Source organism: Prunus persica, chromosome G2, assembly GCF_000346465.2.
Source record: "Prunus persica cultivar Lovell chromosome G2, Prunus_persica_NCBIv2, whole genome shotgun sequence".
Lineage (NCBI taxonomy): Eukaryota > Viridiplantae > Streptophyta > Magnoliopsida > Rosales > Rosaceae > Prunus > Prunus persica.
In genome coordinates, this window is record NC_034010.1 from 5574826 (window position 1) to 5646500 (window position 71675).

The 71675-nt window shown below is 39.2% G+C and overlaps 5 protein-coding genes and 1 pseudogene across 8 annotated transcripts; 4 read left to right on the plus strand and 2 right to left on the minus strand.

Annotated features, from left to right (window-relative positions):
- On the plus strand, positions 5148-6158 carry LOC18787359 (zinc finger protein 6). Its single transcript, XM_007219718.1, has one exon. The coding sequence runs from the start codon at positions 5148-5150 to the stop codon at positions 6156-6158; it is 1011 nt and encodes a 336-aa protein (XP_007219780.1).
- LOC18786329 (KHG/KDPG aldolase) lies at positions 11464-18925 on the plus strand. 3 transcript variants are annotated; one of them, XM_020556837.1, is made up of 12 exons: positions 11464-11902; positions 13046-13100; positions 13789-13824; positions 13914-13958; positions 14393-14476; positions 15237-15302; positions 15521-15559; positions 16154-16253; positions 16455-16605; positions 17906-18010; positions 18297-18366; positions 18576-18925. In XM_020556837.1, exons 1-10 carry the CDS (start codon positions 11715-11717, stop codon positions 17934-17936), a joined length of 795 nt encoding a protein of 264 aa, XP_020412426.1. In that variant the 5' UTR covers positions 11464-11714; the 3' UTR covers positions 17937-18010; positions 18297-18366; positions 18576-18925. The 3 variants fall into 3 exon arrangements, with proteins under 3 accessions (XP_020412426.1, XP_020412425.1, XP_020412424.1); XM_020556836.1 differs by having other exon boundaries at positions 11465-11902; positions 18275-18366; XM_020556835.1 differs by having other exon boundaries at positions 11465-11902; positions 17906-18366.
- Positions 19019-20969, plus strand: LOC18787617 (protein ELC-like). Its single transcript, XM_007218006.2, has one exon. The coding sequence runs from the start codon at positions 19413-19415 to the stop codon at positions 20673-20675; it is 1263 nt and encodes a 420-aa protein (XP_007218068.1). The 5' UTR covers positions 19019-19412; the 3' UTR covers positions 20676-20969.
- LOC18784685 lies at positions 25155-27352 on the minus strand (annotated as a pseudogene).
- On the minus strand, positions 41074-49629 carry LOC18786087 (probable LRR receptor-like serine/threonine-protein kinase At3g47570). 2 transcript variants are annotated; one of them, XM_020556351.1, is made up of 7 exons: positions 49543-49629; positions 45216-45801; positions 44985-45056; positions 44817-44888; positions 44067-44426; positions 41910-43919; positions 41074-41606 (listed from the first exon to the last, which is right to left on the minus strand). In XM_020556351.1, exons 2-7 carry the CDS (start codon positions 45781-45783, stop codon positions 41203-41205), a joined length of 3486 nt encoding a protein of 1161 aa, XP_020411940.1. In that variant the 5' UTR covers positions 45784-45801; positions 49543-49629; the 3' UTR covers positions 41074-41202. The 2 variants fall into 2 exon arrangements, with proteins under 2 accessions (XP_020411940.1, XP_007220976.2); XM_007220914.2 differs by having other exon boundaries at positions 49538-49629.
- On the plus strand, positions 64394-70224 carry LOC18787697 (pentatricopeptide repeat-containing protein At1g11290, chloroplastic). Its single transcript, XM_007220193.2, has one exon. The coding sequence runs from the start codon at positions 64861-64863 to the stop codon at positions 67342-67344; it is 2484 nt and encodes an 827-aa protein (XP_007220255.1). The 5' UTR covers positions 64394-64860; the 3' UTR covers positions 67345-70224.

Here is a 71675-nt window from a genome sequence, read left to right on the forward strand (position 1 = left end):
CATTTTTATTCCCTTCTTCCTAGTTTGGCTTAGCACCAAATGGAAAACAGAAATCCTGCCACTTATTACAAGGAATATTACGTTAGATATTATAAGGACTTTGAATTGGTATGCAGATATATAATATCAACCAAATATCAAACACTTGCATATATGATTTTTACTGCACAGAGATTAATGCATACACAGTGAAAACTAGTTGTTACTTGAGTAACGTAGCATCAAAAACAGATATTATTTCCTAAATTGTATTAAAATATTCATTATTGTAAACCTGGAATTAATATGTATGTACATCAGCTTCATTTTGCCATCCAAACTCTGAAGTACAAGTGTATGACGGGAGCATTCTTTGAGGATAAACTTTCTTATTTAGGGTTAGAATTTTTTTAAATTAAGTCTATTAAATCCTTATTTTTTTTTTTAATTTTTATTTTTATAGAATAAGCGACAATTTTATTAAAAATCCATGTTTTCTTAAAGAAAGTAGTCGATTATCGGTTGTTAGAAAATGGAAGAATACGTTATAGAATTAATCTAAAGTTTTTTTCTTCTAAAAGTTTTTTTCTTCTAAACTCTAGCATGGAACGTAAATCATATTACCATAGTACCATAGTACCATAGTACCATGGGTGTAAAAAGAGTTTTGATTTGTGGTGGCAATCAATGCATCGAGTTTTAAAGGAGCTTATGCTAGATTTTTAAGGGATTGAGACCAAATAAGAGGGGCTAACATGGGCGTGAGAGTGGGCGGGGGGTGGGGGCCGGCGGCGGCAGGGATAGGGCTCCATGAGCCAGATGATGACGAAAATGTTGTAGGTGATGCCATGAAACAAGTGGGGATGGTATCGTCGGCCTGGAAGAGGTTGACGGAACGACCATCGTTGTGGGTGAACATTGCCGTTTTGGAGTCGAGGGAGGGGTAGGCGGTGGTGAGAGAGATGAGGTGATTGTGGATGTGCCATTTGGCATCCTAGGTGTAAGGGAGGGAAGAAGGGCATCACTGCGAGAGGACTGAGCTCAGGAACTGCTGAATCGGTTGTGGGTTCGCTGGGGTTTGACCAGCCAGCAAAACCATCACTATTCAGGTCGGGAAAATGGAGAGAGAGAGAGAGAGAGAGAGAGAGTATTGATTGTTGAATTGAAATTAGGGGATTGGTTGTTCGTTATGTTTGCTTCGAGGAGAAGGGCGTGTGAGCGTGCCGATGTGAGTTGACCAAGCGATTCTGACCTTTTTTTAAATAAAAAAAATTTAAATACAAATGACATTATACTTTAATTTAATCTAAATTATCGGAGGGGGTTCGAATTTTGATGCAAAGTGACATGATTTTTACTTTTTGAGAAGCAATTTTTTGAGTGTCCATGGTTAACACGGTTGAAGTAGACTCTCAAAGTGACAGTATTTATACTAAATTCTCAAGGATCAATGGGATAGATTTATACTTGTTTCAACAAGTTGATGTCTAAAGAATATATGTACACATACAAGTCAGCAAGTTGCAAAACAAAGCATGCCTTACAGGTTACCAGGTTGGTCATAATTTTTCATTTTCAATTTAGCTCGGAAGCTTAGCAAAATCCTGCAAGTTTTGGTGGCGGCATTCTTAGGCATCTGTTTCCATAGTAGCACATTAGCCAACAAGAAGTGTGGGGAAGGTATATTCAATTCCACAAAAAAAAAAAACAAGCAAAAAAGCGAAAACCAGTTTTGTAATTCATGTCCAGCACTGTCAAAGCATTTTCCAAACTCCATTGGTATACGATTTTACTACACCTACTACAAATGGTTTAGCCTCGACTTTTTCATCCTGCATGACAACAGAAGCAGTCAGATCATTTCGAAGTATATTGCTGACCCCTGCACATTTTTGAGTTATTAAAAGCAATATTAGATACATATCCTAATACCTTAACATGGAGAGACACCATAATTGATAATAAATGGAAACAGTAGAAGTTACATGCGAGGAAGATAAGAAAAGTAGAGAGATTCAAGGATAGAAAAGAAGTAAAGAGGGAGGATCAGCGAAATTGGAGTAGCCTCTCACCAGTTTTATGTATATGAAAATGCTATGCCAAAAGGAATGGGGCCTTTACAAAGATAAGTTGGGAGCCCCACATAGTCTGGGGTTTGATTACTCAAGACACCTAGTATCTATCTTGCTATTTGCTAGACTTTCCTGCCTCCCAATGATTGTAGGGTTTGTCTCGCGGCCCCAGACAAACTAGCAATCATAACCAAACATAACCCAATAAAAGGTAGAATGGAGAGAAGAACATGGTAGATGTGCTCTAATGCCAACTTAAAATGTGCTTGGTTGCTCTCATGCCAATCTAGAAGTTAGATTAGATGAAGATAAGTAAATTTGAAAGAATGGAGAGAAAAAGAAGAAAAGAGAGTGAGGCTCGGTCAAATTAGGGTTGCCTCTCTTCAAAAATAAAATAGCATACTCCTATATATATATATTCTACAAGGCTGAAACAGAAAAAGAGAGGCAAAACAAAGACTGTTCCCAGTAATAATAACAAAATGAGAGAGAAAAACTAATAATGAAATTCATGATAAGAAGTTTTAGTAAAGAAAAAGTGGCCAAAATTTTCTTAATGCTTACCTTCAACATAGCAGGACTCATAAGAAACTTGGCTCCTGCTATCATTTCCCTTTTGGCATCCTCAACATTCAGTACAGTTCCTACCTGCAGGGCACATAGCACATTCAGAATAACTAATTTTTAACGGATTCAATTTATGAGGACCTGTACTTCACCCTTCTTGTAATATGGAATTAGAATGTTGAATGCCAATCAAAAACACCTGTATATAAAATTTATTTCAGGTTGGTCACTTAGAGAAATTTGAAAGAGAAGCTATTACGGGTTTTCTAGCAATCCAAGATTTCCTAGGTTGAACATTTATTCTACAAGGTATTTCATATAGCATCCAAGGAATCGACAGTGTATGGCTCTTCTTTCACATTGAACCAATATTTATGTTAAAAATTGCAGACACAGCATATCTGGAAATATTACTTATAAGCTTTAATGCATTCTGTGTCAAACAACATGACTTAGAGCCCACAAGAAAATGAAAAAAAATGTCAAGATATTGAGGAGGAAAAAGATGATTACCCCTAGGACTCTTGTAGGATGGTCATGTACTAGCTGCTGTAGAACCTGTGCAGGAAGGGGAAAAAAAGAGCATAAGATCTCAATCTAAGTGATCATTTTTAATAGGAAACAGGAAAGTTCAAAAGTTTCAACAACCTCAAACACACAATCTCCAGCTACACATGAAGAAATATAAAAATATTAGAAACACATCACTGGTGATCCAAAATGAAAGTAAACTACTGCACTGTAGATCTCCTAAAAAATGCAAACATGCACCAAAAATTTCTTGTACAAGGATATTGCGCTTCCTTGGCAGTTAGTCACTTTTTTTGGGGTAAAATGTGGTACTTATTGTCAGCTTAGCAAGAGAAATAGAGGAAAAGGAAAAGCAATTGAAAATAAATGGGGGTTATCTCCTTAGAATGAGAAAGACAACCATTATATATCAACCAATATATTGATGCTTGCAAAAATAGGAAAATGCAGCAGATATTTCCTGCCACCATATGAAGTTGTAACCCAACTTCCAAAATTCAAGGCACCTTAGGCTTGGCAAGAATTTAAATACCATGAGAGACATCTGAACATCTGATTCAAATACTTGGCGATATGCCATGGTGGGCTAGTAATATATTTCAGAAATTCCAAACTGATGCAATTGATTCGATTATTACACAAATATGATCAAATTATAAAAATCTAACTGAGAGTAAAACATCAAGTCAGTTTACTATGAATATTAATTGTTGTTTAAAAGCTTTAGGTTTTTCCTTTCATATTTAACAACAGAGATTGTAAGGAAATAAGTTTTCTATTTCCTGTACGAAATTTAAGGGAAAAAAAGAGTTATGAATGGAGAGCTCACAACTAAAATGCCACCAGGAAGTGCAGCACATGCAGCTTCAATTGCCATCTCTGCACTACACAAAAGGGAAACAGACAGTAAGCCCAAAAACCTGGGGCAAATCATCTGCTTAAATTTACAACCAAAAAAAAAAAAACTTTCTAATATTGTTATAAAATTCAATCTTAATAACTCTATCACCCTGTTTAACTTTTGACAAATGAAGATGAGCACTACTATCCTTATAGATCAATAAGAAATATTATTCAAACGAAATGCAGTACAACCAGCCAGGGTCACAATACATCAAGAAGCAGATTTCCCTGCACAAGAAGCATGACAGAAACTCAAAAACAAGTCAATTTCAAGCTAAAAAGGAGCTGAGCACCCTACACGATATAAATTACAAAGAAACTCTCCTATTTGTTTCTTGGCCATTTCCATACAAAATTCTCTGCTCAAGTATATTGATGACATTTAGGAATACAGACCTGCATCCCAAATTGAATAGACATGATCCAGCATGCACGAGACAGATGCTTTGTTTTTCCAAGAAGTAAATCTCAGACAGAAGAGCGAAATCTTTATAGGGCAATCTTCAAAAAATTAAAAGCACCTTAAGATATTCCTGGAAAAAGTGTTTTTATTGCAGAAAAATTAAAATCTGATCTTCGCAAGTGGTTGTATTTCCCGAAAAGGGTATTTCACTCTAGCCTTTATTTGACTTCGGACCAATCACTGATGCAAAGCAGTCCGCCCAAAGGAATAATAATTGACTTTCTAACTAGTTTCAAATTGTACAGAGATAATACAGCTTTCCTGGCTTGAATTATGGGATATTATATTATTCCAATAATGAGGAGAACCAAAATGGATATTTCACAAAATATTATTTTAAAAAATCTTTAATAAACATTTCAAACACACACGGATACTCTAACAGAACATGGTTCATAAATGTAGAGAAGGAGGATCCCTAAACAAGGGAATTTCTGAACTTGAATGAAATTCTTTTGTCAACTGAACAGCAAAATATTTTCTTGAGCAAAACATAATTCATATTACAATAACAAAATGAGATTTCTTTCCAAACATGAACGATAAGGCATTAATTCAAGCCCTTAATCTTAATAAAAAGGAGTTGATGTCCCCAAATCTTTTTCATCAAACTCAAAATTTCTATGCTCAGGATGGCTGAAGAACCCAGAGTAGAACATCTAAGCCCTACTTCTGAGGCTTCTAACATCTCAGCCACCTCGGATGATCTGCCACCAACAAAAAAAGATGGCCTAGAAAATCTTGACCGAAAAATGAAAGAGAAAATTGTCATCGATGATTCTGATGACGATGATACTCAACAACCACCGCCACCACCAGTCATCAGCTCATCGTCGTCGCCATCACCAAGTTCTCGGCTCCGACTTGATCTGAAGCTTTGCAACAACGAATCTGCTCATGGGTTAGGGTCGTCGTCGTCGAGGCTTGAACTCAGCCTGTTCAACCCTTCGAACCTGGGTTCTTCCAATCCGGGCTCATCAAACCCGGTCTCAGAGTACTCTCAACCCAACGAGACCACAGACGAGAACCCACGTGGCAGTGATGACAAAAGATCCCAACCTAGGGTTTTCACATGCAACTTTTGCAAGAGGGAGTTCTCTACTTCTCAAGCATTGGGAGGGCATCAAAACGCTCACAAACAAGAGCGCGCCTTGGCCAAAAGGCGGCAAGGAGGACTTGAAAATATGGGAGGTGTCTTGGGACATTCACCATTTCCTTATTACAACCCATATTCCAGTCTCTCATCACCCTCTCTCTATGGATCTTTCAATAGATCTCTTGGGGTTAGGATGGATTCCATGATTCACAAGCCTTCTTATCCATGGTCCTCAACCCTCGGCTTCGGGCGGTTCGGCCCTAGCTCTGAGGCATGGTCATCTAGGGCAGGTAGCCTCTTGAACTTCCAATCCACTATTGATAGGCTCAACCTAGACGGCCTTCATGCTAATGCTCCCAATGGAATATCAGGGCTTCCAGGAACTAGTAGCGCTTCAAGGTTTGATAAGGAAATCGGTGTTGTTGGCAACTTTGGTGGTTCGAGTTCGAATTCTGAAATCAACAGGCCAATCCTTGGTGATCTCCCCCGAGAGCCTCCAACATCCGATACTGATGCTGCTGGCCTAGATCTGTCTCTTAAGCTTTAGATTTATTGTTGTTTTTCATCCACAGATCCTTTGTATTGTTATGAAAATGTTGAATAAAAATAGTCAATGTGTTTGTACATGTATTTGATTGGGTTTTAATGTTTTTTTTTGTTTTTCAAATTAATTCATCAATTCAGGAAGATGCAGGCATATGATGCAATGCAAAGCAGTCCACACTGTTTTAATTAGCAGAACTGAATGTAAATTCGATGATGGGAATATGGAAAAGTCATCAGTAAAGCGAATGACAAATTAACTTATGAAAAGTTTTCTTGTCCATTAGCATGTTAAACACGTCCTACATAACAATGACAAAAAGAAAAGGAGATAAAACTGTCCCTTTGTTTTGTTGTCCTATCCTGAAAGAATCCCATCAGAGAACGAGTTAATCGTGTACAAATAGGCATAGTGAAACACAAAGGCTAATGCTATACAAAAACTTTCACAATAGAACCCGGGCAAGGGGTTAAACCAAAAAACAAATCATAAAAGAAGTAAGAATCCAGGAGTAATAATGACTATATCTGATATTCTATATATAAATCTGGTGCAAAAATGAGTTTTCATATCATACTTATTGAACTACACATTTTTATTATAATCAATGTTTTAAAAGGCGAGGCGTTTTTAGTCCGCTATGATAGACGTAAACCTTTCGAATATTAATTTATTTTAATAAAAAAATTTATAAATAATAATACAGATAAATTATACTACTAATTCTTATTGAGCCAGAATATTCAAATAGAAGTACTAAATATCATTCAAGCATAATAATCAATCTTAGAAGTAGGGCTTAGACATTCTACTCTAGGTTCTTCAGCCATCCCGAGCATAGAAATTTTGAGTTTGATGAAAAGATTTGGGGACATCAACTCCTTATTTTTTCAAGAGTTTGAATTAATGCCTTATCGTTCATGTTTGGAAAGAAAATCTCATTTTGTTATTGTAATATGCACTGTAATCCCCATATTGAAAGAGATCTTAATTTCGATTCCTCTCCTTCCTATTAATCAAAAAACTAAAAATAAAAAACCAAATATATATGATTAAGCCTTGACAAGATGATTTTTCATTAGCATAATTAAGACATAGAATTTGAATTTAATTATTAATTTATCCTTTTCATTAAAACTAACATGTTGAAGAGTTTTTAAAGTCCACTCTTTTTCCCTTCTTCCTAGTTTGGCTTAGCACCAAATGGAAAGCACAAATCCTGCCATTTATTACAAAGAATATTACGGTAGATATTACAAGGACTTTGAATTGGTTTGCAAATATCAACCAAATATCAAACACTTGCAGATATGATTTTTACAACACAGAGATTAATGCATACACAGTGAAAACTAGTTTTTACTTGAGTAATGTAATATCAAAAACAGATATTATTTCCTAAACTGAATTAAAATCACTACTACATTTTACACTTTGCGCGACGAAGAGAATTTCGTCGCGCAAAATACATTGTAGTCGCACAAATTTTAACGCGACAGAAACTTCGTCGCGCAGAATCCGTCGCTCAAAGATCGTGAAGAAAGACTTTGCAGGACCAAGTTTTTTCATTGGTCGCGCAAAGTGACTTTGCGCGACGAAAAAATATTGGTCGTGCAAAGTAACTTTGCGCGACGAAAAAATATTGGTCGCACAAAACTTTGCGCGACGAAACACATTGGTCGAGCAAAGGTTTGCGCGACGAAAAATATTTGTCGCGCAAAGTCTCAAAAAAATTTATAAAAAATAAAAAATTCCCGCCTACATTTTTAGAGTTTTGCGCGATGAATACTAACGTCGCGCAAATATTTGCGCGACTAAATATTTTTTGTGTTTTAAATTTTTTTAATTAAAATAAACTAATTTAATAGTTTGCTCTACAAAATATTTTGTCGCGCAAGGTTTTTGACTTTTTGTTTTATTATTTCTTTAATATTAATTTATTTATATTAGTTTATTCAAATTTTTACTTTTTAAATTTAATTTAATTGTATGATTTTTTTAAAATCACTTTAATTTAAGTTGATATTAATTTTTTCGAATTTTTACTTTTTAAATTTAATTTAATTGTAAAATTTTTCTTAATTACTTTAATTTAAATTGACATATTCAAAATAAAATTACATATGAAAAATAGTGATCAAATTATCCAATAAATATATATATAATATTCAAAATATACACATAAATTAACAAAGTACAATAATAAAATCCTAATACAAGAGTATTGTGGTGGTAGTGGAGGATGATATGTTTTGATAGCTTCCTAATCCTCAACTTTAGCCATCAAAGTCTTGATGATTACCTACAAGAAAAACAAATATGGTCAATAACAACAACAACAACAAAAAAAAGAATGCATAATCTCCCCTAAAATTGTTATACCACAAATCCAACCCAAACTCCAATCTCTCCCCTTTACTCAACCCCAAACCCCACACAAACTCAAAACTAACTCCAAAAACACATATTAATGAAAAAAATTTAAAATTTGGAGAGAATATACCTTTTGGCAAGATTGAGAGTGAGTGAGAATGAGAGGGAGAAGTGAGTGTGAGAGAATTAGATAAGATAGTGATAGAGAGATGAGAGAGTGAGAGATAGTGAAAAGATAGATGAGAGAGTGAGTGAGAGTGAGAGATAGTGAAGAGAGATATGAGAGATTAAGTGAGAGGAGTGAGTGTGAGAGAAAAGGTGGAATTTGGGGAGAGGGAAAGAGAGAGGAGAGGTAAGAGTAGAGAAAGACATTGAGAAAATAGTGGAGGAGTTAGTCGCGCAAAGTCTAAAGTTTTTTTTTTAAATTTTAAAAACCCGTGTCCCATTTTTGTTACTCGCACAAATTTTTTGAGTTTTGCACGACGAACTGTTGGTCGCGCAAACTTTTGAGAGACGAAAAATTGGTTCGTAGCACAATATTTATAAAAATAATTATTTTGAATAAGAAAAAATAAAAAAAAATTATTTTATGATTTAAAATATAATTAAGGTGAAAGCTACTTAATAAATGTATATACTATTCAATTTCTTAAGTGTTATACGTACAAAATAAATAAATTTAAAACTACTTAATAAATATATATATACACACACCATTCAACAATCCAACCGTAAGACTTGTTTGTATATACTTCAAGATCGTATACCCCAAAAATCGCAAAAAACAAATATTCAGAGATCTAGTAACGGGACAAAATTTTTTGATAGTTATAAATGAAAAATCACGATTTAACGGTTATTTTGATTCCGATTTTGATGATTTTTTTACAGGTACACTCCTTGACCCTATATGAATACAATGACTGAATTTGATCTTCAATTTAAAACATTTGAACTAGTGGATACCACAAATCTTATGTTATATTTAACGAAAGTATAAATAAACTCTTAATTGTTAGTGAATATATTGTTTTGATGGCATATGCATTCTACGAAACTAGTTTCAACGATCCAACCGTCAAACTTGTTTTTTTATACTTCGAGATCATATACGCCAAAAATTGGAAAAAATAAACATTCAGAGATCAAGTAATGGACAAAACTTTTCGACGGTTATAAATAAAAAATCATGATTTAACGGTTATTTTAACTCTGACTTTGATGATTTTTTACAGCTACACTCCTTGACCCTATATGAATACAATGACTGAATTTGATCTTCAATTTAAAATATTTACACTAGTGGATACCACAAAATCTTATGTTATATTTAACGAAAGTATAAATAAACTCTTAATTGTTAGTGAATATATTGTTTTGATGGCATACATATTCTACGAAACTAGTTTCAACGATCCAACCGTTAAACTTGTTTGTTTATACTTCGAGATCATATACGCCAAAAATCGGAAAAAATAAACATTCAGAGATCAAGTAAAGGGACAAAACTTTTCAACGGTTATAAATAAAAAATCATGATTTAACAGTTATTTTAACTCCGATTTTGATGATTTTTTACAGCTACACTCCTTGACCCTATATGAATACAATGACTGAATTTGATCTTCAATTTAAAATATTTACACTAGTGGATACCACAAAATCTTATGTTATATTTAACGAAAATATAAATAAACTCTTAATTGTTAGTGAATATATATTGTTTTGATGGCATACACATTCTACGAAACTAGTTTTGACGATCCAACCGTCAAACTTGTTTGTTTATACTTCGAGATCACGTATGCCAAAAATCGGAAAAAATAAGCATTCATAGATCAAGTAACGGGACAAAACTTTTCGACGGTTATAAATGAAAAATCATGATTTAACGGTTATTTTAACTCCGATTTTGATGATTTTTTACAGCTACACTCCTTGACCCTATATGAATACAATGACTGAATTTGATCTTCAATTTAAAATATTTACACTAGTGGATACCACAAAATCTTATGTTATATTTAACGAAAGTATAAATAAACTCTTAATTGTTAGTGAATATATTGTTTTGATGGCATATGCATACAAAAAAACTAGTTTCAACCATCCAACCGTCAAACTTGTTTGTTTATACTTCGAGATCATATACGCTAAAAATCGGAAAAAATAAACATTCAGAGATCAAGTAATGGGACAAAACTCTTCGACGGTTATAATGAAAAATCACGACTTAACGGTTATTTTAACTCCGATTTTGATGATTTTTTAAAGCTACACCCCTTGACCCTATATGAATACAATGAACTAATTCGATCGTCAATTTAAAATATATATTTTCTAACAAAAACCCAATCTGAACAATAATAATATATTTTTCTAACAAAAATCCGATTCGATCTAAAATAATAAATTTAAAGCTACTTAATAAATATATATACCGTTTAATTTCTTAAGTGTTATGCATACAAAATAAAAAACAAAAATAAATTGGTTTAGGTGACAAAATGTTTGGATTACGTCATGCAAAGATTTTAAAAAATAATTTTTTAATTTCATTTATTTTTATAAGGACTTTGCGCGACGAAGTTTACTTTTCGTCGCGCAAAGTCACTTTGAGCGACGAATTATTTTTCGTCGCGCAAAATTGGTCGCGCAAGACTTTGAGCGACGATGTATTGTCGTCGCGCAAAAGTTTGTCGCGCGAAGTGACTTTGCGCGACGAATTATTTTTCGTCGCACAAAATTTGGTCGCGCAAGACTTTGAGTGACGAAGTTTCAAATTTCGTCGCGCAAAGTGACGTTGAGCGACGAATAGTTTTTCGTCGCGCAAGGGATTTTTTTTACTAGTGAATATTCATTATTGTAAACCTGGAATTAATATGTATGTACATCAACTTAATTTTGCCATCCAACTCTGAAGTACAAGTGTATAATGGAGCATTCTTTGAGGATCAACTTTCTTATTTAGAGTTAGAATTTTTTAAAATTGAGTATATTAAATCCTGATTTTTTTTTTAAATTTTTAAAAAATACATATTTATTTATTTATTTATAGAATAAGCGATAATTTTTAATGAAAATCCATGCATAGAGCGGATAGGGCTATTAAATACCATCCCGCCCAAAATTATGTCCTTTCTCGCACAACACGGGAAAACGTGAGACTTAAACGGAGCACTGGATATGGCGAGTACGAGTCTGAGCATCGTACGGCCTTTGGCTTCTCCCCCTGGCCTTCAAATATCACCGCCACAGCTACCGCCTCGGCCAAACCGCCTTCGGGTTTGTTGCTTCTCTCGTGGGATTTCTACTGAGAAAACCTTGACGCAGATTGAGAGTTCAGGTGTCATCGCCTGCCTTCGGGCCAATAGGTGACTACAAATTTTGTATTTTTGTATGAAATTTACATACTTTTATAAGAAAATTTCCATTTTTATGGGTTTTTGTTTTCTTATTTTGCTTTTAATTTATCTGGGTACGTGGGACACAAGATAATATTGCTCATTTTCTCCAGAACTAGTTTCAAACTACCAAATAAACTCCAAAACCAGCATGATTTGCCATAAAGATTGACATAATTAAGGCTTAAGATACAGTTAGATGAGACTTTCTCCTCAATGTTCCAGAGAAGTTCATTACTTGGATCATAGCATTAGCCTTTGTGTTTACTATGCCTAGTTTTTGTATATGACTAACGGGGCAAATTGATTCTTGTGTCTTTGCTTTGTTGATGACTTTTGCATATTCTCATCTCATCCGCGAATTTTCATTCAGTTCTGCTAATTAAAACAGTGCGGACATCAGTGGTTGATTCTAAGTCAAATAAAGACTAGAGTGAAATACCCTTTTCGGGTAATACCACCACTTGCAAAGATCAGATTTTAATTTTTCTGCAATACAAACACTTTTTCCAGGAATATTTTAGGATGCTTTCAATCTTTTTAACACTTTCCTATAAAGATTTCACTCTTCTGTCTGAGATATACTTATTAGAAAAACGAAGCATCCGTCCTGTGCATGCTGGATCATGTCTATTCTATTTGGGATGCAGGTCTGTAGGTCAAGTATTTTCTATTCGTCCTAAATGTCATCAAAATACTTGAGCAGAGAATTTCATATTGAAAGGGCCAAGAAACAAATAGGAGAGTTTCTTTGTAATTTATATCGTGTAGTACCGAGAATAGGAATCTTCATAAGGCTTAGGGGTGCTCAGCTCCTTTTTAGCTTGAAATTGACTTGTTTTTTAGTTTCTGTTATGCTTCTTGTGCAGGAAAACCTGCTTGTTGATGTATTGTGACCCTGGCTGCTTGTACTGCATTTTGTTTGAATAATATTTCTTATTGATCTAAAAGGATAATAGTGCTTATCTTCACTTGTCAAAAGTTAAACAGGGTGATAGAGTTATTAAGATTGAATTTTTTAACAATGTTACAAGGTTTTTTGTATTTTTGGTAAATTTAGCAGACGATTTGCCCCAAGTTTTTGGGCTTACTGTCTGTTTCCCTTTTGTGTAGTGCAGAGCTGGCAATTGAAGCTGCGTGTGCTGCACTTCATGGTGGTATTTCAGTTGTGAGCTCTCCATTCATAACTCTTTTTTTCCTTAAATTTCGTACAGGAAGTAGAAACTTCTTTCCCTACAAGCTCTGTTGTTAAATATGAAAGGAAAAACCTAAAGCTTTTAAACAACAATTCACATTCATACTTGCATCGGTTTGGAATTTCTGAAGGATATTACTAGCCCACCGTGGCATGTCCCCAAGTACTTGAATCAGGTGTCCCTGGGGGTATTTAAATTCTTGCCAAGCCTAAGGTGCCTTGCATTTTGGAAAGTTGGGTTACAACTTCATATGTGGGAGGAAGTATCTGCTGCATTTTCTTGTTTTTGCAAGTGTTAGGGTTTTCTTATACAGCAGTGAGGGTAGTTTTGTAAGCATCGATATGTTGGTTGATATATAATGGTTGTCTCTCATTCTAAGGAGATATCCCGCTTTTATTTTCAATTGCTCTTCCTTTCTTCTATTTCTGTTGCTTTTTTCTTCTTTTTTTCCTGTCGAAATTCTTTTTCTGTTGCTAAGCTGACACTAAGTACCACATTTTACCCAAAAAAAGGTGACTAACTGCGAAGGAAGCGCAATCGTTGTTCAACAAATTTTTGATGCATGTTTGCATTTTTTAGGAGATCTACAGTGTAGTAGTATACTTTCATTTTGATCACCAGTTATGGGTTTCTAATACTTTTACATTTCTTCATATGTAGCTGGAGATTGTGATGTCGACCCCAGGTGTGTTTGAGGTTGTTTAAACTTTCAAACTATCCTGTTTCCTATTAAAAATTGTCACTTAGATTGAGAGCTTATGCTCTTTTTTCCCCTTCCTGCACAGGTTCTACAGCAGCTAGTACATGACCATCCTACAAGAGTCCTAGGGGTAATCATCTTTTTCCTCCTTGATATCTTGACTTCTTTCTTGTGTGCTCTAAGTCATGGTGTTTGACACAGAATGCATTAAAGCTTATAAGTAATATTTGCAGATATGCTGTGTCTGCATTATTTAACATAAATGGTTCAATGTGGAAGAAGAGCCATACACTGTCCATTCCTTGGATGCTATATGAAATACCTGGTAGCATAAATGTTCAAGATGGGAAATATTGGATTACTAGAAAACCCTTAATAGCTTCTCTTTTCAAATTTCTCGAGGTGACCAATGTGGTTATATAACCTGAAATAAATTTTATATAAAGATGTTTTTTATTGGCGTTCAACATTCTAATTCCATATTACAAGAAGGGTGAGGTACAGGTCCGTATAAATTGAAACCATTAAAAATTAGTTCTTCTGAATGTGCTTTGTGCCCTGCAGGTAGGAACTGTACTAAATGTTGAGGATGCCAAAAGGGCAATGATAGCAGGAGCCAAGTTTCTTATGAGTCCTGCTATGGTTAAGGTAAGCATTGAGAAATGTTTGGCCACTTTTTCTTTACTAAAACTTATTATCTATTTGTCATGAATTTCATTATTAGTTTCTCTCTCTCATTTTGTTATTACTAGGAACAGTCTTTTGTTTTGCCTCTCTTTTTCTGTTTCGGCCTTGTAGAAATATATATAGGAGTATGATATTGTATTCTGAGGAGCAACCCTAATTAGACGTAGCCTCACTCTCTTTTCTTCTTTTTCTCTCCTCCAATCTCTCAATGTTTCTTACCTTCATCTAATCTAACTTCTAACTTGGCATGAGGGCAACAAAGCACATTTTAAGTTGGCATTAAAGCACATCTACCATGTTCTTCTCTCCATTCTACCTTTTATTGGGTTATGTTTGGTTATGATTGCTAGTTTGTCTGGGGCCCCGAAACAAACCCTACAATCATTGGGAGGCAGGAAAGTCTAGCAAATAGCAAGATAGATACTAGGTATCTTGAGGAATCAAAACCCCAGACTATGTGGGGCTCCCAACGTTTCTTTGTAAAGGTCCCATTCCTTTTGGCATAGCAATTTCATATACATAAACTGGTGAGAGGCAACTCCAATGTGGCTGATCCCCCGTCTTTACTTCTCTTTTATCCTCCAATCTCTCTACTTTTCTTATCTTCCTCACATGTAACTTCTACAATTTCCATTTATTATCAATTATGGTTTATTTCCATAAGGTATTAGGATATGTATCTAATATTGCTTGCTTTTAATAACTCAAAAATGTGCATCAGGACATTTTGGATGATTTTCAATATAGTGGAGTTTTATACATACCTGGTGTTATGACCCCAACAGAGGTAAAAGCATTTCTTATACTTAAATTCTAACTCCTTGTAATCTCCAAGGCTTTAATTGATTTTCACTTAAACCTGTTTGACTTATTAGAATGTTTATTTCCTTGATCTCTACTATTGTCATTGTATGGCAAATCTAGATGCATTTTTATATCATCGTTTTCTGATTGGGGTTGCAAAAGGCTGATCACCTTTTCCTCAAATTAATTTTCTATTTGCAGATATTGTCTGCATATGATGCTGGTGCCAAAATTGTCAAGGTGATTCTTGTCATTCATCTTTTTTATATTTTTTTAAACGCATTCATCTTTTTCTTGTAGAAGTTCATCAAGGTAGACGTGTCATCTTCACTGGCTTTATGTACACTCATAAGGCTACGTTATTAAATTTATTATCCTGTTTTTACCAGGCCTTTATTTAGGTATGTGAGCATGGCATGATGGTTTCTGGTTATCAGACACTTAATAATTATGAGTCATACTTAGATTAAAAGTAGGAAAGTTTTAAATATCTAATTTTCTTTATGGAGCTTAAATGAAAAGTAGGAAAGTTATAAATATCTTCTGCATAACTTGTAGTCATTCTCTATTGAGTTAGCAGTTTGGACCTAGTTTTTATTTTTTAAACCATGAACTTTCATTGGTTATTGGTGTATTTTACTGGTGCATAGTTGCTTTTACCCAACATATTTCATTATGTATACATTTCAAGTTGCATCTGCATGTAGTTTTAAACCTAAAGTGATTAGATTGTTGTTAACTGATTATTGGCTGGTTCAATTCAATTTCTTATGCCTGTTTGTTCGGGTCCAGGCATGACTAAGGGGTTCTTACTCCGTCTTATTTGGTAATCAGGTTTATCCTGTTTCTGCATTAGGTGGCTCACAATATATATCAGCTATCAAGAAGCCTTTTCCCCATATCTCAATGGTTGCTTCTCAAGGCATAACAACAGGTTGGTAATTGACTCTCCTGTTCCCTTTAAAGCTCCAGTGCTGCCCTCACTTTGTGTTACTACTGGGAAGATATTTAGTTTACTCCTATTTTTTAGGTTTAGTTCAACATGTTTTTGAAGAAAGATATGATTCTTTGGCTTTAAGCATCAGAGCATGTACATCTGACTTATGTGGATTCTTTGTTCTTCTAATTGATACAGATTCAGTTGGGGATTATATTGCTCAGGGAGCATCGTCGGTTGTTTTATCAGATGCCATATTTGATAAAGAAGCAATGGGTCAAAAAAATTTCACTAAAATCTATCAACTTGCAAATGCCGCAGCTTTGCATGGCAATGAAGCTGTAGACCGGTTAGATATTGTCCTCTGTTTCATAGTGATGTTTTTTTCACTTATGTAGGATGTTTATTCATTACATTGCTAATGTTACTATGATATTGTTTTCCCTGTTTATCTTTGACTAAAAATTTACTGCTACAATTTAGTTTTGAAACTTCTCGAGTAGATAAAACCCATGTGGCTTTTGTTCTGGGTAAATGCTGGCAACTGTTGTTGGCAGACCACATCTTTTACATTGACATTTCAGTAGGCAAACCCAGGCTCCCTTGTTGGAGGTGTTTGGAATTTGGATTCCAGTGGGTGTGTCCTTGGAGCTACTTTTTGTTGTTGGCAAAGGGTTTGTTAGGAGCCAAAAACAGCTGATTACTCTTGGAGGTGTGCTGTTTTGGCTATTACATTGTGTGTTTGGTTTGTATGGAATACAGTGGTTCTTTAGGGCAACAAGGAATAATTGAAGTTTCTCTGGGATAAGATTAAATGTTTAGCTTCTTCTTGGACTTCTTTGCCAAACATTTTTAATGACCTTCCTTTCTTATTGTGTGTTGAGTACATTGTGTTTTGTTTGAGGTTAAAGAACTAATTTTGATGAACTTATCATCCATCTTTAGGAACTTTCTTCTATTTTTGTTGATAAAGTTTGCCTTTATCATATTAAAAAGTTTGAAATACTTCAAAGTGGATTAGTCTTGGATGGTCAATTATAATTCGGGGATTAGTCTTAGATGGTAAATTACAATTTGGGGCCCATTTACACTTTGATTCCCACACTTCCGGTTTTGCCTATCTTATTATCCCTGTAGTTAATTAACAGTCTCGAACCCAAATCGAGATTTCCATCAATTTAACAGTCTCAAATCCAAATTGGACTTGATTGCAAGCCTTAATAAACTACAGGGATACGACTGAATTGAAAGTATGGGGAGTAAAAGATCTTCTACTAACTTGAAGTATGGATTGTTGTCTTTAAAAATAGTACTGAAAGCTGACACTTACTAATTAGAAAAATCAGTAATCAGTCTTGTCTTAATCCTCCAATAGGTACGTGGCATTGGCGGAATATTCTCTTTTCAGTATATCAAAATCCATATTATCTCATCATTTGACTTCTCTCTGATTCCCCACTCTGATCCCTTACTCTCATTTACATCCTTATGTATCTTTAGATTTTAGTCAAGTACTGAATTGAATAAAAAATAGATAATTAAAAGGTCTGAAATCTATGCAGGGGTCAGCAATATACTTCCAATTGATCTATATTTCTCCTGAGTTCACTGTTTTTCTTAGCGCTCTAACTGCTTCTGTTGTCATGCAGGATGAAAAAGTTGAGGCTAAACCATTTGTAATAGGTGTAGTAAAATCTTATACCAATGTAGTTTGGAAAATGCTTTGGCAGTGCTGGACATGTACTAGCAAACTGGTAAAGTCAGGTTTTCACTTTTTTTCTTATTTTTTTTCTCCATTTTATACGTTGGCTTCCATGTAACCTATTATGCACCCTTAGATCAATGAAGAATTTAGTCTAAGTTTATTTTGAATGTGTACTTCAAGCAACTGAAATCGTCATGGTAGTTTGTTGAACTATTAAGCATTACATTATCAATATTAATCCGACATCACTTGCACTGGATTTTCACTCAATTCGCCTCACCTTTTTTAAATTGAGTGCCAAGTTCAAACACAGGTTTATTACATGATATTCTCAGTTGGGAAACTGAAAAGTTGACCTTTCAGCATGGAGTAAGAAGAAAGTGAGCCTGCACAATCCCGTATTTGGTCAGTTTCTCATCTTTATATGCATTTAATCTAACTCTGGGTTCCAATATATTGGGGTTACCTTGGTTGCAATTTCCTAATATTCAAATGGAGTTTAATATTAGCTGCTTTGGAATTCAAATACGAGGAGATTGTTTGAAGTTTTCATTTCGTAGTTATGTCTGTCTTTTGCTCTTTTACATATTTGTTTTAATGCTTCTCTTTGGCAGGATGAAGATTTTTTGTAGAGATGCTCTGAAGTTTCAGCCAGGAGTGAGGATCATTTGACAAGGAAGAAAATTGAAGTAATTTTTGCTTTGAGGTCTAGTAATTAACAAGCTTTAACACATGCAGGCAGGCTCCATAATGGATGGTCTCCAGGACACAAAAAGAGTTATAGGAGTGTAGTTTTGTTTGCCGTTTTTTAGTTCTATAAGAAAGAGTATTTTTCTGTACCAAAGTAGACATTTTCACAATGTGTTATTTTAAATGACTCTAATGTATATACTCTAGACATCAACTTGCTGCATGTTTTTGTTGAAACAAGTATAATTTTATCCTGTTGATCCTTGAGAATTTAGTATAAATCCTGTCACCTTGAGAGTCTGCTTCAAGTGGGTTGTGACAACTTTGTTACCATTATTATTTTTGTTTGGTCGAACAACCTTGTTATCTTGTAGACATAGGTTTGGCCAAATTGACTAAAGTGGATGTGTTCTTTACTCCACATCCGAGTTCAAATTCCCTCCGATAATTTAGATTAAATTAAAGTATAATGTCATTTGTATTTAAAAATTAAAAAGAAAAAAGAAAAAAACAAGTAAAGATCGCTTGGGTGTCCAGAGATATTTTTGAGCGTTCAGAGACTTTGCGCACCATTTCTGGAAGGGGAAGTCAGCAACACGCGCACACGCCAGTCTCAACTCAACACGGCACGCTCACAATCCCTTTTCCGCGAAGCAAACATAACAAACAAACAAATCCCCCAATTTCAAATCAACGATCAAAATCCTCTCTGTGTCTCTCTTTCTCAATCTGAAATCTCCATTTTCCCGACCCGAATAGCGATGGTTCCGCCTCCTGGTCCAACCCCAGCGAACCCGCAACTGATTCAGCAGTTCCTGAGCTCAGTCCTCTCGCAGCGCGGCCCCTCGTCCCTCCCTTACTCCGAAGACACCAAATGGCACATCCGCAACCACCTTGTCTCTCTCACCACCGCCTACCCCTCCCTTGACCCCAAAACGGCGACTTTCACCCACAACGACGGTCGTTCCGTCAACCTCCTCCAAGCCGAGGGCACCGTCCCCATGTCGTTTCAAGGCGTCACATACAACATCCCCGTCATCATCTGGCTCATGGAGTCCTACCCCCGCCAGCCGCCCGTCGTCTACGTCAACCCCACGCGCGACATGATCATCAAGCGCCCTCACGCCCACGTTACTCCCTCTGGTTTGGTCTCAATCCCTTACCTCCACAATTGGGTCTACCCGAGCTCCAATCTTGTCGAGCTCGCCAAGAATCTCAGCGCTGTCTTTGGTCAAGACCCGCCTCTGTTCTCTCAGCGCAGGCCCAATCCCAATACAAACCCTAACCCTAACCCTAATCTGGGTCATTCCTCCTCGGCGATTTCGAATTCGGGTTATTCCAGCTATTCGGGCTATTCGGGATCTTCAGGCTCGGTTACTCCTGCCCGCCCCGCGATCCCCCCGAGGGCGTACCCGCCGTCTCCGTATGGAAGCAGCGGGTCGTTTTCTCGGGTTCAGACCGAGGATCCGAACGAGGTTTTCAAGCGAAACGCGATCAGTAAGCTTGTGGAGATCGTGCATGGCGATGTGGCCGGGTTGAGGAAGACGAGGGAGGCAGAAATGGAAGGCTTGTTCAATGCGCAGGCCGAGCTGAGGCAGCGGTCTGAGCAGCTTAGCAAAGGTTTGAAGGAGATGGGGGACGAGAAGGAGGGTTTGGAGCAGCAATTGCAGATGGTGTTGATGAATTCAGACGTTTTGGAGGGGTGGCTGAGAGAGAATGAGGGGAAAGCTAGGGGCAGGTTGAATGGCGTCGATGTGGACGATGCATTTGAATGCATAGACGTGCTTTCGAAGCAAATGTTGGATTGTACGGCCTCTGATTTGGCTATAGAAGATGTTGTGTATTCCTTAGATAAGGCATTGCAAGATGGGGCAATACCCGTTGATGAGTACTTGAAGAATGTGAGGTCTTTGTCGCGCAAGCAGTTCTATGATCGCGCTACGGCAGCAAAAGTCAGGGCTGTCCAAATGCAATCACAGGTTGCAAATATGGCGTCTAGGCTTTCACATTATGTTGCCTCATAGTATATTCCTGGTTGTGAGTGTTGGTGGATCGACTGGCTGCATATTCGGGCTCCATTTCTCCGCCGCATCAGTGAATCAGTGGATCAGTATAATAGAAATGATATAGTTTCTGGTTATATTCCTGTAAAAAAAATATGTCAATGGTTTATTTTCTATTTTTTCTGTATTGTTTTTTCACAGTTTTTCTTTAGAGACGGTTTCTCTGGGAAATGTGTTGTTCATTAAGTATGATATGAAAACTCATTTTTGCTCCAGATTTATATAAGAATATCAGATATAGTCATTACTCCTGGATTCTTACTTCTTTTATGATTTGTTTTTTGGCTTAACCCTTTGCCCAGGTTCAATTGTGAAAGTTTTTGTATAGCATTAGCCTGTGTGTTTACTATGCCTAGTTTTTGTATATGATTAACTGGTTCTTTAATGGGATTCTTTCAGGACAGGGCAACAAGACAAAGCGACAGTTTATCTCCTTTTCTTTTTGTCATTATTATGTAGGACGTGTTTAGCATGCTAATGGACAAGAAAACTTTTCATAAGTTAATTTGTCATTCAATATGTGCAAAGTTGAGAATATTATGTCTTTGCTTTACTGATGACTTTTGCATATTCCCATCAGCTAGTTTGCATTCAGTTCTGCTAATTAAAGCAGTGTGGACTGCTTTGCATTGCATCAGTGGTTGTTCCTAAATGAAATAAAGGCAAGAGTGAAATACCCTTTTCCAGAAATACAACCACTTGCAACTTTTCCAGGAATACCGTAGGGTGCTTTTAAAATTTTGAAGATTTGCCTGTAAAGATTTCATTCTTCTGTCTGAGATTTACTTATTGGAAAAGCAAAGCATCTGTCCCACGCCTAATGAATCATGTCTATTCTATTTCCAATGCAGGTTTGAGGCTTAGGAGGTGCTGAGCTCCTTTCTAGCTTGTAATTTACTTGGTTTTGAGTTTCTGTTATGCTTCTTGTGCAGGGAAGCCTTGTTGATTTATTGTGTAACCCTGGCTGCTTGTACTGCATTTTGTTTGAATAATATTTCTTATTGCTCTAAAAAGATAATATTGCTAATCTTCACTTGTCAAAAGTTAAAACTGAACATGGTGATAGAGTTATTAAGATTGAATTTTATAACAATGCTACAAGGTTTTTTGTATTTTTGGCAAATTTAGCAGATGATTTACCCCAGGTTTTTGGGCTTACTCTCTGTGTCCCTTTTGTGTAGTACAGAGCTGGCAATTGAAGCTGCATGTGCAAGATCCCTGGTGGTTGATACTTCAACTTCTTGCCAAGCCTAAGGTGCCTTGCATTTTGGAAAGTTGGGTTACAACTTCATATGGGAAGGAAGAAGTATCTGCTGCATTTTCCAGTTTTTGACAAGTGTTAGGGTTTTCTCATACAGCAGCTGGGGTAGTTTTGTAAGCATAAGTATGTTGGTTGATATATAATGGTTGTCTCTCATTCTAAGAGATAACCCTGATTTATTTTCAATTGCTCTTCCTTTTCTTCTGTCTGTTGTAACCTGACGATATGTGTCACATTTTACAAAAAGAGTGCCAACTGCCAAGGAAGCGCAACCCTTGTACTGCATTTTTGCATTGTTAATGACATCTACAGTGAGTAGTATACTTTCATTTTGGATCACCAGTGATGGGTTTCAAATATTTTATATTTCTTCATATGTAGCTGGAGATTGTGATGTCGACCCCAGGTGTGTTTGAGGTTGTTTAAACATTAGAACTTTCCCATTTCCTGTTAAAAATGGTCACTAAGGTTGAGAACTTATGTTATTTTTAACCCTTCCTACACATGTTCTATGACGGATGGTACACGACCATCCTACAAGAGTCTTAGGGGTAATCGTCTTTTTCCTCCTCGATATCTTGACATGTTTTTTGTATTTTCTTGTGGGCTCTAATTCATGGTGTTTGACAGAGAATGTAGATTAAGTAATATTTGCAGATATGCTGTGTCTGCATTGTATAACATAAATATTGGTTCAATGTGGAAGAATAGCCATACAATGTCCATTCCTTGGATGTTATATGGAATGCCTTCTAGCTTATGTTTAAGATGGGGAACCTGGATTTACTAGAAAACCATTAATAGCGTCTCTTTGCAAATTTCTGTCACATCTGTTCTGGTACAAATCATAGTAGATGCATATGTAAGTGTCCAAACTGGTTGTGGTACTGGTCCGTATATAAATTGAAACTGTTAAAATTTACTTTCTCTGAGTGTGCTAAGTGCTGTGCAGGTAGGAACTGTCCTCACTGATTTTTCACCCTCAACAAGCCGATTCTATAACTGTCCATCACCTTAGAACAATCTCCAAACAATCTGCAGACAAGCCAAGACCTTTAGTAAGCACCGCAGCCTGTTTACTGTAATTTTTTTCTGCTACATAATCTGTAGTCATTCTCTATTGAGTTAGCACTTTGGACGTAGTTTTTGTTTCTTAAGCCATGAACTTTCATTGGTTGTTCGTGTATTATACTGGTGCATAATGTTGCTTTGTTTTACCTAACATAATTCATTATGTATGCGTTTCTAGTTGCATGTGCGTGTAATTTAAAACCAGAAGTGATTAGATTGTTAACTGATTATTGGCTGGTTCAGTTAAATTTCTTATGCATGTTTGTTCCATTCCAGGCATGACTGGTGGGTTCTAAAGTTGTTTATTGGTTAGTTTATCCTTTTTCTGCATTAGATGGAGCACAATATGTATCAGCTATCAAGAAGCCTTTTCCCCATATCTCAATGGTTGCTTCTCAAGGCGTAACATTAGGTTGGTAATTGACTCTCCTTTTCCCTTTAAAACTCCATTCTACTCCATCACTTTGTGTTAGTATTGGGAAGATATTTAGTTTATTGTAAAGTGAGAAATACATACGGTGCAGAGGGGGTGAAAAGCATATGGTGCTAGCTGATCTATGTAAGTTGGGTAGTTCCATCGGCCCGGTGGGTTGCTCTTCTCTTCTATGTGATAAGCAGATATTGCTAAGGGTTGCATGAAGGAAAAGTTCTTTGGGCTTGCATCGTGATAACTGTTTTTTGGGTCTACAAACTTAAACCATATAGAAAACCTTTGTAGTTATATTTAGCTAATTTTATTTCAGTAGTGTAAGTTTACTCCTATTTATCTGATCTAGTTCATCATGTTCTTGAAGAAAGATATGATTTATTGGCTTTGAGCATCAGACCACATTACTTATGTCGATACTTTGTTCTTCTAATTGATACGGATTCTGTTGGGAAATATATTGCTCAGGGAGCATCATCAGTTGTTTTATATGATGCCATATTTTGATAAAGAAGCAATTGGTCAAAAATATATATATATATATATATATATATATATATATCAACTTGCACATGCCGCAGCTTTCCATGGCAATGAAGCTGCCCATGGCAATGAAGCTGTAGTCCGGTTAGATGTTGTACTCTATTTCATAATGATGTTTTTTTCACTTATGTAGGATGTTTATTCATAACATTGTTATTGTTACTATAATATTGTTTTCCCTGTTTATCTTCAACTGAAAATTTACTGCTACAATTAATTTAGAAACTTCGAGAGTGGACAAAACCTATGTGGCTTTGTTCTGGGTAAATGCTGGCATACCACATCTTTTACATTGACATTTCAATAGGCAAACCCGGGCTTTCTTGTTGGAGGTGTTCGGAATTTGGATTCGAGCAGGTGTGTCCTAGGAGCTACTTTTTGTCGTTGACAAAGGGCTATTTGTTAGGAGCCAGAAAAAGCTGGTTACTCTTGGAGGTGGACGGTTTTGTCTATTACATTGCGTGTTAGATTTGGATGGACTACGGTGGTTATTTAGGGAAACAAGGAAGAATTGAAGTTACTCGTCTGGACTAGGATTAAGCTTTTAGCTTCTTCTTGGACTTCTTTGCTGAAGAATTTTAACTTTCTTATTGTGTATTGAGTATATTAAGTGTTCTGTAAAGCCAAATCGAGATTTCCATCTATATTAACAGTCTCATATCCAAATTGGACTTAGTTGCAAGCCTCAATTAACTACAGGGATATGACTGAATTGAATTGAAATTATGGGGACCAAAATGGAGAATGGCCCAAAGTACATGTTGCATATGACCTCCAGTAATGCTCTTCTCCCACTCCCCTTTTTCACACGCACGCATAGAAGTTGCACCTATGCATTTAACTGTATATCTGCAAAATTTGTAACCTACATTGATAGTGATACAAAGATTCTCTACTAACTTGGAGTATGGATTTTTGTCTTTAAAAACATCAAAGTTTAAACTTACTAATTAGAAAAATCAGTAATCATTCTTATCTTAATCATCCTAAAGGTATTTGGCATCGGCTTAATATTCCTCTTTTTCAGTCTATCAAAATCCATTTTATCTCTTCATAAAAAAAATAAATAAATCCATATTATCTGATCATTTTACTTCTCTCTGATCCCCCACTCTGTTCCTGATTCTCAGTTACATCCTTATGTATGAGAAAGAACCATTATTGCTCCTGCAGAGTTGAACAGCCAACAAGCCTTTTCTTGTACATAGTATAAATACAGACGAACTGACTGGGCTACATTATTTCATTAACATTTTTAATTGAACTTGCTGACTCTTCAGCATCATTGTTGGATTGTGTTGATGACCATGTTGTCTCTGAATTGTCTTCATCATCCACCACTGGTTTATCTTGTGGTTATAGGAAAGGCTTTGGAGGCATTTGAAGGGATTCAATCTCTCCTTCAAGCATCTCTACTACTTTGCGCATCGAATTAGGATGCTCGGTAGGCTTCATTTGTATACACCATAATGCAGCTATAAGCATCTTCTTTGTTATTTTCATTTCCTCCTCAGTGGCATCTTCTATTTCTATGCCCTTTCCTTCAAAGAATTGGTCATAAACCCATGAAGGAAAGTATATTTGGCTTGAATGAGCTGCAACTGCATTCAGGTTCTTTCTTTTGCCTGCAATTTCCATCAATAGCATTCCGAAACTATAGAGTCAGCTTTGTTTGATATGCCTCCTATGTTTTTGTAAAACAATTCTGGAGCTATGTATCCAATGGTTCCTCTTGCTGCAGTCAAAGTTATACTGCTCTCATCTAATGGACATAATCTTGCGAGCCCAAAGTCAGAAATCTTTGGAACAAAATTCTCGTTAAGAAGAATGTTGTGAGGCTTGATATCAAAATGAAAAATTTGCATCTCACATCCTTGATGAAGATAGTCAATACCACGAGAAACTCCAAGTGAAATTTCTAATGATTTCTTGTAGTTTAAGGATGAGGGTTCTTCTTTAGAAAATATGTGTTTATCAAGAGACCCATTTGACATGAACTCGTATACAAGAGCACGCTTTGATCCCTCAACACAATAGCCAATTAGTTGCACCACATTTACATGATGAATCCTTCCAATTGTAGCAACTTCATGGATAAAATCTTGCCCATTACCTTTGGACTTACCCAGCATTTTAACTGCTACAAGACGGCCACTTCGAAGCTTTCCTCTAGATACAGAGCCATAACCTCCTTCACCCAATTTGTGCTTCAATCCTTCGGTCATTTTCTTGACATTCGAGTAGGAGTACCTTATTGGCATGAGGTTGTTTTGACTTTGTAAGAATTCTTCTATAGGGCCATACATTGACAAGTGCCGCCTTTTCAACTTATAGATAAGAAGCACAATCACACATGGAACTCCGACTGGAGTTCTTGTCGCAAGCAACAATATTGCTGCAAAACAAAAACAATGAAAATTTTAGCACTGCGTCCACCATTTCTAATTCAAACTTGGTTCTATAATCACTTTTTCTCTACAGCTAAAGATCACTTATTTGACATGAGAGTATAATAAAAAAGAAGACAATACATTACTCACCAAGGGGTGGAATGTAGAAATAGAAAATACCTGCAAGAACATAGAACAAAAACAGATTGAGTTTAGACTCTGAGCTATTAAACGTTTTTTTGGAAAAGATCACTGAAGAAATGAAAAGAATCGAAATGATAGGAGTACGTACTACGTAAAAAGCCAAAAATTATTTCCGCGATGCCTGCATTATCCAACAGAAATAATACGTACTGAATTTTAGAATCTTGACATGTTTCAAACTGAAGTATAGTAGAAAATTTGGAAATTTGTTAATCACAATGTGTGTACTTGTGTGTGTGTGTGCGCGTGCGTACTTCTAAAGATGTGATAAGTTCTCTTTGATATCCATACCACAGTGGTTCGGTTGTGACCAACCATAATTACAATCATAAGCACAAAAGACTTTGTTGGTATCATTGTTGACGTAGCAAATACTCCCTTTTCGACCTCTATCATAGCTCTGCAACCATGAAAGTTCAAACCCATAGACCAGTTCATTGTGGATGTCTATGTAGGAAAGGTTCGTGCCCTTTGTACCCGGCCAGGATGTCCTAACCATAAGCTCAATGCGGCACAACTCCGTCAAATCTGAGGCATTAACATGACCAACCATAACAAAAGAATGCCCTTGGGAATGGAGTAGAGCAGAACTGGGACTACTAATAGCATCAGTACAAGGAGCAGTCTCCACATACAGAGGTGAGTTCACCGGGGTTTTACAGGTAATGAAAATTATAGGCTTTGACAGTTCAATTTGATATGAATTTTGAAAAGAGAAGCTCCATGCAATTTCATGCTTATCAAGTTGTTAAATTTACTGTTGATGCGAAAAAATGGTTTAGCACTTATTTCGTCAACTTAGTTAAATTGTCCCTTCGGTAGGTGATTGTCCTCGGTAAGTGGTCCACTCTGGAGGGGTAAGTACCTACAAAAGGACACGTTCGGTAAGTCCTTGGGGTACCGGTGCGATACCGGCCGAAGGCTCTCCGATGCTTAAGTAAGTACGAATTTAGTAAAGTTTAACTGACAGATCACACGATAGCGTACCGTTAGTTCTGATCCCCCTCTTTTGGGGATATGGGTCTCCTTATATAGACCTTGGGAGGTGTGCACTGTGCTCATATTTCCGATGTGGGACTCTGGACATGGATTGTGAGCATGACACGTGTCTGATTGTAAAAAGGGCCAAGATAGATGGCTTCGGTAGGGAGCATGCCGAAGGAGTCTTGTGATCAGTATCGATCCTGTCCACGTGTTCGGTGGTAATAGGCCGTTTTATTTCCGGTATAAACAGTAGTCCCCCAAGTTCTCTTCCGAAGGTCCTTCGGAAGGGAATTTAGTTCTCCAGGGTGGTTCGGAAGATAACCTGCCGTCCGGCAGGTTCGTTCTGGGGAGATTGGCCTGGGACTCGAGGGGTCGATGATGCTGAGTGGATTTTTGGGGCGGAGAAACGCTTCGTCTTCTGTGCCTGGCGTTCAGTCTGCCGCGCCATTCATCGGGTGACGCGTGGCCAGCGAAAGGACGTCTGACGGCGTATTAATGAGCCGTTTAGTCTTCCGAGGCGTACCGTTACAGCTCTTTCCCTATAAATAGAGGCTGCTCCGGATGAAAGTTTCACTTTGCAATTGTGAGTTTGCACGAGAGTTCTTGAGTAGGCGATTTTCGAAGTGTGCGAACGGCAATCCAGGCGATTTTCACAGCACTCAAGGTAAGATATCGTTCGGTACCCCCTGGATTTTTATTATACGTCTGTCCATGGCATAGGCTAGTCGATCGTTAAGTAGGATCTTCCTTCGGTAGTCTAGTGGCCATAGGTAGAGATGTAGGTATCGGTAGGATAGTGCGGCACGAACCTTAGTTTCCCTTTTCTTTGTTTTGTAGATGTCCGATAGCGAATCGCCGTTCGGCAATGAGCCCAACGCGTTCGATGGGGAGTTGTCATCGGGATGGGAAACGTCCAGCGGGGCTGCGAGCCTCGACGCCGACGGAGATGACACCGATGCTGAATTATTCGGTGAGGAGGTGGAATCCGTTCCCACCCATGGCATCGGCAAGGGGCTCATGACGGGGCACCCGCTACCCTTAGCCGCGGTGCTCAAGGACGGTACCCGTGTCGTGCCGTTCGAGCACCAACCTGAGGCCTCCACCTCCGGTCGAAGCGTGGACATTGCCGGTTCCTCCCGGCCGAGGGTAACCATTGTCCACCGAGGGCCCCCTAGGATACCGGTGGGCGTGCCTCAGAAAGCTCTGTTCGGGGTCGATTACTTGGAGCCCAACAAGATCACCGAACGGGAGTTGGAGAAGATCCGGGCCGAATACCTCATCCCTGATTCGGTAAGGATGAGGATTTCGAGCCCGGTTGAGTCCCTCAGTGACCCAGCGAACGGCGAGGTGACCTTCTTCACCGACGTCCTTGTGCAAGGGGTTCGGTTGCCGTTGCAACCTGCCGTGCAGAGGATCCTTGCGCAGATCGGGTACGCTCCGGGCCAATACAACCCTAACTTCTTGGTGGCCTTGATGGGGGTGATCGCGGCTTTCGGGGATTGCCGAGGAGGGGGAGCCTTCCTACGAGCAGTTCTCGTATCTCTACAGCATCACCAAGTCAAAGAGCGCCGATCACGGCGGCTGGGTTCAGGCAAACTGCCTGAAGGCTGCCGAGCGGGGGCACTTCATTAGCTCGGTGCCGACTTCCCAGAAGTCATGGAGGAATCGGCGGGTGTTACTCTCCGGCGATTGGGAATCGCCATCGGGGACACCCCTTAGCTTCCGGGTCCCCACGACTTTCCAGATTGCCGGTAGGTTTTCCAACTACCGATCGGTAGGTTGGCTTCACTTCTCCCTTGTATCTTATTGATTTTCTTCGTTTGACAGGCAAACTCAAGCAGCCGAGCCGCAAGCCGAGCGAGATCCGGCAGCTTGACAGAGTGAGGTTGCGAGTACCCGCTGCCGAGCGAGTTTATCCGCGCTTCCTCTTCACCGACAACCTCATCAGAGCCGGCCTCGTCAACCCTGCCGAGAGTATGTAGACTTTCCTTCCCCCTTTTTATTTGTATTTTGTCTTTGCTTGCCGAACTGACCAAGTGCCTTTTTGACCAGTGACGGACGCCAGGAAAGCTGCCGAGGCCAGAAAAATGAACGAGTCCTCCAGGAGGCGCCTGATGATGGGCCTGGAGGGCAAAAAGAAAATAAAACAGCCCGAGGCGGCTTCCGTTCGGCAGGTGCCCGATCCGGAGGACCAGACCCTCGCGGATCGCCTTCGGCAGCTTGGTGCCGATGCCGCTCCGAGGCGCACCGCTGATGAGGCCGCTGCGCCGAGGCATCGGGACGCCGAGGCTGCTACCTCCAAGGCTGCCGGCAAGCGACCTGAGACGGTCGATCTGGAGGCCGAGCCGGTCTCCAAGCGCTCTCGCCAACCGGAGGTTCCCAGGGCCGTCCTTGCGGTGGAGGACGAGGACGGTCCTTCCGAGGCCGTCTCCATCGCCTGCCCGGCGAAAACCGTCCAGTTCGTCAACCACATGATCCTCGGCGAACTACCGAAGAAGTTTCTTCGGGAGGAGGCTGGACGCGCCTTCCGGCTTCAGGCCGCGGTAAGATTTTTTCTCTTCCTTCGTCGTTTTTGCCTACCGTGTTTTGTGCTTCTGACCTTCTGTGTTTTGTGCAAGCGTCCATGGACATGTGGCTCTGCGTTAAGCGGGCCATCACTGCTGCCGAGCGCGCCAAGAAGGCGTACGAGGACGGCAGGTCCAAGGTTGCCGAGGCTGGCAAAGCGCTCCAGGAGCACGCCCACCTAGTCAAGGAGAAAGACTCTGCCGAACGGCAGGTGGAGGAGATGAAGGGGCTCCTGGAGGCTGCCCTGGAGGCGACGAAGGAGGCCGAGGCTTCCAAAGACGCGGTGCAGGCGGCTTTGGAGGAGTCGGAGCGGGCGAAAGCAGCGGCGCAGGCGGCCCTGGAGGAATCGGCACGGTCCAAGGCTGCGGATATCGAGGCTGCGGTTCGGTCAGCTATCCAGGGGTACCGTTCGTCGTCCGAGTTCTCCAGCCTTCTGGATAAGGAAGTCGGCTCGGAGATGGCGGACCTGTTGTACCAGTTTAAGCGGTACAACCCTGGGCAGAAGCTGAACTTGAACTTCATCGCCGACCCTCCCCCTCTACCGGAAGGGATAACTGAGGAGATGATTGAAGATTACGAGGGGGAGGACGCCGCCGAAGACCCTCTGTCCGCCGAGGCTGCTGCTGCTGACGAAGCCTGAGGGCCTCCTCAGACTTGCTTGTAATAGTTTAGTTTTTATTATTATTATTTTTTTTAAAATTTGTATGTACCGAACACGTTGATGCCGAGGGCATCTCTAATTTCAAATGCATTCTTTTCTCTACTTCTGTTTCTCTACGTTGATGCCGATTGTTCTTATTGCCGTATAGGATTTATAACGTTATAAAGGTCACTTCGAAATTGTCAAGTTCCAACGGAATCTGTAGGGTAACGATTTCGAAAATATTAATTGCCGTAGGCTAATAAAGATGCCTTAGAACGTTATCTTGCCTATATTGGCAGCCGTAGGCTAGTAGAGATTTTAGCAAGGGTTTCTGAAGTAATAGTGCCGAAGGCTTTCTATTAATTTCTGCCGAAAGGCGTTTTACAATTTTATCCTACCGTAGGCTAGGTTACAAATTTGTCTTACCGTAGGCTAGGTCACTTGAAATAGTACTTGAGATGTTCTATGTTCCAAGGATGACCGAGGGTCTTGCCGTTGGAGTCTCTTAGGCGGTAGGTTCCCGATCGAAGGATACCGATGATCTCATAAGGTCCTTCCCAGGAAGGTCCGAGGGTTCCTTCCGTGGCATCCTTAGTTGCTAGGGACACCTTCCTCATGACCCAATCACCGATTCGGAATGAGCGGTGTCTGACTCTAGAGTCGTAATACCGAGAGACATGTTGCTTGTAGGCCTCGTTCCGGAGGTTGGCATGTGCCCGGTGCTCTTCAAGAAGGTCGAGGCTTAGAGAAAGTGCTTCTTCATTTGGCTTCGGTGCGAAGGTTTCCGTTCGGTAGGAAGGTTCGCCAATTTCTACAGGCACAACGGCTTCCGAACCGAAAGCCAAAGAGAAAGGGGTCTCTCCTGTGGACGTTCGGTAGGAGGTCCGAATGGCCCATAGCGCTTCGGGAAGCTTTTCTGGCCAGGCTCCTTTGGCTTTGTCCAGCTGCCGTTTCAGCAGTTTCTTGATGATTTTGTTTATTGCTTCTACCTGACCGTTTGACTGGGGATGTGCCGGTGATGCGAAAAACAAGTTGATTTTCAGGCGGGTGCAAAATTGCCTGAAGAGCTCCGAATCGAACTGCCTGCCGTTGTCGGTAATGACCGCATACGGGATACCGAAATGGCAACAAATGTGAGTCCAGACGAAGTCTTCTACCCTCGCTGCCGTTATGGTTGCAAGAGGTTCGGCTTCCACCCATTTGGTGAAGTAGTCGACGGCAACCACAGCGTATTTCACCTGGCCCTTACCTTGCGGCATAGGACCGATCAGGTCTAGCCCCTATTGTGCGAAAGGCCAAGGGCTCACGATTGGTGTCAGGGGTTCGGCGGGGATATGCTGTATGTTGCCGAAGCGCTGACATTTATCACATTTCTTCACCAGCGAACTGGCGTCCTCGTGCATGGTCGGCCAGAAGTATCCCTGCCGAAAAGCTTTGTGTGCGAGTGACCGGGATCCGGAATGGTCGCCGCAAACACCATTGTGGATCTCCCGGAGGACGTAGCCCCCCTGTTCTGCCGTAAGGCGCTTGAGATACGGAGTCGTGTAGCCACGTTTGTAGAGGACGTCGTTGATGACGGTGTACCTTGCCGATCGGTACCTAAGCTTTCGGGCCTGGGCCTTGTCCTCTGGAAGGGCGCCGTTGGTCAGGTACGAGTAGATAGGGGACATCCATGTATCCTCGTACCGTACGGTACATATTTCGGAGGCTACCGTGCTCGGTTGGGCAAGAATTTCCACCGGCACCTTTCTTCCGACCTTATCATTGATTGCCGAAGCTAGCCGTGCCAATGCATCGGCATGGCTGTTTTCGTTTCTGGGGATCTGCCTGATCTCGTAGGCTCGGAAGCTCTGGAGCAGCTGGTGGGTAGACGAAAGGTAGGCGTTCATGGAGGCGTCTCTGGCCATGAAGTCTGCCGTTACCTGGTTCACAATGAGCTGGGAGTCGCTATGAATCCTGATCTGTTTTGCATTCATGCTCTTGGCTAACCGAAGGCCGGCTAAGAGAGCCTTATATTCTGCTTCATTGTTGGAGGTTCGGAAGTTGAATCGGAGGGCGTACTCGATCTTGAGTCCCTCCAGCGTTGTCAGTACCAAACCTGCTCCGCACCCTTGTTGGTTTGCCGAGCTGTCGACGTGCAGAATCCATACGGGATTTGAGGCGTCGAATTTTTCGGCGTCTACCTCCATCGGCGTTCCGGTTTCGGTGACTGGCTCGGGTATCTCCTGTGTCGTTGATGGGGTGAGCTCAGAGATGAAATCGGCAATGGCTTGACCCTTTTCGGCGGGCCTTGGCATGAATTGTATATCGAATTCTCCGAGTTCAATCGCCCACCTTATCAATCGGCCAGAAGTCTCTGGTTTTTGGAGCACTTGCCGAAGCGGTTGGTTAGTCAGGACTTTGATTCCGTGCGCTTGAAAGTATGGTCGAAGTCTTCGTGCCGAGACCACCAGAGCTAGTGCGAGCTGCTCTAACGGGGGATACCGAAGTTCGGCACTCTGGAGTGCCTTACTGACGTAGAAGATCGGTAGCTCTGCCTTCTCTGGCTTTCGAATCAATACCGAACTGACGGCAGTGCTAGATACCGAAAGGTATAGATAGAGAGTCTCCCCATGTAGTGGTTTTGACAGAAGAGGTGCTTTGCCCATGTAGTCCTTTAAGTCTTGAAACGCTTTATCACATTCGGCAGTCCATATGATATTCCGTTTGCCCCCTTTCAAGGCTTTAAAGAACGGTACACATTTGTCGGTTGCCTTTGATATGAAGCGAGTTAAGGCAGTCACTCGTCCGGTAAGGCTTTGAATGTCCTTTGTCGTCTTTGGCCTCTCCATGTCGATAATGGCCTTTATTTTTTCGGGATTCGCTTCGATACCCCTGTGACTAATCATGAATCCGAGGAATTTTCCGGAAGATACACCGAAGGCGCATTTCATCAGGTTCAGCCTCATCCGGTAATCTTTCAGTATGCCGAACATGATCGACAAATTGTGCAGGTGCTCTTCGGCAGTTCTGCTTTTTACCAACATGTCGTCAACGTAGACCTCCATGATGTTGCCGATGTATTTGGCGAAGATTCTATTGACAAGCCTCTGATACGTTGCTCCCGCGTTCTTCAGTCCGAACGGCATGACATTGTAACAGTACAACCCTCGGTCTGTAATAAAGGCGGTATGCTCGCTGTCGGGAGGGTGCATGAAAATCTGGTTGTATCCTGAATAGGCGTCCATGAAGCTGAGCAATTCGTGTCCGGCGGTGGCGTCCACGAGCTGGTCTATCCGTGGCAACGGAAAGCTGTCCTTCGGACAGGCCTTGTTCAGATCGGTATAATCTTGGCACATTCGCCAGCCGCCTGTACCCTTCCGGACCATGACCGAATTTGCCAGCCATACCGGGTACGTAACCTCCCTGATGAAGTCGATGGTTTGAAGTTTGTCAACTTCCGTGCGCATGGCCTCATACCGTTCGGCATCATACGAACGGCGCTTCTGTCTTACAGGCTTGTAGGTGGGGGAAATGCTAAGTTTATGGCTGATGATCTCAGGGTCTATGCCGGGCATGTCTTCGTAAGACCATGCGAACACTTCCGAATGGTACCGTAAGAAGTCTATGAACTGCGTTCGGAGGGCAGGGGTTAATCTAGTGCCGATTCTAACCCGACGATCGGGCTGCTCTTCGCTCAGGGTTATCGTCTCCAGTGCTTCGGCAGGCTGTGTATGAGGAGTCGGGGACTCATCCCTTGGGTCATCAACCGGTCCCGTACCGTTCGGTATCCCCTGAACAGTCATGGTCTCGTCGGGGACTTTGAAAGAGGTTGACTTGATTGCCGTGGCGTAGCAAGTCCGCGCGCTTAGCTGATTTCCCCTGACAGCCCCTACGCCATTGGGGGTCGGGAATTTCATCAACAACATGTGTGGGGAAAGATGCGCCTTGATCCTGGTCAGTGCCGTTCATCCAACAATGACGTTGTACGCCGTCGGGCAGTCGACGATGAGGAACTGATCGTACACCGTCGTTCTCCTTGGCGCTGTACCGAAGGTAATTGGCAGTTTTACACTGCCGGCCGGTTGGACCAAGTCCCCAGAGAAACTTGGCAAAGGCGTCAACTGCCGGTCGACCTGGCTGTCCTTTATTCCCATTTCTCGGAAAGCTTCGGCAAAGATCACGTTTACCGAGCTTCCGGTATCGATCAGTACTCGCCCTACATCGTAATCGGCGATTTCAGCTCGGACAATCATTGGGTCGTCGTGGGGGTAGAGGATGCCCTGTTCCTCTTCCTTGCAAAACGTGATCGGCTCCCAATGATCCTTTGGTGTTTCATGGCGGCGATTTACCTCTATGCCGAATACCTGGGGAAACTGTGCGGCGCGCACGTATTGCTTCATTGAACGGTTGCTCAGTCTTGCGATGGTGGGGCCGCCGCTGATAGTGCTTATCATGTTTATCTGCCGATTTGAGTTCGGCACCGGCGCCGGTGGCTGCCGGGCGATATACTGATCAAGTTTCCCCTCTCTGATCAACCGTTCGACAATTTTTCTCAGACTTATACAGTCTTCCGTATTATGGCTGTTATGCTGATGGTATCGGCAGAACTTACCGGTATCCCGATTGTCTTGCCGATTGGGTCTTCATTGATTGGGCTTGGGTATTATTTCCTGTTCGTTCATCAGGACCGCCTCGTAGGTAGTGTTCAGTAGGGTGAAGATCTCGTTGCCGTGATCACGATTCGGCAGGGGCGCTCGGTGGTCGTTGCGACCATACTTCCCTTTTCCTTTCTTCGAGTGTTCCCTTCGATCGGCACGGTCGTCCTTCCTCTTATGACCTGCCGAGTAGGTGTCGACTAGCTCGTAGGATGTCGCCTTTGCCGGATAGGCACTTGTTTCCGCATCTCCTCGCGGTGCCGAAACCGTGGGTTTCGAGTTGAAGTATTCGGCCTTGGCGTGGATTGCCGCCTGCTTCATCAGTTCGTCGTACGTGCGCCAGTTGCTGCTGTGCACTAGGTATCGGAAATGAGAGGACCGAAGGCCACTCTTGAAGGCGCCGTAGGCTGCCCTATCATCTGTTTCCGGACACCTTGAGTACTCATGACTGAAGCGCGCCGCGTATTCTCTCAACGGTTCGTCTTCCCTTTGCCGAATCGTGTACAGATCATCGGCAGAGTAGAGACGGTCCGTTTGGATCATGAAGTGATTGAGGAAAATCTGCTTCAGCTCATCGAAGGAGGCTACCGTTTCCGGCTCCAAACGGTAGAACCAATTTAAGGCTGCCCCGGTAAGGGAAGACGGGAATAGCAGGCACTGCCCTTCATCGCTCAGACCCTTGCATCCGATGGCGGACTGGAATGAGTGGAGGTGTGTTAGGGGGTCCTCCGTTCCTGTATAGAATGGTATACGCAGTTGCTGCACTTCCCTGTCCTGCCGAGAATCCCGGATGCGCCTGGTGAACGGTCCTGGCCGAAGCTTTCCCCATTCCGGTTCTTGGGAGCGGGCGTTGTCGTTTTCCATCCTCTGGACTTTCTGAAAAAGGAGTCGGACAATGGGGTCTCGACTAGGGATTTCTTCGGCACCGTAATCTTCCAGTTGTCGTTGTAGGCCCAGTGAGTTATCTCCCGCACACCGTGAAGGTGTTGCCGAACGGTAGGTGGAAGTGTGTGTCTTGGTAGGGATGAACTCGGATTCCGACGACTCGGTAGGATCCAGTCCTCTGACCTTCCGAATAGGCGACTTGTCTCCTAGGATTTTCATCCGTGAGTCCTTTATTCGAGCGCCAATACCGATCGGAGACCTCTCTCTCTGTGCCTCCCGATCGTTAGCGCGACGTTCCCGATCGTTTAGCCTATGTCGGCAATCGGAGTAGACCTTCCTGGGGATGTGCGGCTGATCCCTTGGGGAAGGAACTACTAGCTCTCTGGAAGGTGTGGGTGTTGCCTTTGCTACCTTCCCGCGTTTGTTCTTCCCACAGGGGGTCTGCAAGCTCTCGGAGGAGCGAGTTGTCTGGATGTTCCGCGGTTGCTGCTGGTGAAGCAACTGCTGGGTTTCGTCCACCTTGGACGAAAGAAAGTTGTTGTGTTCCTGAAGCCTCGCCATGTCCTTCCGTAAGGATGCGATTTGGGCTGCCAGCTCGGCTTCGGCGGTCGTTTGGGTAGCGGGGGCGTTCCCGAAGGGAGTGCTTGGAGGTAGCGCTGGGCTAGCTCCGCTCTGCCTTCCGAACGGTACCCCTTCTTCCGTTAAGAACGTGGGTATTGAAGTGGTCCCCATGTGTTTTGGAGATAGTGGGTTGATGATTTGTCTCTCTTCCCACAGACGGCGCCAAACTGTTGATGCGAAAAAATGGTTTAGCACTTATTTCGTCAACTTAGTTAAATTGTCCCTTCGGTAGGTGATTGTCCTCGGTAAGTGGTCCACTCTGGAGGGGTAAGTACCTACAAAAGGACACATTCGGTAAGTCCTTGGGGTACCGGTGCGATACCGGCCGAAGGCTCTCCGATGCTTAAGTAAGTACGGATTTAGTAAAGTTTAACTGACAGATCACACGATAGCGTACCGTTAGTTCTGATCCCCCTCTTTTAGGGATATGGGTCTCCTTATATAGACCTTGGGAGGTGTGCACTGTGCTCATATTTCCGATGTGGGACTCTGGACATGGATTGTGAGCATGACACGTGTCTGATTGTAAAAAGGGCCAAGATAGATGGCTTCGGTAGGGAGCATGCCGAAGGAGTCTTGTGATCAGTATCGATCCTGTCCACGTGTTCGGTGGTAATAGGCCGTTTTATTTCCGGTATAAACAAAGTTGCCTAACCTCAAAGCTATACGGATCCTGGCGATGGTAGTTATGGCCCGTCAAAGAATCCCGTGGGATTGAGGAGCAGTTACCCTTATCAACATTGGCATCCATAACTTGGATGGTGTAGTTATTATAATTGATTGCCTGGACATAGTATTTCCCCAAATACAAGTATAACACTGTTAACTTATATTATTCTCACAAGACAGTTCATACCTTTTGTCACCGCTTCTCTGGATCACGTTTCAGTCGAAAAGGGTAGCTTATGTTTTGGATTTCGCCACACGATGAAGGTTCACACCTATGATGATCATCATCCTTGGCACTGAAAGTTCCACAGTACAAGCCAAGAACTGTTACAAGGACTATGAGTCGTGATGGAACTGATACTCTTCCTGCAGCCATTGCAAGACGAGATTAGGAGAAAAAGAGAGTGGGAGGTTTCCAGCACAACTGCAGCTTCCTTTGTTACAGACAAGGATCCTTTGATTATATTACAACACTTTGATTATTTTATACTAGCATACTTTGATATTATGATATTTTTGATTCATCGACTTTGCTAAGTCGGTTTGCTCATTCTCCATTATTCTATATTTTTCTATATTATTCAAGACACAAGTATACATTAATTTTAACAAATATAAGAAATTTTGTGGGCAGGAATTTATTTGTCAACATGGAATTTTTTTAATGTATTGTTACCTTCATTTTCCACAGGGTAGAGTTGATTTGTCAACACGGATATGAGATTTTATTTGTCTTAACTTGTGGAATAATGTTGCCAGTGGAAAAAAAATAAAAAAAAGAGTCATTAGTAGGATAAGATTTAGACCAATTCTGCTACTTTAAAAAAGATGTATAAAAAAACTGTTGGTGGAAGTCAACAGTCAAGACCACATGATACCTTATTGTAGATAACATGTTGGGAGTGTGCAGAGAAAAGTTGAGTATTTCCTCAGAGATGACAATTTCTTTCTTCATCCTGTTGTTCATGGTAGGCTTCAAAGTTAATATTGGAGCATGCCAAAATGAGTGCTCAGAATTACACTGTGGAGACTTCGGTCCGCCTATCAAATTCCCTTTTTGACTCAAAGACAAGCAGCCTGATCACTGTGGCTACCCTGGATTTGATTTATCCTGCAATGGAAGCAACAATACGGTGCTTGAGCTGCCAATTTCAGTGAAGTTCAACGTCACTCATATCAACTCCAAATCCCAGCTGTTCATCTTCTCTAGCAGACAAAAACAATCTCACGTGAAAAGTCTGATGGGTGAGGGTGAGATTTTTTATAAGGTTTGGTGTTTATACCTCCCACTAAAAAGTCACACAATTTTCACATTAAAAAAAAATCCATCGAAATTAGCAAGTTTTTGAATATCAAAAGACTTTTTGTTACTTGTTTAAAATCTTAATTGAATACCACTAGATTTGGACACCCTCTTAAAAATATCCTAATAGTCCTGATTGAATACCAAAAGACTTGTTTAGATTATTTAAAAGTCTTAATTGAATATACAAGACTTATTTATCCCAAAACAGTCTTTTAAAATCCTAATTGAATACACCCCCTTAGATTTTAGTCAAGCATTGAATTGAATAAAAGAGAAAATTTAAAAGGTCCGAAATCTTTCCAAATGATCTATATTTCTCCTGATCTCACTGTTTGTCTTACCTCTCTGACTGCCTTTGTTGTCATGCAGGGCAAAAAAGTTGAGGCCAAACCAATTGTAATAGGTGAAGTAAATTTTTGTACCAATGAAGCACGAAAAATGCTTTTTGACAGTGCTGGACATAAACTAGCTAGCAAACTGGTAAAGTCAGGTTTTCACTTTTTGACTTGTTTTTTTTTTTCTTCTTCTTGTTACGTGTTGGCTTCCATGTAACAAATTATGCACCCTTAGATGGATAAAGAAATTAGTTTGAGTTTATTTTGAATTTGTACTTTAAGCAATTGAAATGCATTTGTTATTGTTGACATTGTCAAATACTTAACCAATATCACCTGCACTTGATTTTTACTCCATTCGCCTTGAGTGTCATGCTCAAGCTCAAACACGTTGATTACATGATATTCTCAGTTGGGAAACTGAAAAGTTGAACTTTCAGTGCTCAATAGGCCAGAGCTCAATAGGCCCTTCATAGTTTGGGCCCACTGCTATGGAAGCGAGAGAGAAACAAACCCAAGAAAAAATCAGGACAGAGAATCTTAGCTCCTATCTGGTTTGGATGCAGCCTGAACATCCGTATTTGTAAGGAGATCACAAACTTTAAGCAGATGGTTCCAGAGAATTCTTTTCGAACCCGGCTCAGTAAGATAGAGCAAACAAGAATCCCTTCCCATGTTGCCTTTATTTGCTGGAACACATGGAAAACTCGCTGCAAGGCAGTCATTGAAGGTCGATTGACATCCCCAATCGAAGTCATCTATGCAACTTCCTATGCTGTTTCTGAGTTCATGGCAGCAAAACCTGCTTCTTTGGATGCTAGACTCCGTTCTATCTCAACAAACCAGGTGAATCGAACTTGGTCTCCCCCAACGGCTCCTAAGGTTAAAATTAATATGGATGCAGCTTGGTCTGCTAGTTCAAAATGTGGAGGCATTGGTTTGGTTTCCCAGGACCACTTGGGGTCGTTCCATGTGGCTAAGGCAGGTCCTTGCAGGGTGTGCTCCTTTGCTATTGTAACATCAGTTCCAAAATGTTCATTATGAGACGGGTTGTAGAGAGGTGACCTGGGGATTAGAAGGTGATATATCGTGTGGTTGGTGGGAGTTGTACCCTTTCCTTTGCAGGATTCGGAATCAACTTGGCCATCCAAAGTTCATTGATGCTAGTTGGTCTTGGTGTCCAAGAACTGCTAATAAAGTAGCAGTTCAAATTGTGAAAATTGTGTGTACGAGGATGAGCCCTGTGAGTCTGTGACTTAGGTCTTTCAACCTCCATCCTCACTGGTGCATGTTTTGAAAAAGGATGGCCTTCCTTGTCCCCATCCCAAGTGGAGTTGCTGCACTCTTCAAGGAGGATGTTTGGTGTCTTTAATGTTGGGCGACGTCTTTGTTTGGTTTCTTTGCAGTTTGCTGTGTTAGCTTATGTTTGTCGCTTGTTATTCCTAGTTTTGTTTTGGGACTTTCAGTGTCTTTGTATGTTTTTCGTGGGCTCTGCCCTTTCAATGAAAGTTCATGTTCGACCCAAAAAAAGGGGAAGAAAATTTTTCTTTAAGCTCTAGTAATTAGCAAGCTTAACATATAAAAGCAGGCTTCAAATTTATTGGTCTCCAGGACACAAAATGAGTTATAGGAATACACTTGTCAACCATTGAGTGATTTTTTTTATAATTTTGTTTATTTTGCAAAGAATTGAGTTCACTTGTTGTGTATATATATATATATATATATATATATATATATATATATATATATATAGAGCTTCATCTCTACAAAAAAATAATTTGAATTCGATATCATTTGACCATATCGAAATTTTTGTACAATCAGTCTACACTCTCCAGCATACAATCAGTTAAACATCAAAACAAAAAGCATGACTTGGTCCATCAATTAAAGGCAGAAATTAAAAATCGAAGTGCATGAAATATATATATGTCATAGAATTCATTAATTGAAGTGCTGAACAAGAGGACGGTTTAACAGAGCACCTCCTGCAGCGTCCTTCAGAAACTTTGTCTTGATTTTCTTGAGTGTGGCTACAGCTTCTTTCATACTTATCCTCTCTTCTGGTGATTCTGCACAGCAAGCGAGAGCTAATCTCATAATGGATGATAAGCAATCCCTCTTGCTCACAAAATCATCATCATTCTGCTCTGTCCCAAGTAAATTATCATCCACAACTCCATCTTTTATTGCATCTGGTAATAGTGATTTTGTAATCCATTGCTTGAAATTCATCTCCCCAACAAACATCTCATCTGTTGGCTTCCTTCTTGTGAATGTTTCCATCACTACAATTCCAAAACTGTAAACATCCCCTCTTGTTGAAACTATTCCTTCCATTCCATACTCTGCAATACGAATTATATTTAATTATACTTATGTGTGTGAAATATATTATTTTCATTTTTTTTTACAAGCGATAGTCTAAACTACAGGGAAGGGGGATTTCTCTTTCACACGCACAATTATGATGCTATGGAAGTTCAAACCTGAGATATTTTGTCTGCAAGTCAATGCCATTTTCCACTAGGCTAGACCTCGCGGGCATATTATATTCATTTGTATAATGAAAAGAAAATTATAATTTAAGCTCTTCATAATCAAGGACAACATTATAAAATTGAAAAATATTAAACTAGCAAGTACATCACCTGGAGCCATATACCCAACTGTGGCTAAGGTCATGGTTTGGGTCATAGAATCTCCTCCACCCAAGAGTTTTGCGATTCCAAAATCGGCAACGTGTGCAACCATATCATCATCTAGTAGTATATTGCTGGGCTTCAAATCGCAATGTACAATAGGTATTGAATAACCATGGTGTAGGTATTCCAATGCCAATGAAACATCTACCATTATATTCATCCTCTGTAAGATACTCAAAGAAGAGTTTTCAGTATACAACCACTTCTCAAGGCTCCCATTAGGCATGTAGTTCAGTACCAAGGCTTTGAAATCAGTTTGACTGCAACAACTGATGACTTTTATAAGATTTCGATGACGAATCTTGCTTAGCATTTCACATTCCCTATCAAAACTCTTGAAACCCCCTTCTAGCTGTAACTTGAAAACCTTTACAGCAACATCTATCCCATCTGAAAGTGTCCCTTTATACACTGAGCCAAAACCCCCACTTCCAAGTAAGTTTCTTTCATTAAAGCCGTTTGTCGCCCTAAGAAGTTCAAGGTGTGAAACTCTTCTCCAAAGAAGTTGAGGTGACAAGGTAGCCTCTATTACAACTGGTACGCTCCTTTTCTTGTGTAGTATCAACATCGATATGGAGACCGCTAGGAGTATTGCTGATATGATCCCTGGAATAATATATTTCAAGATGAACAAACCAACTTTCCGGGAACGGGGTTTATGTTTTGTACTGCTTTTGCATGGTGACATATTCAGTCGGGGTGCGCCACACAGTGCATCATTCGAGAGAAATGATTGAGCAGAGAAGTTTTTGAAAGGTCCACCGGTTGGAACTTCTCCTTGGAGTCTGTTGGAAGACAAATTCAGATACTTGAGGTGTAAGAGTCTTTCTAGAGACTTTGGAATCACTCCAGAAAGATTGTTTTTGGATAAGTCCAAGATTTCCAGGCTCACTAAGTCGCCAAATGAACTAGGAATAGGGCCTTGGAAATTATTATTTGCCAACGAGAGATTAACCAAATCTTTCAAACCCTTGATGTTGCTTGGTATACGACCTGATAAATTGTTATTTGATAAATCCATATCTGTCACAACTTTTAATTTTCCAGTATCATCTGATAGAGATCCAGTAAGAGAATTGGATGACAGGTTTATGTGTAATATAAATGCTACTTCCCACAAGGTTGATGGTATTGTGGAATTTAACAAATTTGACTCTAATGATAGACTTCTTAGAGATGTGGCTAAATTACCCAAACAGGGAGGTATAGAACCAAATAGTTGATTGACACCCAAAAATAAGTCGACCAGGTTTTCGAGTTGACAAATTTCGTATGGGATATATCCTTGCAACTTGTTTTCATCCAAATACAAACCTTGCAGATTACGTAGTCTTCCCAGTGAAGCTGGAATTGGTCCACTCAAGTGATTGTAACCCAGGTCCAAGGCTGCCAAGCTGCTCAAGTTACTAATTTCACTGGGAATTTCACCCCTCATGTTGCAAAGGGCTAAACGAAGATCTTGCAATGATGTAGACAGATTCTCAAAGAAAACAGGAACTGTGACATTTAACGGATTACCTGTCAAGTACATTGCCGCCAAATTTCTAAGATTAGCCAAGCAAGAGAGAATGTTTGCTTCCGGAGTAGAAATATCAATTGTCAAAGTATTCATCTCTAAGCCAAGGACTTGAAGGTTTGTTAATGCACATAGTGTGCTAGGAATGAACCCAGTAAATGAGTTTCTACCCATGTCTAGATGGGTGAGCTTAGAGGCATCGGAGAGGTTGGGGATTACTCCGCTGACTTGATTTTCTGGTAAAACAAACTTTTCCAAGTTGGGAACCCCAACGCCTATGTTTGCTGGGAGGCTACCTGATAGCTGATTTAGACCAAGCGATATTGTTCTTATCATGGACATATTGAAGATTGTGGATGGGATCAGGCCATTTAGATTGTTACCATAGACTACAAAAACCTCTAAACTTCGAAGACCGCCAATCTCTGGTGGTATAGCACCTGCCACAATTCAGCATCATTGCATGATAAATCATCATAAGAATCACATAATAAGATAACAGATTTTAAAAGAAGGAACAAAATTGTTTCTAAATGTCTCAAAAGAAACAAACAAAAAAAAAGCTGACATGATAATACTACATGTACCTGTCAAGTTGTTGAGCTCAAGATGAAGCTGTGTGATTTGGGTTAAGTTCCCAATATTTTTGGGTATGCTTCCACTGAATTTGTTAGAGCTCAACGCTAATACTTGCATCTCTCGGCATTGCCATAATTTGGAGGGAAGTGGACCACTAAATTTGTTGTCAGTCAAATCAAGAAGTTGAATACGAGGAAGATGCTGACATACATTGTCTGGAATACTACCATTCAAGTTGTTTAGATGTAAAGCCAAACTAGTCAAAGAAGACATATTGAATAGAGCCACAGGAAGAGTGCCTTTTAGGGTATTAAACTGCACGAACAAGTTCTCCAACTTATCTAAACTGCCCATCTCGTTTGGAATTTCTACAAAAAACAACCCCTATATATTAAACTCATGGTCATCAGCCATCCTAAACTATATATATACATATAGCCAACTCCATATTGTAGTTCAATGATCTGAACTGCCTATCTTTCAGATATTCTTTCAAATATCATCTCTTTAAAAAATCATTTGAATATGAAATCATTTGACCACTCAATTAACTGTTGTCATTTTAGTATTTTCTTGAAGCTCCATGGTCGTCTATTTTGTTAGTCAAAATTGATGTGTTAATTGTTTTTAATTTGTCTAATATTTTGCAAAGATGATTTATGAATGAAACTTGAATAATAAACAGTTCAGATCATTGAAATAAAATTCGTTGTGTACCCCACAAGGTGTCCCTTGAGGGATCCCTCAATATTATGTACCTTTGAAATTGTTGTTGTCCAGGTATATCTCCAGCAGCATTGTTAAGTTCCCTATTTCTCTCGGTATTTTACCTGTCAAATAGGTGCATGGCGAAGATAAAAAAAAAAAAAAGGAACTAGAAGAATAAGATATATGATCACTGGATCAAATTAGTAATCGAATCATACCCTCAAAATTGTTGTAGGCAAGGTATATCCCCTTCAACTTTGTTAACTTCCCGATTTCTCTTGGTATGCTACCTGTTAAATGTGGATGTGTGCCAGAGAATGAATAAGGGGGAAAAACACTAGCAGATATCAGCTATCTTGTATGTGGATACATAATTATATCATATTAAGTAATGATCACCAAGAATTCCACCAGATAGCTTGTTGGTAATTGGCCATGTATGTAGGTACCTGATAGCTGGTTGTTGCTAAGATCAAGTACTTGCAGTGCAGATAAGTTGTAGATAGCATTGGGTATGGAACCTGAAAACTGATTACCATACAAACCAAGGGTTCGAAGTTTGGATAAGTGCCCAAACCATGCTGGAATGATTCCCATAAAATTGTTGAATCCAAAGTTAATCAACTTCAATCGGCGCAAAGCAGCCAATTCTTGGGGCAAGTTGCCATGGAAACTATTATTTCGGAGGGTTAGGCTAACAAGAAATGAGAGGTTGGCTAGGTGGGGAGGAATGATGCCTGTGAGACCCATGAAGGAGAGATTCAAGGCTGTGACTCTAAGGTGGTGTACACCGCAAGTAACGCCAACCCAGTTGCAAATATTGGAGGTTTTACTGGCAGACCAGTTGGTAGTCAAGATGTTTTGAGGGTCACTAGTGATATGAGCCTTAAGAGCAATAAGAGCAGATTGGTCTGTGGTGATGGTTTTTGTTGCTAGTGCTACGGTTAAGTTGACCATGTATATAACAGAGTATACCAGCAACAATGTTCTCGACAAGAGGAACCCAGGTCTCTCCATATTCTGAAATTCTTGAGACTGCAAACCAGGAAGAGAAAAGTGAGTTCAAGACGGATCCAAGTTGAAAGGTTCGAATGTCTTTTATATGATGAAAAAAAAAAACACACACTCAATTGCCGGTTTCATTTTTCAATGCTGCCAGGAAATCCTTAAATGGGGAAGAGTTAAGGTCTCAAAAGATTACCAATTACATTTCAACATAATGTGTAGGTCCTACAATTAAGACATAGTCAAATGCATATGAGTACTGCTATATTCACCCTGTCCTATTTTCCTACTCACCTTATCTTTAAAAATTTTAAGCCAAATTTTTCCTTTTATAAATGACTTCTAAGAACTTGGAAAAAACCTCAATTAATTACCTTATAATGCAAAGAAAAACTTGACAATATTTGAGTTCAAATCTGGAAAAGCAAATTGCCACTTCGACCCTGGCTCATTTCTAACCACTAAAATATTCCATATCAACTGGAACTTGATAGAGGGTCACTTATTGCCACAATAGTCATAAACCAAATTATAGTAAAAGATTCTCTCTTTACATTCTCTCCCTCAAGAACTAGGACAACTCTATGTGAGGTCCCCGCAGTATATCTTTTGAGTAATCTGGGATGACCCGAACCTCGGTGTCCAACATTCAATCGGCTATGAAGGGAGGTTTCAACAAGGTCAAGCTGATAGGACCTACTCGACCAAGTCGATTCTCTCCCCCCCCCCCCCCCCCACACACACTTATTCTCCTCTTCCTTCTATGTGTGGTGCTTCAATCCTTTCTTGGTGTTTGCTAAGAAGAATTGTTGTGCTTGGATACTATTTTGCGATGATGCGGGTGTCGACCACTAACCAGTGGTGGTTTGGTGTTTGTGTGTGTGTGTTTTTTTTAAAAGTAAGTGCATCAACGCGCGATTTTGGTTGTCTCTCCTCAAGAGAGTTTTGGTCGCGTTAGGTGAGGAGTTGTGTTTCTTGGTTGTTCCAACTTCCAAGCTTACTCGTTGTGTGCCGATTTCTGGTAGCTTTCTAGGTGTACTGACCTTGGGTAAACTGGGTTACACTTAGGTCCTTGTTGGGGGAGTACCATATAAGTTTACCTATTGTACCCCATTGGAAGTTGTATGGTCCTTGTGACAGGTGCCCTTCGGGGCTATTTGTGCCTTTAATGGTTGATGTACCGACTGATGTATCGTGCCCTTCGTGGCAAATTATATGAATGCAAGATCTCCCTAACGTTTGACCTAAAAAAAAAAAACCAGATTATAGTACTCCCTCTGTTAAAGTATTAAGGCCCCATTTGGTATTAAGGTGCGGTGGAAATAATCAGCTTACTTTTTAAATTATCTGACTTTTGTTTTTTTTTTGTTTTTTTGTTTTTTGTTTTTTTTTGTTTTGGTGTTTGGTGTTTGGTTGTTACACAAGAGAAAGTTGATTTTTTTTCTTTTCAAAATTATGGGTTAGTGGCGACAGATTTAATAAGCAGGTGGAAGGATGCTTTTAAAATCTACTTCCTTGAGAAGCATACAAAGCCTTTAATGAAATTCTTAGGCCATCTCCAACAATAGAAGGCTAAACATAACCCACGCATAAAATATAGCCCATTATTTATTGTTTTTAAAGAAACAGTGTTAGGCTATATTTTTACCATCTCTAATTGTGGAGGGCAAAATCATAGCCCCTTTAATATTTTATTTGTTTTTAGTATATTCTTTAACTATATTGGTTAATTTAATTAACAAATAAACATCAATTGAAAAACAATAACCAAAAAATTAAATTAAAAACAGCAACAAAAACATTAATTTAAGGGTTTTTTTTGTAGCAATGGTCCCTCAACTATACTCGGAGTTACATTTTGATCACTCAACTCCAAAAATAGTTATAGAGGTCACTCAGTTAGGTGTTTTGTTGCACCATTAGTCTCTACCGTTAGAGAGACTTGACGGTAGGGACTAATGGTGCAACACAACACCTAATTGAGTGACCTCTGTAACCATTTTTTGGAGTTGAGTGACCAAAATGTAACTCCGAGTATAGTTGAGGGACCATTGCTACAAATAACCCTTATTTATTTATTTTTTGTTATTTCGTTTTTTATAAATATTTGGAATGAATTTCCAAGTTTACCCATAGATTTAACGGAAAAATAGACAGACTTGACGAAAGGGACTAGCAATTCAATACCATACATAATTGGGGGACCTCTGCAACTATTTTTGAAGTTGAGTGACCAAAATGTAACTACAGGTATAGTTCAAGGACCATTGCTACAAAAAAAACCCTTAAGTTAAAAACAACTACTAAAAACTTAAAAAGATGAAAAGAACTTGAAAAATTGGATAGAAGGATGAAAAGAATGTGGGAACTTATGTAGAAATGAGGTTGGTATTTATAGAAAAAAATTCGAAATTTTTTGAATTTTTTGAATAATAATAAAAAAAACCAATATTTAGGATTTTTTTTGGAAAATGGATTTTAAAAAAAGGCTAGCTGATGTCAGCATCTTGAAAGATACAATGAAGCAAGAAGTCGTTGCAAGTTTTTGAAGAAAAAAATTATAAAAGATATAGCCCATCTAAGAATCAGGCCAAGTTTGGTTCATCATTTGGCCTCTTTGGCCTGCTGACTGAGTTTGGCCAAGTGACATGACACATTTAGCCTACTTACTAGAGATGAGTTTTAGATTTGAAAGGGCTAAATTTGAGGATTTAGTGATATGCATATACTACTTTTATTTTAGTGATAAGAATATTGGATTGTTTGGATTATTTGAAAATTGAATTGACTAGCAAGGGCTTAAAGATTAGAGTTTGTTTTGTATCTTCTTGTGCTCAGTGTAGTTTAAGATATTTTGTTTTAAAGATAAGTACACACGTACTGTAGTTAGTTCTCTTTTTCCCCAAAAAAAAAAAATATATTAACACTTTTAACATCATATCTTATGTGGTCATTATACACATTATAAGCACTTCTAATTAGGGGTGGACATTTAAACCGGTGAACCGAAAGTTCGAGCCAAACTGCACCGAACCAAACCGAAAAAAAATCAAGTTGACCAAAAAGTCAACAACCGGTCAAAAACCTAATCGGATCGGTTTGGACTGGTTTTGGATCTAGTTCCATGCCTTCAAAAATCGGCGGGGCCGAATCAAACCGGTCAAATTGAAAACTATATAATTTCAATATATATATATATATAATTTCACCAAAAAAACTAATATTTTTTCAAGTTCAATTTCAAAATATCTCTCTTTTCTAACTTTAATATTTATTTTTATATGAAATTGAATAATTTGTTAATTTTCAAGTAATAATAATATTTTCAGTTGAGAATTGTATTAAAAATTAATCTGGTTCAAAACCAAACAGGTTCAACCCGAACCGGACAATTTTTGAAATTTTTTTATTAAAATTGAACCAAACTAAATCGAATGAATAGTACTGGATCGATTCTAATTTGGGACAAAAACCGGTCCAACCGGAACCGTGCCCACCCCTACTTCTAATACAAATTACTAAATAGTTTGACTACTCACCACACTTTTTGAAATACAATTTATCCAATGCTTAACTGTTTTATTTTATAGTTGATTATTCTCGTAGCAAAGTAGAAGCAGTTTATTTTTAAAGCACATAAATACCAAAGTAACCCTAATTTAAGTGATAATGACGTAAATTAGGTAATCAAGCAAGTAGTAAGCAAGTATATAAGGTAACGTTAAGTAAAACAAAGGAACCGAATAAATGAAAGAGAAATACTTACATGACCTTTAGAGTTATAAACAACACCCCAGAAAGCAACGCGCAAACTTGGGAAAGAAACTAAAAACTAAGAACTCCCTCTGAAGTGGAAAACAAAAGGCACTCTTGAATACAAGGGGGATGAGCCAAGGCTCTGAATTTAAAGGAAATTCACCACAGAAAACCACAAAGCTAAAACTATTAAGAGACAAGATGCCAGCTGTCATACTTTTATTGGTTTTCATACTGATGTTGATGCTGACGGTGGCATCACTGTGGACAGGTTTTCTCCAAAATATCAGACCAGAGTCCATGCAAACAGCTGTAAAACTTCTTGTCCCACCATAATTACTTGATGGGCACAAATTACATGACAATGTCTTCATTGGCGAACAGATCTTCGTCCATCTGGCATTGTGATAACGCTATAGTCAATGCTTTCACCATCTAAGTCAAGATTGGAAGGCTTTCTTCTTTTTAAGTCTTCTTTTTGTTTTTTCCCAAATTTCAAGTCTTCTTTTGACGGAGGAACCACCTCACAGCTTTCAGCTTTTGAGATAAATCAGGATTAGATTTCAAGGTGGATTGCCAACTAGTTGAATGAAAAGGGGCTTTTACTTCTAGATCAGTTGTTTTATGTTCGAATTCTCATAGCATCTTAGTAGTGCGTGTTTGTGATAATTCTTTTTTTTTTTTTTTAACTTTTTAAAGTGTTAGATTTATTTTATTTTTCCAAATAAATGGACCTAAAAAAATTTAAATTTAGAGAACATATGATTTTACCTACAAACTAACATAAAAATATCTATATAGAAATTTATAATTTATTTTAAACATTTTAAGGTATTTTTTTCTAATATTTCAGACCATTGGAAGTGCAATGCAAATCGCATGTGCATCTAATTTTGCATCTCCACGGATGTAATGCATTTTTATAACCATTTACACATGTAATAACCCAAACCTTAATTAATATTTAACTATTAAACTATTAAGAGGAAAGGACACATTTGCCCTTAGAATATTCTAGTAAAGAAGAAGTTGACTTTTTGATCGAGAAAGAATTTGACTATTCCACTTGCATCATTGCGTAGAGCGCGACGAAACGAGTCCGTAGACACGGAGTGAACTCAAATTGGAGTTGTAACGAAGAAAATACGATCAAAATACTTAGAAGGGCAAAATGATAAATCATGATTTTTTTTTTTTTTTATAAATTTGACTCTCTCTCTTCCCTCACTCTTCTTCCTCAGACCACAGCTCCCCCTCCCCCCCTTTTTTTTTTTCTCTAACCCGTCACCTTCTCTCTTCCATAACCACAGCCACACTCCACTCTGACCGATGAAACCGGACCCAATCGAACCGCCGCCGCTTTCTCTTCCTTTCCTGACCCGTACCTGCCCTTGGAACTGCTGTTTTTCCCCGGAAAACGCTCGAGATCACGCTGGAGTTGACAAAACTTCCAAGCTTTCTTTCTCCTTCATCCGGCCACTAAATCGGACTAGTGAGGTATGGTTTTCTAGCTATTTTCCATGCTCTAGCTGCTGGTTGGGTAGGATTCCAGAAATTCCAAGCGTAGACCGTTCGATTTTTCAATCTAGGTTTCAGCCGGTTTTGAGAGGGTGATTCCGGCCACTTTTTAGGGTAGGTCCAAGAACAAAACTGGTTCCAAAATGGGTGTTTTACCTAAGTTAGGAGTTTGGGCTGGCGGTTTGGAGTTTTTTCCGGCCGCCAGGAATTTCTAAAGCCACCCACGCGCTGCCAGCGCGTGTGGCGGCCCGTGGGCTGTTTGATGGGGACCACACTCAGTCCTAAAATGATCCTCGTGTTGTCACGAGCACGTAGGAATTCGCGGATCTTAATTTGGATAACGTATGAACCCTGAACGGATTTCGCATCTTGTGTGATTTCCGGGTTCAATGGGTTCGAACCTTTGTTCGTGCGTTGGTGACCAAACCAACCGTCCGTTTGACACCAGACTCTTGGGACTTGTGTCCTAGGTTTAACAGAACATTAATGTGGGCATAGGAGTAACTTTAATTGGATGCACGCACTTCTAGGAGTCGGGGGTTAGGGTTTTATTTAAATATTTATATCAAGCAGTTTTATTAATATATATTATTATGATAATTGAATCAGGCACCTAGGCACCAGTTGACCCGCAGGAGGGGCCTTCAAAAGGCGAGCTCGGACCAGCTGTGAGTGGACTTTTCTTTTATAAATGATTTTATGCGAATGAATTTCATTATTTGATCTTGAATAAGTTTTATTGATTATGGTTTTCCTAGCATGATTTGTTGAAGTTAAATATCTTTATTTATATGCTGCCTAGTTGAAAATGCTAAAAATATGTGAAAAGTAAAGATTGAGATATATATCAGATAAAATGGCAGCAGAGTTCTAGATTTAACAAAAATTCAGTTATTCATCAGACCTTTCAGAAATTTTATATTTTCTTAAGCCACCTTAGGTACCCAATTATAGAAACAGGTTGCCTTCGATATATGTTGCCTTCGGATATGACAATGTCCACGGACATCCAGGTTGCCTTCAGTTTGTCAGCGCGCTTGACATCTGCCTCACGAGTTTTGGGGACGCCCGGACTGTGGGAGCCAGGAATGCAGATCAGGCTGACTACGGTCCCCTGAATCCTGCCAGTTTGCAGCTCGGGTTGACTTTGTATCACCGAGACCTACCAGGGGAATTGACGGATTATCAGGAATTGAAGGATATCAGGAATTGACAGAATTTAAGGGGTACACCTGGGTGGTAGTTTTAAACTGATTTCAATGCTTTTAAAAGTTTAAAAATGATAAGAGTATGATTGACATATATATATATATATATATATGAGTGCATTGATTTCAGTATGTATATGATTAAAAGAATGAATTAGTTTTGTATGACTGTTTTTACAGTGGGGTTAGTATGTTCTTATACTATTTTTGTTTAAAACTTTGTTTTTGGGTCCACTCACCTTTTAAATGTTTTGCGCCCCCAGGCCGTAGTGCATCTGAAAGCCACCACAGGGCAGTTTCCGCTTCCTGCATCTCGTCAGCTTAGTGTAGGGTCCTTGACCTCCAAATGTTCTTCTTGTAAATTACTCTGTATAGATGCTCTGATATTGCCCCTGGGCTCAAACTTTACTGTTGATTGTATATATATTCATGCTGGAAGTTGAGTTGTGTATATATGCTTGTCTTGACAGGTGTAATTTTGGGAATTGAACAAATTACAGGGGAGATTCTGCCGAATTTTCGGTAGAAGTCAAGGCTAAAATGAAATTAAGTTTGTAACCAGAAGGGCAACCAGGTCATTTATACTCGGCACCTGCCAGGTGTCGATCACGAATAGGGTTCGGCTCGGATTCCAAAGGAGAATTTGGGTCGGGTCCTGTCAACACATGTCCATTGCAGGTGATTCAGGCAACAAAGTGTGTATATTTAACATACACTTGGCTTTACACCTCCCATCCCTCTCCCCGCGGGGGTGATGCACTGAGACCTCCTTCCTGACCTCTTGGTATGAATCCTGTAAAAATTCATGAGTAAGAAAATCAAGCAATGAATTAGACTCACGCTTAATATATTCAATTTGAAAATCAAAAGCAGATAAAAATTCCTCGCCATTTAGGAAAGATTTTTTTAGATGCTAAATTTTTAACATTTTTGAATAAAATGTCCCTAGTGGCCTTAAATTCACCCTAATAATGAGTCTTATTTAGAAGCACTAGTGGAACCAAGTTAAAGGCTACCATGGGCTCTAGCCCAGTAGCCTTTTTTGAAAATTAAAATATGGTAAATGTATTTTAATGTGAATTTATATTAATTTGCTTGCCCAAGTAAGAAATAATCCCTTAGTAAACATTCATGACTTTAATTCTCTACCTTTTCTTATTTTTTTCCCATTGTTTTCTTATTTTTTTGGGTCAATATTAACGACACTCTTTTTAATTAGGTAGTCCAAAAGGTGAGCGTGGTGCGGTTCATATGAAGAATGCGTTTATAGCGGTTTCTATTATTGTCTACATTGAAAAAGAATTTGCCGACAATATCAATTCATACACAATAACAAAATATTTCAATTCTCTCAAGGATCATTGGGCACAACTTAAATATGTACAATTTCAATTATGTTGTTGAACATATTTTTATTTTGATACTATATGTGTTTTTGGGTGTATTTCATATGTATTTATTTTATGTTGAAGCTTATTGGAAATTAGTCAATGGAGCCATGAACTAGAGTGGTTTATATGCTTTAATATATATATATTATTTCTAGAAAAACTATAAAGTACAAGAAAATTATCATTAAATTTTAAGCCAATAACTTTAGCTAGCCCACCTGTTGAAAAATCCATAGTTCCGCCCTTGTTTAGAAGGTCACTTTCCATTCAGAACTTTTGTTATTTTTTTCCCTTCCCGCACAGATTCTACAACATCGTGTACATGACCATCCTACAAGAGTCTAGGGTAATCATCTTTTTCCTCCTTGAAATATCCTTGACATGTTTTTTGTATTTTCTTAGGGGCTCTAATTCATGGTGTTTGACAGGGAATGTGCTAAATCTGTTAGGACCAATTTTTGGTATATTGGCAATTTTCTGTTACAAAAACATAGAGTAGGTCTTTAAGTGTAACCTACTGTTTTCAAGTGACGTTCTGCTATTCTGGATCAGTGTGGCTCAGAGACAATGTCAATGTATGTTTTGCATCCAAGCATTCATATTTGCATATTTGCAAGATCATCAAAAGTGGCTATCAGATGTACATGACTGATATATGATTTCAGTCTTACATAATCCAGTGCCAGACGTCAGTGAGTTTTTAACGATAGTTTTATATTCTTTAGTTTGGTGCTTATTTAAGCAAAAGGGTCTTTTGTCTTTACAACTGGGTTTTTAATTAAGTGGCTTTGTTTGTTTTAAAGAAATAATTTATTTGTTAAAAAGCCCATTTTTACGAAAAGCCTTTTTTTGGTCTCTGACCTAGTTTTAAGCGTGTAATACAAGAAAGGAACTTAGCCTTTTTTTTTGTCTCTGCAACGTTGAATATCAAAAGAACAACAAAATATTTGTAGAGAGGTTTTTTGAGAGTTTATATTGAAAACTCATGTGGCTGTTCCTTGTGCGCCTCCATGAGTGATTAAATCCTCATCTTTTCATATATGTGTGAGTTCATGAGCATTATACATGTTGGTGATCAGCAATCGTGCCTTGAGGTGTGAGCAGCCTAGACCAAAGTTGTGCCATCTCTTGTTGACAAAGGAAGACAAGATAGCTGGTTGGGTTGAGTAGCAAAGGCTAGTAGGCAAGTCTGCCTTGTGAGCGTTAGTCTTGTGAGTTGAGACTTGTAAGACCTTTTTGTATTCTTTCTCATAGTGATTTGTTCTCCGGCATAGTGCCAGCAGTTGTTTTCCTCATCTTGAGGTTTTTTACTGTGTCAACATATCGTGTGTCTCTTGTGCAATTGTTTGCGTTTTTATTTGATTTATTCTGCTGCATATTCTGGAATTTTTGCTTATAGGATTGTTACACTATTTCAGTCCTGCTGTGGTGTTTGAGTATTAAGAAACAGATCAGTTGGCCATTCTAGGGAATTTCAAAATCTTATAAGTAATATTTGCATATATGCTTTGTCTGCATTGTTTAACATAAATATTGGTTCAATGCGGAAGAATAGTGATATATTGATATTTTATCTATTTATTATACCTATTTTGTTTGTCGCATTGCTATGATTTTGAGTTAAATTGTTGGTTTTAATTAGTTTTGTGAGTATTTTGAAGGGATTAAACCTAGGAGCAATTTGAAGCTTAAATGGAGAAGAACTGAATGATATAGCTCGTTTTTCAATTACCAGTCATGCAGTTCGGTTTCGCAAATTGGAATGGCAATTATGTGGCTCCTGTTTGTCGATTGCTAAGTTGACGTGGCTGAACGAAATCAAATAGAGAATTTCATTATATGGGTGATTTTGGGGCGCAAGTGACGTAGAGGAGCTTTCTAAGTGTCTTTGGGAGACTAAATTAGTTTAATTCATTTTTATTTCTTGATCTTCCTTGTGGAATAAGGAAGTCCTAATAAAGTTAGGATTTCTTATGTATTAGTTTCCAACAGGAATAGGAAGTTAGGGAGCATATAAATAGGAGGTTTCAATGTTGACTTCGAGGGAGAGAGAAGTCAGATACCACAAAAACACCGAGATAATTTTTAGAGAGACGGAGACGATGACCTGGAGCTAAAGTTGCTGTAGAGTAGAGATCAAATCTTTCTATGACACTATTTATCATGATTTTTATTAGAGTAGTCATGAACTAATTCCTTTTGCTAGAGCTGTGATGTAGCCTAGTTAGGAATACTCAATTTCTATAATCAATGTTGATTCCAAGTATTTTTTTCATGTTTAGTATCTATTACTATGCTTAATGCTTTGAATGTTTGGACATGATCCAGGAGGTTCTTGCAAACAAAATAATTAAATAATCATATACTATTATATCATTATTTAATTATTTTAAAACCATAAATAATTTGTGGTTTAAAACAATTGGTTTTAAAACACCAACTTTGTATGGCTTATGTACGTAGGTGTTTTAAAACCATTCAACTCTTGTGATTTAAAACACTTGCTATTTTCAGTTTGCTAGTTTAGGATAATGAACTTGTATAAACCTCCTTTGATGAATGAAATAGACAAGTAGAACTGAAAGCAGTTCCTTAGGTTCTTCATTTTGTTTATCTAATTGACTTAAAATTCCTCTTATTCCCTTATTCCTATAAACTAGGAATTTATAATTTTATCGACTAGAAGTTTTGGATCAGGCCAACATTTAATTGTTTTGATGCTAAATTGACGACAAGGATGTCCAATTTAGACTCTTGCTTCTTGTAATAGATGTCATGGGTTACATGATTAGATATGCATGTTTGTCATGACTTATGTGGTTGTTTTGCAGGTTTTCCAAGGAACTTAATGGGTTCTTATTATCTTAATTTCACTACTATGGATAGAGTGAGTTGGTAAACAGGATACTTTTGGTATAACCAGGGATGGAGTATCGAATAAAGTAGGAGAAATTGACTGTCAACATGGAGATTAATTAGGATTAACATGTTAAGAGAATTGGGTAGAATTGGCTATAGTGAAATTGGAAGCTCTAGTGCTCTCATAACTTGAATCTCACAATCTCATTTTTTATATGCTTGCTTTTATTTATTGTTTTTAGTTTAATAATCAATCAAATCTCATCATTCAATTGTTCAAATAAAGTCTTGGGTTAATCATAATCGGTACTTAGTAAATTAAATCACTGTTGGGAACGATGCTTTACTTAACCCTAAACTACTTGTGTGATTCGTATTGTCCATTCCTTTGATGTTATATGGAATGCCTTGTAAAATCCTGGATTCGAGTCCTAGCATCTGTGTAGTGTGTGTGAGTTTAGTATATTATCACCCCTTTCAATAGGAAAGGTCCTATAAAAAAAAAATGGAAACTCTGGATTTACTAGAAAACTGTTAATAGTGTTTGCCCCAAAAATCCAAATGCCATGTGTGGATGGCCACCGAGATTTGTCGTGTGAATGCGTTTGCGAGCATGTCACTATTGGCAATGAGAACTCCAACAAACTGATATTATAGATGAAAGATTGTGCACAAACTAAATGACTAATAACCGAGTGATTATGAATGTTTTTGGGGGAAGGGGGACATACCCAATAAACTTCTTTTCTATGCCTTGAGTGCTAAGGACTTCAATGTTTTTCTAGTACAATATGTTGACAAATACATGGAAGGTGAAATAGGCAAAAAGTAAATACAAGGAGAGCAAAATCATACCAAGCAATTGAGTTAGTAGAGCATAGATTACAAACAAAAACAATGAAATTCAAATCAGGGAATTAAACTGAGTATGTGTGTTTGAGAAAATAATAGAATTTCAATCAGGAGTTGTTAACTGGGAATTCAAAGGAGAGGAAGGGCTATTCAAGCTTGATGAAATCTACTAAGCGATTTGCAAGTGTTGAGTCGAGACATTGAGTTTGGGTTTTGATTGTTGGTTGAGTCGCCCTCGTTGTTGATAACTTCTCCTTTTATTTATAGAGAAAATGAGGTGGGTTGAGTGTTCGAATGAGTAGCCAATGAGAAATACCCATTTTCCATTGATTTTGGTGAGTAGGTTGGTGGAAAAAACAAAAACAAAAAAAACAAAACAAAAAAAGCAAAACTAGAAAAATTGCTTTGGTGTGGTTTCCTAGGTGAAGCTCCCCAGGTAATTCAAAATATCTTCCAAGCAAAACTTGTTTCCCTCCATCAACAAGCATACTTAAATATTTATTTTTTGAGAGAGCTCGACTCAGGCGTTCATGCTGACTCATGTACCTCCATTAACTTAACAAAAGTTGGCCAGCATGTCATTTAGCTTCTTCTTAGAACCTGTTTTGATGTGTGACGACCCGAGTAGGCAATATTTATAAAATGCTATTATACCACAATTTCCTTGTGGATAATTTGTTGTGTTGTAATACTATAGTTTTATAATACATGTTGGTGCCCGCAGCATTATTGATAGAAAAAATACAATCATCCCGTAATTCAGTATTTATAATAAAATATCCTCAAGTGCTTAATTTTTGGTAGACACTTTTTTTGGTTTTATTTTTGCCAAAAGCACTAATTTTGAAGTCAGTTCATTTCATTCTATAGTAATAATACACTGGCCCCTTGAGCGTGTGTCTGCCAATTTTGAAAAACTGAGTTTTATAACTTTTTGTTTTAAAAATATATCCAAATGTTGTAAAGTCAAGGATGGATCCCAAAATAGTAGAGCCCACTACCTAATTGATTGAAGAACATCATGATGAAAGTACTGTGGGAAGGCATCATTACACATTCACGTGAAGCCAAGAAACTGTGCCTATAAGTGGACTTCCTCCCTTCATTGTAATTGACTGAGAACAAACATTCAATGAAGAGATCAGTTTCTATACTTCCTCTATATCTCAATTCCCTCTCTACAATTTCCTCTAGATTTATAACACGTTATCAGCACAAATATCTCTAAAATACCAGCTGGGATATTCGATCAAAGTACTCTGCTCCATTGTTTCCTTTCTTGGGTTTGCCCCAATAATGGAAGCTTTGCTGGCCAAGCTCTTTTGGCATCACTTCGATCAAGGCGACCCATGCAGAGCTCCAAATAGTCCAAAACCCACTACTACAGCAACCCACTTTACTAGAGAAAGAAATTATGCAATTGAAGCCCTTCTTGCTCCATCATGTCCAGCTCCTTGGCCTCTGCAAAGTTCATGAATGACAACAAGTAGTACTGACTGGAAAAAGAAGATGCGGGTGGCTTTGCTTGGGCTTTGATTGCAAATTTGGTCAAAAAGAAACAACACCGAAAGGATAAGTTGCTCCTTATGCTTTCTATTATTTTATTATTTCTCTACACAACAAGTTCAACTTAATTGCTAGTGGAAAGAAGAAAAGCCAACATGATATGTCTAACTTTCAAACTAATATATTAGTATAATAATATTATATTATTATATGATCAATTTTGGTGGGTAGAGTTAACAGTTATATGTTGGCTACAGCAAGGGCACAGCTTTGGGTGCTGAAGATTATTGGTACCTTTTGTTCTCGTCCACACAGCTTTCTCAAGGAAGTGCTAAAGCAAAGCTCTCTGCCTCCTTATTCTTTCAATTATTTCATTATTATCCTACACTATTTAACACCAATATTAGTACAGGTGTGCTGGTTACAAGTGGAAAGGCAGAGCAAGCGTGATATTCTATGGACGGTTTCATCCTCTTATATTTTTTATCCCCACATTTATTTTATTTACTGTATAGTGTAGGTTTATTACCCATATAACAGTATCTATTTAAAAGGGTGGAGCGGGTTTATCGTCCACGCCTTTATTTTTATGTATGGAGCAGAATTATTGCCCACACAACAGTATCTATTTAAAAGGGTGGCGCGGGTTTATCGTCCATGCCTTTACTTTTATTTAAATGTATGGAGCAGAATTAGTGCCCATACAAGCACGTTTACTTTATCGTAAATTTACTTTTACTTAAAGTATGATGTGGAATTAACCCTCATACTTTATGAATTTATTTTACCGCACATTTACATTTATTCAAAGTATGGTGCGGGTTTATCGTCCATATCAGTAATTTATTTACCAGTAATTTATTTACAAGCAATTTATTTTATGGACTAATTGTGTGGTATGATGAGTTTTTTCAGTATACAGATCAGGACCAGAAGTTCCTTGATCCTCATCATACAATTACATCAGGACTTGAAGATCCTTGATGATGATATTGATATGAGAGCTGGCAGTCTCTCCGGTACTATATTTGTAAAAATGTGATTGGAGTTGAGGGTCCTTGATCCCTGACATGTAAATAAGGACCTGGGGTTCCTTAATGATGTAACAGTACCATATTGGTTAATAGTGCCGTACACATGGATAATAACTGTACTGGCAAATGTACTGTACACATAAATAGATACGTATTCATGACTTGATGAATAATACCGGATATATGAATAGTGACGTATACATGAATATTAACCATTTTGGGTAAACCGTCACTATATACAAAAGGGAACTTGCAGTTCCTTAAACTCATAGATGAGCAATTAAATGAGATGCCAGAAGTTCCTCAAAATATGTACAGAAAATTGTAAAAATGTCCATACCATTAGAATATGTGATTTTGGCCTGAGGTTCAAAATCTAACAGTGTTGAGAACCTGAAGTTCCAACAATTAAATGGACAACCCTTGAGGTATTATTGCAAATTGTGGTACGCCACATATTTCTTTGGCATAAGAGAATGATGAATTTAATAAAGTTCGATTCTGTTATAATCGACACCTCAAGGAAGAAATATATTTTGTGAATTCCGGTTGTTAAGAATACACCGTGAAATGGATAATATCAGTATAAACCTCAAATGATGAATTGAGGCTCCCCACATATTTTGTTATATCTAGGCCAGAAGCCCATGGATCCAAATATATGAGAGATCCCGAACTGGAGGTTGTGAGTATATAGTAGTTAATGCTCTTAACTATTATATTGCGATATTATCGTGGTTTTTACTCAATCCATATTTCATGTCCATTTGAAAAGGGCGAATAAATTATGAGTTTGTGTTTAACCCAGACCAAAAGTTCCGGGCTCAAATGCATGGAAATATGTAATTTGAGAGATTCAATGTGGTTATTTGAACCTATAAGGCACAAGGTTCCAAACCGTCATTTTGAAAAGACGTAAAAACCACAGGTGCTAGTTTAAGAATGTGCGCAATTATTATAACAGGAAAGGAGCATACAACAGATAGATTTTTTCCACCTGCAATGAAGGTGCAGGCCCTGTAAAATCTATAAAACTACATTATGTTCTAGAAGCCTCTTAAGGAAGAGGACGACGCCTCTTAAGCCTAGCCATAAGCCTCTCGTGGTCTCCCAAAATTCTTTCATTGGAGACCTGCAGCATGTCTAGCCTTCTCAGTGTATCAACGGAGTATGAACTCACCAGTTTCAACAAGGCATTATTATCTCCTTTAAGTTTCTCAACCTCCTGTTGAGACTCATGAAGCATTCTTTGAAGAGACGAATTTTCAGTTGTTAGCTTCTGAACCTCTTTTGCTCTGGCACGCAAACGATCAGCCATGTTAGAAATAGAAGCAGCACTCTGAATGCTAGAAGCCATTGAGTCATCAATAGCCTCTTCCTCAGACCTTCTTGTTAATAGTATTTCATCCATTGGAGTAATGAAATTCCTAGCTACTATGACAGCAGTAGCATCATTCATCATCACAGAATCATTAACTGTGAGATGACGATTTTGGGATACAAAGGATGGACGCCAAACTTTGGCGTCACTAGTTGATGTGGGAGCATCATTTAAATTGAAATAATTTGGGCAGGAAGAAGAGGAAGCCATTTTAAGAAGGTTTAGAAGAAAGTCTTAGAAAAACTAAAGTTTCAGAAAATGAAGGAAGTTGAGTTGAAACGCAGTTGCTCCAATCGAGTTTTGCAAAGGCAATATCTATAGGAGGAAATATGGCTACAGTTTCCAGGATCCCAATATTATCTCAGATCCCCATATTCTCTTTTTCTTTTCCAGATTCCAAAACTTCACGCGGCCTCCATTAATGTTTGTTGGCACTTTCGGCGTTTTCAAGTATTATTTTCGTCAAAGCCGATCTTGCTTTGTGGATTTCATGGAGCTACTTTTTCAAAAGTACCCCGAGAATCTCGCAATTTTCCTATGGTTAATTTGAAATTCACCGGTTCTACCTATTCCTTGTATTTGTGTATAAATGTGTTACTAATGAAATTTTCTTTGCAGATCGAGAGATGCGATATCCACTTATTTTTCATATCAGTGAGCACTCAATGTGTTTAAGAAGCAAGACTATCTCTGATCATCTATTCAGGAAGCGAGACTATCCCTGATCACGTTTCTGCTACATCGGGGAACTGTGAAGGCGACCACATGCTCTAATCTCCTGAAGTTCTTCTAGACTAGGAGAAATGAGAGTTTGTTGTCTGCTCTCATCAGCTTCCTCACCTGATTGCTTACCTTACCTTGCAATCAATATCACAATTTTTGTATCTTTTCTTTCTTTTTATAACTCTCTATTCATAAGGGATTTTATTTCTTTAGAACAAACATCCGAAGAAAGAATCCATGCAGTGATCCTAACTCTGAGGGTTATTTGTTTTTGACAGAGAGAAGAATTGTGATTTTTGCTCTTGCCGGATATAACTAGATCATCAAGCGCTACATTATATTTACTGGGCCGATAGGAGCTTGAAAGATACTTGAGAAAAGTTTCTCCCACCTAAGGATGTAAGCAATACTTGTGTTATTTTATGCTTATATACTTATTTGATATTTTATCTTGAAAGGTAACTAAATGGGGAGATAAGTCTGTTCCAAAAGAATGGCTTGTATGTATCCATGAATTATTAACGCAAATTTTACAGATTGCAAGTTGGATACATTGATACTACACAGCACAGATTAAAGTCCCATAAGAACAGAATATGGGTATAGCAGTGATCAATATGATGCACGCCTGTTGCGTAGCAAATGATGTGGATTGAAGTCCCGAAAGGACAATCCTTTGACATGTCAATATTGATATTGTGCACGCCTAATGCGTAGCAAATTGTATGGATTAAAGTCCCAGAAATTAATTGACATGTATGTATTAATCTGTGGCATGCCTGCAGCATGACAGATAGATGGGTTCTAAATGTTCCAACTCCCTAAATGGAGATTATCCACACCCTACTGTAAAATAACGCTCCATTGGAGGTTATAATCCACATTCTCACATAATAAAAGCCCTCTGAAGTGGCTTGGGTACCCAAAAGCGAAGAAATACTTATAATTGATGCATGCGCATACAAATGAGAAAGATAGGATCATGAATTGATGAATGACAATTTTTGGTTTTGGAGTAGCTACTCAAATCATCAATGGGCTATGTTGATTGGAACCACGTTCAATTATTAAATGTCGACAATATCATTGGCCAAAATGGAATGAGGTAATTCCATTATAGATGAGAATGAACGTGAAAGAACAAACCCACAGTACGAACCCCAAAAGATGTTAATACTGAAAGTTATACTTGGGTGTTCGGAATAAAAGGGAATATACCTATTTTGTATGACACAATGTTTCTGGCATAAACAAGGAATATTGGGTTTTCTCCATATTTACAAATTTAATTGTGCCCCCTTGATTGCACATTTACGGAGACCAACTTGTTATCTTTAAGGGTTATTAAATGCACGGAGCATATCACCAGAAGTGATTTCCTAAAGATGTATAAATAGCTGGGTTAAAGCTATATAATGTGTCATAAAGTTTAATCCCTTTAAACAAAATCCTTGAAAGGATTGAAATTGCATGAAGCAAGTCTCTGAAGGACATGTGCCTGAAGCACAAAATCTGTACTCAATGCTAATGTGCATAAATTGCCTCAGTGAGTATATTGATTATAATGTGTTTGCAACACATTAAAGCTTTTGAAGAGTTCAAGAAATATTTGTCTCGACTTAAAGATCGAGCATTATGCCAACGAGATTCTTGCTTATACTAAGAAAGTATTGAAGCATTTTTATGAGGATTATCCGTTGGACACTTTAAAGATTTTCCGGAAGTATATTGGACCGGACATCGTATTTTCCTGATAGAGCTCAACTCCATTACCATCATTTTGGGATGATGTGAGGCATATTTGATGTTATCTCAGCATAACACCATATACGGGCATATTTTTGAGTGAACTTACAAATAGCCCAAGTGTTATTAGATATGCGGACTCTGGAAATTTCTATGGTCGCTTACTTAAAAAGCTAGTCATGAAGTTTTCAGGGGGAGCGTGGTATTAATAAAGACCTTCACACACTGTACTCTTTTTCCTTCATCCAGTTTTTTTTATCCCACTGGGTTTTTCCTAGTAAGGTTTTAACGAGTCAGTGTCGCTCAAGATTGACTCACAGAAGCAGTGTCAACTCTGATATTAAGAAAGATGATCAACAGTATGGCTTAAAGATATTTTGCCAAGCATCAGGGGGAGCGTGCTGTCAATAAAGATCTTCACACACTGTACTCTTTTTCCTTCGTCCAGATTTTTATCTCACTGGATTTTTCCTGGCAAGGTTTTAACGAGGCAGTGTCGCACGCGTGTTAATATACACATAATTTTTATGTTACACATGGTTATATACTTTTTTTCCCTTCGACCAGTTTTTTGTCTCATTGGGTTTTTACTGGCAAGGTTTTTAACGAGGCATATTTCATACCATTTGTGGTCTCCAAGGGGGAGTGTTGTAAAGTCAAAGATGGATCCCAAAATGGTAGAGCCCACTACTTAATTGATTGAAGAACATCATGATGAAAGTACTGTGGGAAGGCATCATTACACATTCACGGGAAGCCAAGAAACTGTGCCTATAAGTGGACTTCCTCCCTTCATTGTAATTGACTGAGAACAAACATTCAATGAAGAGATCAGTTTCTATACTTTCTCTATATCTCAATTCCCTCTCTACAATTTCCTCTAGATTTATAACACCAAAATGCTTTTGGAGGTGGGTAAGTGGCAACCATAGAACATGTTTGTTTTTTATTTTTTATTTTTTATAATTAATTTATATTTATTTCAATTAAGCTTTTTTTTTTTTTATAACCCCAATTAAGCATGTTCTTTGTGAAATGTATTATTTTATCCTCAAGTCACAGAAGCCCTTTTCCCAGAGACACTCATCTCATGAGACGTAGAGAGGCACAAAGAGATGAGCTCACAGCTCTTGCACTACACAGCTCTGCTCCCCATAACCAACTCCATAACACCCCCACCACTAACTCCCTCTAGAGCTCGCCCTCCAATCTCAGCCCCACAATTCCAAGCCTTTCACACCCTTTCCCAAAGAACCCACATTCCTTCTCATGTCTACACGCACCCTGCAGCCATTCTCCTTGAGCTCTGCACTTCCATAAAAGAGCTCAACCAAATCATCCCTCTCATTATCAAGAACGGCCTCTACAATGAGCACTTGTTCCAGACCAAGCTCGTCAGCTTGTTCTGCAATTATGGCAGCCCAAGTGAGGCTTTTCGGGTTTTCGAGACCGTTGAGGATAAACTTGAGGTTTTTTACCACACTCTGCTAAAAGGGTATGCCAAGAACTCGTCTTTAGGTGACGCCATGTCTTTCTTTTGCCGAATGAAGTCTGATGGTGTTAGACCAGTTGTGTATAATTTTACCTATTTGTTGAAAGTTTGTGGGGATAATGCTGATCTTAGGAGGGGGAAGGAGATTCACGCGCATCTAATAAGTAGTGGGTTTGCCACGAATTTGTTTGCGATGACAGCGGTTGTGAATATGTATGCTAAGTGTAGGCAGATTAATGAGGCATATAAGATGTTCGATAGAATGCCTGAGAGGGACTTGGTTTCTTGGAATACGATTATTGCTGGTTATGCACAAAATGGGTTGGCCAAGATAGCTTTGGAGTTGGTTATAAGAATGCAGGAGGAAGGCCAGAAGCCTGATTCGATTACTTTGGTCACTCTATTACCTGCTGTTGCAGATTATGGGTCTTTGATAATTGGAAAGTCAATTCATGCGTATGTTCTAAGAGCCAGTTTTGAATCACTTGTAAACATTTCTACGGCTCTTCTAGACATGTATTCGAAATGTGGATCAGTAGGGACTGCTCGGTTGATTTTCAATAGGATGAAACAAAAGACTGCCGTTTCGTGGAATTCCATGATAGACGGGTATGTACAAAATGAAGATGCAGAGGAGGCAATGGAGATTTTCCAGAAGATGTTGGATGAAGGCTTTCAACCAACCAACGTTACTATAATGGAAGCTTTACATGCTTGTGCTGATTTGGGGGATCTTGAACGGGGAAAGTTCGTACATAAATTAGTGGATCAGCTGAAACTTGGATCTGATGTGTCAGTAATGAACTCTTTGATGTCCATGTATTCCAAGTGTAAGAGAGTTGATATTGCTGCAAAGATATTTAAAAACTTGCTAGGTAAAACCCTTGTGTCATGGAATACCATGATATTAGGTTATGCACAGAATGGACGCGTCAGTGAGGCTTTAAGTCACTTTTGTCAGATGCAATCTCAAAATATGAAACCAGATTCATTTACCATGGTGAGTGTTATTCCTGCTCTTGCGGAGTTATCAGTTACACGACAGGCTAAGTGGATTCATGGACTTGTTATAAGAACATGTTTTGACAAAAACATTTTTGTGATGACTGCTCTTGTTGACATGTATGCAAAATGTGGAGCTGTCCATACTGCCAGAAAACTTTTTGACATGATGGATGAGCGGCATGTGACAACATGGAACGCTATGATCGATGGATATGGAACAAATGGGTTGGGAAAAGCTGCTGTAGATCTGTTCAATGAAATGGAAAAAGGAACAATAAAGCCAAATGATATTACATTCCTGTGTGTGATCTCTGCTTGCAGTCACTCAGGTTTAGTAGAAGAGGGTCTCCAATACTTTGCAAGCATGAAAGAAGATTATGGCTTGGAGCCTGCAATGGATCACTATGGGGCCATGGTTGATCTTCTTGGTCGAGCTGGCCAGCTAAGTGAGGCTTGGGATTTTATTCAAAAGATGCCTATGGAGCCTGGTATTACTGTCTTCGGTGCAATGTTGGGGGCTTGCAGAACTCATAAAAATGTTGAGTTGGGTGAAAGGGCAGCAGACAAGATATTTGAGTTAAATCCTGTTGAAGGTGGGTACCATGTTTTGCTTGCTAACATATATTCCACAGCTTCATTGTGGGACAAAGTTGCTAAAGTGCGAAAAATGATGGAGATGAAAGGGCTTCAGAAAACTCCAGGCTGCAGTTTAGTGGATTTAAGGAATGAGGTTCACACTTTCTACTCTGGAAGCACAAGCCATCCCCAATCCAAAAGGATTTATACTTTTCTGGAGACTCTGGGAGATGAGATCAAGGCTGCCGGTTATGTGCCCGACACCAATTCAATTCATGATGTGGAAGCTGATGTTAAGGAGCAGTTACTCAATAGCCACAGTGAGAAGCTGGCTATTGCATTTGGACTCTTGAATACTACTCCTGGTACAACCATACACATTCGGAAGAATCTACGAGTTTGTGGTGATTGCCATAACGCAACCAAGTACATATCACTTGTAACTGGACGGGAGATCATAGTGCGTGATATGCATCGGTTCCATCATTTCAAGAATGGAACCTGTTCTTGTGGTGATTATTGGTGACCGTATCTTTGTCCATTTTTTATTTTTGGCAGTTGTATAATTGCCACTGTTGTATTCTTTTCAGGGATGGGGACTTAGGTGTAGATTCACAAGGTTTTGGTTATTTTTGATGTTTTAGAAGGTCATGAAATCATGCAACAACAAAAAAAAGAGCTTTCATTACAGAAACATTGGAGATGTGGTGTGCAACGGCATTTAACAGTCACATGACTCATGTATATTTCAGTTGCTCGATACTTATGCCATGAGATTATTATACTTGGATCATTCCAAATGTCATCCTTTGTGGTCTTCATTTTCCTTTCGTCTCAGTGAAATTTTGAAATACTTTTATAAGATACACCCAAGGAGGAACATGATGATACTGAAGCAGGCGAAAGTAAAGTTTGCAAATCTCCTTCAATAAGGATGTTAGAAAAGCCAAACCGTTGTGCACAAGGAAGACCAAATTTCAGGCTAGCTGCCTCCGCTTCAAGAACCATACAAAAACCCAAAGGTATTGCATTGCGCCTGCTAATTTGACTATACCTTGCTGATTTTGAATAACAAAACCCGCCACAGCTTTGCCCGACTGAAGAACGAAACCATCAAAATTGAGCTTCCAAAACAGATGATCAGGTGGTTGCTACTTAATAAAAGAGGAAGTAGACTGTAACATCTTATGTTGAACACATAAATTTTGTTTAAAAACATCTCATAAATTGACGGTTGCCGAAAACTGCATATCGTCACGTCAGAAGAGATCTGGGAACTATCCTGGGTATGTCAATTGTTACGGATACTGGGAAATACCTAAGGCTCTAAATTTTGTGAAGGAAAGGTTGCTGCGAAAGATTGGAGGATGGAAGCAAGGTTTATTATCACAAGCCGGAAGGGACATTCTGATCAAATCAGTAGCACAGGCAGTTCCAACATACCCCATGGGAATTTTTAAGTTTCCCAAATCTTTCTGTCAAAAGTTGGAGCAAGAGATTGTGAAGTTCTGGTGGGGTCAAAAACAAGATGAGATTGTCAAAAGTGCATTGGATCAGTTGGCCTACTTTGGGGCTTCCGAAGAAACAGGGAGGCATGGGATTTAGAGACTTTAATGATTTCAATTTGGCCTTGCTAGCCAGACAATGTTGGAGATTAATCACGGAGCCAAATTCCCAATGGGCTCAACTCTTGAAGGCTCGTTATTTCCAGAAATGCAATTTTTTGGAGGCAAAGAAATGCGGTTGTGCTTCTTGGGCTTGGGCAAGCTTGCTGGAGGGAAGAAAGATCATTCTTCAGGGAGCTCGATGGCAAATTCTAAATTGTAGACAAGCAAAGCTTTGGATGGACTGTTGGATTCCCTCCCTTCACAACGGTAAACTCCACCCCCACTTACAGAACTCGCTCGACCCTAACACTCGGGTGGAAACTTTAATTGATTAGGATTCCATAACTTGGAACTTGACCCCGATTCAAGCTTCAATTACTAATGAGGAGAAGCTTGCTATCCGACTTATCCCTATAGGGAATGGAAGGAAGGACGACAGATTAGTCTAGCCTGGGGAAAAAAAGGCAAATTTTCAGTGCGGTCCGGGTACCATTCCATCCATGCCCTACAGGTTGAGACCACGGCCAGAAACGCCTCCACCTCATCACGGATTGACCCCTTGGTGTGGAAAAATATTTGGAAAGCTGAGGTTCCTCCAAAGATAAAGAATTTTCTATGGCGTGCGACTCATGGTAGACTGCCTACGACGTTCGCTCTCCACAAACGCAAAATTGCTGGCACCCGGTCCCATATGCCAAGCTCATGAGGAATTTGTTGAACATTTGCTCCTCTCATGCCCGTGGGTCGAATTGGTTTGGTTCGGTGGCCCTCTTAATTATAAAATTGACAAGCAGGGAATTACCACCTTTAACGAACGTTTGCTGAAATGTACCACGGATGGGCTCCAAACTAAGGAGGAAAAAGAGCACATATCATGCATTATTGTTGTTACATGCCGGATTATTTGGAAAACAAGGAATCGTTTTGTTTTGTTTTTTTATCAATGCATACCTCAACCTCTCTTGGCCATTAAAACCATTCTTTCTCAAGTGGAGGAGCTGACTGCATTGAATAACAGAAGGAATGTGAGGAGGCCTTGTGATGGACCCTCTCCAAATCCTGCCTCTTGGACAGCACCAGAAAGCCCATGTTATTAAAGTTAACTTTGATGCTACTTGGTCGGCATCTTCTGGCAAAGCGGGAGTAGGTCTTATAGCACGAAATACAAATGGTGAGTTCGTGGGAGCGAAATGTCTATCTTTCCATGCGGAATCTACAATCATGGCTAAAGCAATTGCTGGTTTTGAAGGTTGCAAATGGGCATCTGAGCTGGGCTTATCAGATGTTTATTTTGAATCTGACTCCAAAGAACTGATCGAGAATGTGAAAGGAAACATAAAGCGTGGAAGATGGAGTCTCGACCCACTTCTGTCTATAATTCGTGAATGCAATTCCAATTTCTCAAACTATAACTGGGCATGTACCAGTAGGAAAAACAATGAAGCGGTAGATCATCTTGTGCTGTAAGCACTATCGAGGTCGAGTCCGGAAGTCTGGGTATCTAGGCCCCCCACCTCTCTTGTGCATGTCTTAAATCGTGACGGTCTTCCCTGCCCTCATCCAGCCTCCATATAGCATGCACTGTTCAAGATGGCCATGACTCTCTGTTGTTGGATTGTCGTACCACTCCCATACCGTGGGGCTTTTTTTTGTAGCAGTTTGTAAGGGTATACTGAGTTTATTTGCTTTGCATGTACTTTTGTTCTGTCGCATAGCTCTGCTTCTCTTTATTTGAGTTGTAATCTTTTTGGATTGCTCTCCTTTAATGAAAGTTCTTATTGACCCAAAAAAAAAAAAAACATCTAATAAGTTGCTCAACTCTCAAACCGCACGTGTCACAAACATTTTCAAAGCTGAAAATTGAAATAAATAAAGCAAAATCTTCCAAAAATCTTTATGTTTCCTTCTCAAAATCATCATAGATATCTCATCATTTGTAATCGTCTAGATTCCATTGTTGAGAGCATAGAAAGTGTAAATTGGAAAAGTATTTCAAAAAGTAAAAGGATGAGCAATCTAGGTAGATTAGTGATCTATTTTGAGTGTTCAGAGTATTGATGTGAGCTAACTAATTAATCAAGGAGATTTATTTCCTCGATTAACTAAGGATCTCATAATTGTTTACTGTATCTATTTCCTTGTAAAGTACTCATGTAAACTTCTATATATATAATTTCTTACGAAGAAAAATACAATTAACCTAAAGTATTTAAAACATATTCATATTTTAGCATGGTATCGATCTTAGGCTGTCTCTAAACCCTCAAATTTAAACCGAAACCCTAAATCAAATTCCTCAAATACAAATCTTGCACATCTCAAATCAAATCCTCTTATCAAACTCCTTAAACACATAACTTTCAAATCAACTTCATAAATCAAATTCATACATCAAAGTCCTCAAATCAAATTCCTCAAATTCCTCAAAATCAATTCCTTAACCACAAACACATACTCATATCAAATCTTACTTCCGCTGCGATGTCAGAACCCCCTACAATTCATTCCTTCCTTGCAGACTCACTGACGCATGCGGTCACTCATACTGAACCAGCTACCCGAGCTCGTGCTTCTACGTCCACCACCAAAGGTTCTGCTTTTCATACGTCCTCTCTAAAGCCCACATGGATTATTGACTCGGGTGCTACGAATCACATGAAATTTGATCCTAGCCAACTTATTAGTTGCAAATCAACCACTCCATCGGTGGTATCTAATGCTAATAGTACCACTTCCTCTATGGTTAGGGATGGCTCTATATCTCTCTCTAAATCCATACATTTGGAATCTGCATTGCTTGTTCTCTCCTTGGACCATAACTTGTTGTATGTTGCATAACTTACTACTACTTTGGTATACTGTAACATTTTGGCTGAATCATTATGTTATTCAGGACATCCTCACGGGGAAGACGATTGGTTGTGGTACTAGGTGATGCAAACTCTACTACTTGGACTGGGCACCAGATAATGAGACCAAGGTTGGTCGAGCTTTCACAACTAGTAGAGCTAGTTTTGAGAGGCAGAGAGAAAAGTTTGGTTATGGCATAAACGTCTTGGGCATGCCTCGTTCGGTTATCTAAAGAAGTTGTTTCCATCATTATTTTTCAGTTTTGATGTTTCCAGCTTCCAGTGTGATACGTGTGAATTGGCTAAGAGTCATTGTGTTCCATTCCCTTTAAGTACAAATAAAAGTTTGGTTCCCTTCTTCCTTATTCATTTTGATGTTTGGGGGCCTGCTCAAATTGCTA

Coding starts and splice junctions, on each gene's coding strand:
- LOC18787359 (XM_007219718.1), top strand. CDS start 5,148: ATGGCTGAAGAACCCAGAGTAGAACATCTAAGCCCTACTTCTGAGGCT.
- LOC18786329 (XM_020556837.1), top strand. CDS start 11,715: ATGGCGAGTACGAGTCTGAGCATCGTACGGCCTTTGGCTTCTCCCCCT. Junction 13,101..13,788: donor TTCATGGTGGTATTTCAGTT/GTGAGCTCTCCA, acceptor CTTCATATGTAG/CTGGAGATTGTGATGTCGAC. Junction 13,825..13,913: donor CGACCCCAGGTGTGTTTGAG/GTTGTTTAAACT, acceptor CTTCCTGCACAG/GTTCTACAGCAGCTAGTACA.
- LOC18787617 (XM_007218006.2), top strand. CDS start 19,413: ATGGTTCCGCCTCCTGGTCCAACCCCAGCGAACCCGCAACTGATTCAG.
- LOC18786087 (XM_020556351.1), bottom strand. CDS start 45,783: ATGGAGAGACCTGGGTTCCTCTTGTCGAGAACATTGTTGCTGGTATAC. Junction 45,057..45,215: donor TAGCAACAACCAGCTATCAG/GTACCTACATAC, acceptor CACATTTAACAG/GTAGCATACCAAGAGAAATC. Junction 41,607..41,909: donor AGTTGGGTATATGGCTCCAG/GTGATGTACTTG, acceptor TTCGTATTGCAG/AGTATGGAATGGAAGGAATA.
- LOC18787697 (XM_007220193.2), top strand. CDS start 64,861: ATGAGCTCACAGCTCTTGCACTACACAGCTCTGCTCCCCATAACCAAC.